The sequence below is a fragment of the Pristiophorus japonicus genome, chromosome 14 (assembly GCF_044704955.1).
Source record: "Pristiophorus japonicus isolate sPriJap1 chromosome 14, sPriJap1.hap1, whole genome shotgun sequence".
NCBI classification, from domain to species: Eukaryota; Metazoa; Chordata; class Chondrichthyes; family Pristiophoridae; genus Pristiophorus; species Pristiophorus japonicus.
The window spans coordinates 78,087,927-78,160,015 of record NC_091990.1 but is presented as its reverse complement, the minus strand read 5'-3'; positions in this window follow the sequence as shown (position 1 = coordinate 78,160,015).

Here is a 72,089-nt window from a genome sequence, read left to right as displayed (position 1 = left end):
CAACATTGGACCCCACACTCTTCAATAATCGATCCAGCATTGGACCCCACACTCCTCAATAATCGGTCCAACATTGGATCCCACACTCTTCAATAATCAGTCCAACATTGGATCCCACACTCTTCAATAATCGATCCAACATTGAACCCCACACTCTTCAATAGTTGATCCCACATTGGACCCGACACACTTCAATATTCAGTCCAACATTGGATCCCACACTCTTCAATAATCGGTCCAACATTGGACCCCACACTCTTCAATAATTGATCCAACATTGGACCCCACACTCTTCAATAATCAGACCAACGTTGGACCCCACACTCTTCAATAATCAGTCCAACTTTGGACCCCACACTCTTCAATAATTGATCCAACATAGGACCCCACACTATTCAATATTAGATCCAACATTGGACCTCAGACTCTTCAATAATAGATCCAATATTGGACCCCACACTCTTCAATAATCAGTCCAACATTGGACCACACACTCTTCAATAATTGATCCAACATTGGACCACACACACTTCAATAATTGATCCAACATTGGACCCCACACTTTTTAATAATAGATCCAACATTGGATCCCACACTCTTCAATAATCAGACCAAAATTGGACCCCACACTCTTCAATATTCATTCCAAAATTGGACCCGACAATCTTCATCCATCAATCTAACATTGGAACCTACGCTGTTCAATAATCAGTTCAAAATTGGATCCTACACTCTTCAACAAACACTCTTCAATAATAAGTCCTACAGTAAATCCTACAATCTTCGATAATAATCCAACATTCGACCCTATACTCTTCAATAATTAGTCCAGAACAGTACCCTTTTCTCTTCAATCATTCCAAAATTGTACCCCACTCTCTCAATAATCAATACAACAGTGGATCTTACACTCTTCAATAATCGATCCAACATTGGACCATACATTCTTCAATAAGCATTCCAATATTGGACTACACACACTTCAATAATCAGTCAACTATTGGACCCTACACTCTTTACTAATCAGTGAAACATTGGACCCTACACTCTCCCATAATGATTCCAACAATGTACTCTGAACACTTCAATAATCAATCCAAGATTGGATCCTACACCCTTCAAAAATCAGTCCAATATTGGGCCCTGCACTGTTCAATAATCAATAAGACACTGCACTCATCAAGAATCACTCCAAGATTGGAACATACACTGATCAATCATCAGTCCAAAATTGGACCGTTGATGCACCAATCATCACTCCAACATTAGACAAGATACTGTTCAATGATCAGTGCAACCTTGGACTCCACAATCTTTATTAACCAGTGAAACATTGGACCCCAAACTCTTCAACCACCAATCCAACATTGGAACCCACACTCTTCAATAATCAGTCCAACATTAGACCCCACACTCTTCAATAATCGATCCAACATTGGACCCCACACTCTTCAATAATCAGTCCAATATTGGACCCCACACTCTTCCATAATACATCCAACATGAGACACCATACTGTTCAATAATAGTTCCAACATTGGACCCCACAATCTTCAATAATCAGTCCAACATTGGACCACACACTCTTCAACAATTGATCCAACATTGGAGTCCACACTCTTCAATATTCAGTTCACAATTGGACCCCACATTCTTCAATAATCAGTCCAACATTGGACCGCACACTCTTCAAAATTCAGTCCAACATTGGACCCCACACTTTTCAATAATAGATCCAACATTGGACCGCACACTCTTCAATAATTAATCCAACATTGGACCACACACTCTTCAATCATCGGTCCAACGTTGGACCCGACACTCTTCAATAATTAGTCCAACATTGGATCCCACACTCTTCAATAATCAGTCCAACAGTGGACCCCACACTCTTCAATAATTCATCCAACATTGGACCCCACACTCTTCAATAATCAGTCCAACATTGGAGCCCATACTCTTCAATAATAAGTCCAACATTGGACCCAACACTTTTCAAAAATCAGTCCAACATTGGACCCCACACTCTTCAATAATCGGTCCAAAATTGGACCCCACACTCTTCAATAATTGATCCAACATTGGACCACACATTCTTCAATAATCAGTCCAACATTGGACCATACATTCTTCAATAAGCATTCCAATATTGGACGACACACTCTTCAATAATCAGTCAAATATTGGACCCGACACTCTTTACTAATCAGTGAAACATTGGACCCGACACTCTCCCATAATGATTCCAACAATGTACTCTGAACACTTCAATAATCAATCCAAGATTGGATCCTACACCCTTCAAAAATCAATCCAATATTGGGCCCTGCACTGTTCAATAATCAATAAGACACTGCACTCATCAAGAATCACTCCAAGATTGGAACATACACTCAGCAATCATCAGTCCAAAATTGGACCCTTGATGCATCAATCATCACTCCAACATTAGACAATATACTGTTCAATGATCAGTGCAACCTTGGACTCCACAATTTTTATTTACCAGTGAAACATTGGACCCCAAACTCTTCAACCACCAATCCAACATTGGAACCCACACTCTTCAATAATCAGTCCAACATTGGACCCCACACTCTTCAATAATCGATCCAACATTGGACCCCACACTCCTCAATAATCGGTCCAACATTGGATCCCACACTCTTCAATAATCGGTCCAACATTGGACCCCACACTCTTCAATAATTGATCCAACATTGGACCACACATTCTTCAATAATCAGTCCAACATTGGACCATACATTCTTCAATAGCATTCCAATATTGGACTACACACTCTTCAATAATCAGTCAAATATTGGACCCGACACTCTTTACTAATCAGTGAAACATTGGACCCTACACTCTCCCATAATGATTCCAACAATGTACTCTGAACACTTCAATAATCAATCCAAGATTGGATCCTACACCCTTCAAAAATCAATCCAATATTGGGCCCTGCACTGTTCAATAATCAATAAGACACTGCACTCATCAAGAATCACTCCAAGATTGGAACATACACTCAGCAATCATCAGTCCAAAATTGGACCCTTGATGCATCAATCATCACTCCAACATTAGACAATATACTGTTCAATGATCAGTGCAACCTTGGACTCCACAATTTTTATTTACCAGTGAAACATTGGACCCCAAACTCTTCAACCACCAATCCAACATTGGAACCCACACTCTTCAATAATCAGTCCAACATTGGACCCCACACTCTTCAATAATCGATCCAGCATTGGACCCCACACTCCTCAATAATCGGTCCAACATTGGATCCCACACTCTTCAATAATCAGTCCAACATTGGACCCCACACTCTTCAATAATCGATCCAACATTGAACCCCACACTCTTCAATAGTTGATCCCACATTGGACCCGACACACTTCAATATTCAGTCCAACATTGGATCCCACACTCTTCAATAATCGGTCCAACATTGGACCCCACACTCTTCAATAATTGATCCAACATTGGACCCCACACTCTTCAATAATCAGACCAACGTTGGACCCCACACTCTTCAATAATCAGTCCAACTTTGGACCCCACACTCTTCAATAATTGATCCAACATAGGACCCCACACTATTCAATATTAGATCCAACATTGGACCTCAGACTCTTCAATAATAGATCCAATATTGGACCCCACACTCTTCAATAATCAGTCCAACATTGGACCACACACTCTTCAATAATTGATCCAACATTGGACCACACACTCTTCAATAATTGATCCAACATTGGACCCCACACTTTTTAATAATAGATCCAACATTGGATCCCACACTCTTCAATAATCAGACCAAAATTGGACCCCACACTCTTCAATAATATATTCCAACATTGGACCACAAACTCTTCAATAATCAGACCAACGTTGGACAACACACTTTTCAAAAATCAGTCCAACTTTGGACCCCACACTCTTCAATATTAGATCCAACATTGGACCTCAGACTCTTCAATAATACATCCAATATTGGACCCCACACTCTTAATTAATCAGTCCAACATTGGACCACACACTCTTCAATAATTGGTCCAACATTGGACCCGACACTCTTCAATAATCAGTCCAACTTTGGACCCCACACTCTTCAATAATATATTCCAACATTGGACCTCACACTCTTCAATAATTGATCCAACATTGGACCCCACATTCTTCAATAATCAGACCAACGTTGGACCCCACACTCTTCAATAATCAGTCCAACTTTGGACCCCACACTCTTCAATAATTGATCCAACATTGGACCCCACACTCTTCAGTAATAGATCCAACATTGGACCTCAGACTCTTCAATAATAGATCCAATATTGGACCCCACACTCTTCAATAATCAGTCCAACATTGGACCACACACTCTTCAATAATTGATCCAACATTGGACCACACACTCTTCAATAATTGATCCAACATTGGACCCCACACTTTTTAATAATAGATCCAACATTGGATCCCACACTCTTCAATAATCAGACCAAAATTGGACCCCACACTCTTCAATAATATATTCCAACATTGGACCACACACTCTTCAATAATCAGACCAACGTTGGACAACACACTCTTCAAAAATCAGTCCAACTTTGGACCCCACACTCTTCAATAATTGATCCAACATTGGACCCCACACTCTTCAATAATTGATCCAACATTGGAGCCCACACTCTTCAATAAACTGTCCAACATTGGACCCCACACTCTTCAATAATCGGTCCAACATTGGACCCCACACTCTTCAATAATTGATCCAACATTGGACCCCATATTCTTCAATAATAGATCGAAAATTGGACCCCACACTCTTCAGTAATCAGTCCAACATTGGACCACACACTCTTCAATAATACATCCAACATTGGACCGCACACTCTTCAATAATCAGTCCAACATTGGACCCCACACTCTTCAATAATAGATCCAACATTGGATCCCACACTCTTCAATAATCAGACCAACGTTGGACCCCATACTCATCAATAATCGATCCAACATTGGACCCCACACTCTTCAATAATCAGTCCAACATTGGACCACCACTCTTTAATAATTGATCCAACATTGGACCACACACTCTTTAATAATCGGTCCAATGTTGGAGCTCAGACTCTTCAATAATCAGTCCAATATTGTACCCCACACTCTTCAATATTTAGTCCAAAATTGGACCCCACACTCTTCAATAATTGATCCAACATTGGATCCCACACTCTTCAATAATCAGTCCAACATTGGACCCCACACTCTTCAATAATAGATCCAACATTGGATCCCACACTCTTCAATAATCAGTCCAACATTGGACCCAACACTCTTCAATAATCGATCCAACATTGGACCACACACTCTTCAATAATCGATCCAACATTGGACCCCACACTCTTCAATAATCAGTCCAACATTGGACCACACACTCTTCAATCATCGGTCCAACGTTGGACCCGACACTCTTCAATAATATATTCCAACATTGGACCCCACACTCTTCAATAATCAGACTAACGTTGGACAACACACTCTTCAAAAATCAGTCCAACTTTGGACCCCACACTCTTCAATAATTGATCCAACATTGGACCCCACACTCTTCAATAATCAGTCCAACATTGGACCACACACTCTTCAAAAATTGATCCAACATTGGACCACACACTTTTCAATAATTGATCCAACATTGGACCCCACACTTTTTAATAATAGATCCAACATTGGATCCCACACTCTTCAATAATCAGACCAAAATTGGACCCCACACTCTTCAATAATATATTCCAACATTGGACCCCACACTCTTCAATAATCAGACCAACGTTGGACAACACACTCTTCAAAAATCAGTCCAACTTTGGACCCCACACTCTTCAATAATTGATCCAACATTGGACCCCACACTCTTCAATAATCAGTCCAACATTGGACCACACACTCTTCAATAATTGATCCAACATTGGAGCCCACACTCTTCAATAAACTGTCCAACATTGGACCCCACACTCTTCAATAATCGGTCCAACATTGGACCCCACACTCTTCAATAATTGATCCAACATTGGACCCCACATTCTTCAATAATAGATCCAAAATTGGACCCCACACTCTTCAGTAATCAGTCCAACATTGGACCACACACTCTTCAATAATACATCCAACAGTGGACACCATACTTTTCAATAATAGTTCCAACATTGGACCCCACAATCTTCAATAATCAGTCCAACATTGGACCACACACTCTTCAATAATTGATCCAACATTGGAGCCCACACTCTTCAATATTCAGTCCAACATTGGAGCCCACACTCTTCAATATTCAGTCCAAAATTGGACCCCACACTCTTCAATAATCAGTCCAACATTGGACCCCACACTCTTCAATAATAGATCCAACATTGGATCCCACACTCTTCAATAATCAGACCAACGTTGGACCCCACACTCATCAATAATCGATCCAACATTGGACCCCACACTCTTCAATAATCAGTCCAACATTGGACCAACACTCTTCAATAATAGATCCAAAATTGGACCACACACTCTTTAATAATCGGTGCAATGTTGGAGCTCAGACTCTTCAATAATCAGTCCAATATTGTACCCCACACTCTTCAATATTCAGTCCAAAATTGGACCCCACACTCTTCAATAATTGATCCAACATTGGACCTCACACTGTTCAATATTTGATCCAACATTGGACCCCACACTCTTCAATAATCAGTCCAACATTGGACCCCACACTCTTCAATAATAGATCCAACATTGGATCCCACGCTCTTCAATAATCAGTCCAACATTGGACCCCACACTCTTCAATAATCGATCCAACATTGGACCACACACTCTTCAATAATCGATCCAACATTGGACCCCACACTCTTCAATAATCAGTCCAACATTGGACCACACACTCTTCAATAATCAATCCAACATTGGACCCCACACTCTTCAATAATCAGTCCAACATTGGACCACACACTTTTCAATTATAGATCCAACATTGGATCCCACACTCTTCAATAATCAGTCCAACATTGGATCCCACACTCTTCAAAAATCAGTCCAACATTGGACCCACACTCTTCAATAATCGATCCAACATTGGACCTCACACTCTTCAATAATCAGTCCAACATTGCACCACACACTCTTCAATAATCAGTCCAACATTGGACCGCACACTCTTCAACAATCAGTCCAACATTGGAATCCACACTCTTCAATAATAGATCCACCATTTGACCTCACACTCTTCAATAATTGATCCAACATTGGACCCCACACTCTTCAATAATCAGTCCAACATTGGACCCCACACTCTTCAATAATCAGTCCAACATTGGACCCCACATTCTTCAATAATCAGACCAACGTTGGATCCCACACTCTTCAATAATAGATCCAATATTGGACCCCACACTCTTCAATAATTGATCCAACATTGGACCCCACACTCTTCAATAATAGATCCAACATTGGACCTCAGACTTTTCAATAATAGATCCAATATTGGAACCCACACTCTTCAATAATCAGTCCAACATTGGACCCCACACTCTTCAATAATCGGTCCAACATTGGACCTCACACTCTTCAATAATTGATCCAACATTGGACCCCACATTCTTCAATAATCAGACCAACGTTGGACCCACACTCTTCAATAATCAGTCCAACTTTGGACCCCACACTCTTCAATAATTGATCCAACATTGGACCCCACACTCTTCAATAATAGATCCAACATTGGACCTCAGACTCTTCAATAATAGATCCAATATTGGACCCCACACTCTTCAATAATCAGTCCAACATTGGACCACACACTCTTCAATAATTGATCCAACATTGGACCACACACTCTTCAATAATTGATCCAACATTGGACCCCACACTTTTTAATAATAGATCCAACATTGGATCCCACACTCTTCAATAATCAGACCAAAATTGGACCCCACACTCTTCAATAATATATTCCAACATTGGACCCCACACTCTTCAATAATCAGACCAACGTTGGACAACACACTCTTCAAAAATCAGTCCAACTTTGGACCCCACACTCTTCAATAATTGATCCAACATTGGACCCCACACTCTTCAATAATCAGTCCAACATTGGACCACACACTCTTCAATAATTGATCCAACATTGGAGCCCACACTCTTCAATAAACTGTCCAACATTGGACCCCACACTCTTCAATAATCGGTCCAACATTGGACCCCACACTCTTCAATAATTGATCCAACATTGGACCCCATATTCTTCAATAATAGATCCAAAATTGGACCCCACACTCTTCAGTAATCAGTCCAACATTGGACCACACACTCTTCAATAATACATCCAACATTGGACACCACAATCTTCAATAATCAGTCCAATATTGGATCCCACACTCTTCAATAATACATCCAACATTGGACACCATACTTTTCAATAATAGTTCCAACATTGGACCCCACAATCTTCAATAATCAGTCCAACATTGGACCACACACTCTTCAATAATTGATCCAACATTGGAGCCCACACTCTTCAATATTCAGTCCAAAATTGGACCCCACATTCTTCAATAATCGATCCAACATTGGACCTCACACTCTTCAATAATCAGTCCAACATTGGACCACACACTCTTCAATAATCAGTCCAACATTGGACCGCACACTCTTCAATAATCAGTCCAACATTGGAATCCACACTCTTCAATAATAGATCCACCATTTGACCTCACACTCTTCAATAATTGATCCAACATTGGACCCCACACTCTTCAATAATCAGTCCAACATTGGACCCCACACTCTTCAATAATCAGTCCAACATTGGACCCCACACTCTTCAATAATAGATCCAACATTGGATCCCACACTCTTCAATAATCAGACCAACGTTGGACCCCACACTCATCAATAATCGATCCAACATTGGACGCCACACTCTTCAATAATCAGTCCAACATTGGACCACCACTCTTCAATAATTGATCCAACATTGGACTACACACTCTTTAATAATCGGTCCAATGTTGGAGCTCAGACTCTTCAATAATCAGTCCAATATTGTACCCCACACTCTTCAATATTCAGTCCAAAATTGGACCCCACACTCTTCAATAATTGATCCAACATTGGATCTCACACTGTTCAATATTTGATCCAACATTGGACCCCACACTCTTCAATAATCAGTCCAACATTGGACCCCACACTCTTCAATAATAGATCCAACATTGGATTCCACACTCTTCAATAATCAGTCCAACATTGGACCCCACACTCTTCAATAATCGATCCAACATTGGATACACACTCTTCAATAATCGATCCAACATTGGACCCCACACTCTTCAATAATCTGTCCAACATTGGACCCCACATTCTTCAATAATCAGACCAACGTTGGACCCCACACTCTTCAATAATAGATCCAATATCGGACCCCACACTCTTCAATAATTGATCCAACATTGGACCCCACACTCTTGAATAATAGATCCAACATTGGACCTCAGACTTTTCAATAATAGATCCAATATTGGAACCCACACTCTTCAATAATCAGTCCAACATTGGACCACACACTCTTCAATAATTGATCCAACATTGGACCACACACTCTTCAATAATTGATCCAACATTGGACCCCACACATTTAATAATAGATCCAACATTGGATCCCACACTATTCAATAATCAGACCAAAATTGGACCCCACACTCTTCAATAATATATTCCAACATTGGACCCCACACTCTTCAATAATCAGACTAACGTTGGACAACACACTCTTCAAAAATCAGTCCAACTTTGGACCCCACACTCTTCAATAATTGATCCAACATTGGACCCCACACTCCTCAATAATCAGTCCAACATTGGACCACACACTCTTCAATAATTGATCCAACATTGGACCACACACTCTTCAATAATTGATCCAACATTGGACCCCACACTTTTTAATAATAGATCCAACATTGGATCCCACACTCTTCAATAATCAGACCAAAATTGGACCCCACACTCTTCAATAATATATTCCAACATTGGACCCCACACTCTTCAATAATCAGACCAACGTTGGACAACACACTCTTCAAAAATCAGTCCAACTTTGGACCCCACACTCTTCAATAATTGATCCAACATTGGACCCCACACTCTTCAATAATCAGTCCAACATTGGACCACACACTCTTCAATAATTGATCCAACATTGGAGCCCACACTCTTCAATAAACTGTCCAACATTGGACCCCACACTCTTCAATAATCGGTCCAACATTGGACCCCACACTCTTCAATAATTGATCCAACATTGGACCCCACATTCTTCAATAATAGATCCAAAATTGGACCCCACACTCTTCAGTAATCAGTCCAACATTGGACCACACACTCTTCAATAATACATCCAACATTGGACACCACACTCTTCAATAATCAGTCCAATATTGGATCCCACACTCTTCAATAATACATCCAACATTGGACACCATACTTTTCAATAATTGATCCAACATTGGAGCCCACAATCTTCAATATTCAGTCCAAAATTGGACCCCACATTCTTCAATAATCGATCCAACATTGGACCTCACACTCTTCAATAATCAGTCCAACATTGGACCACACACTCTTCAATAATCAGTCCAACATTGGACCGTACACTCTTCAACAATCAGTCCAACATTGGAATCCACACTCTTCAATAATAGATCCACCATTTGACCTCACACTGTTCAATAATTGATCCAACATTGGACCCCACACTCTTCAATAATCGATCCAACATTGGACCCCACACTCTTCAATAATCAGTCCAACATTGGACCACACACTCTTCAATAATCAATCCAACATTGGACCCCACACTCTTCAATAATCAGTCCAACATTGGACCCCACACTTTTCAATTATAGATCCAACATTGGATCCCACACTCTTCAATAATCAGTCCAACATTGGACCCCACACTCTTCAATAATAGATCCAACATTGGATCCCACACTCTTCAATAATCAGTCCAACATTGGACCACCACTCTTCAATAATTGATCCAACATTGGACCACACACTCTTTAATAATCGGCCCAATGTTGGAGCTCAGACTCTTCAATAATCAGTCCAATATTGTACCCCACACTCTTCAATATTCAGTCCAAAATTGGACCCCACACTCTTCAATAATCAGTCCAACATTGGACCACACACTCTTCAATAATTGATCCAACATTGGAGCCCACACTCTTCAATAAACTGTCCAACATTGGACCCCACACTCTTCAATAATCGGTCCAACATTGGACCCCACACTCTTCAATAATTGATCCAATATTGGACCCCACATTCTTCAATAATAGATCCAAAATTGGACCCCACACTCTTCAGTAATCAGTCCAACATTGGACCACACACTCTTCAATAATACATCCAACATTGGACACCACACTCTTCAATAATCAGTCCAATATTGGATCCCACACTCTTCAATAATACATCCAACATTGGACACCATACTTTTCAATAATTGATCCAACATTGGAGCCCACAATCTTCAATATTCAGTCCAACATTGGACCACACACTCTTCAATAATCAGTCCAACATTGGACCGCACACTCTTCAACAATCAGTCCAACATTGGAATCCACACTCTTCAATAATCAGTCCAACATTGGATCCCACACTCTTCAATAATACATCCAACATTGGACACCATACTTTTCAATAATTGATCCAACATTGGAGCCCACAATCTTCAATATTCAGTCCAAAATTGGACCCCACATTCTTCAATAATCGATCCAACATTGGACCTCACACTCTTCAATAATCAGTCCAACATTGGACCACACACTCTTCAATAATCAGTCCAACATTGGACCGCACACTCTTCAACAATCAGTCCAACATTGGAATCCACACTCTTCAATAATAGATCCACCATTTGACCTCACACTGTTCAATAATTGATCCAACATTGGACCCCACACTCTTCAATAATCGATCCAACATTGGACCCCACACTCTTCAATAATCAGTCCAACATTGGACCACACACTCTTCAATAATCAGTCCAACATTGGACCCCACACTTTTCAATTATAGATCCAACATTGGATCCCACACTCTTCAATAATCAGTCCAACATTGGACCCCACACTCTTCAATAATAGATCCAACATTAGATCCCACACTCTTCAATAATCAGTCCAACATTGGACCCACACTCTTCAATAATCGATCCAACATTGGACCTCACACTCTTCAATAATCAGTCCAACATTGCACCACACACTCTTCAATAATCAGTCCAACATTGGACCGCACACTCTTCAACAATCAGTCCAACATTGGAATCCACACTCTTCAATAATAGATCCACCATTTGACCTCACACTCTTCAATAATTGATCCAACATTGGACCCCACACTCTTCAATAATCAGTCCAACATTGGACCCCACACTTTCAATAATCAGTCCAACATTGGACCCCACACTCTTCAATAATAGATCCAACATTGGATCCCACACTCTTCAATAATCAGACCAACGTTGGACCCCACACTCATCAATAATCGATCCAACATTGGACCCCACACTCTTCAATAATCAGTCCAACATTGGACCACCACTCTTCAATAATTGATCCAACATTGGACCACACACTCTTTAATAATCGGTCCAATGTTGGAGCTCAGACTCTTCAATAATCAGTCCAATATTGTACCCCACACTCTTCAATATTCAGTCCAAAATTGGACCCCACACTCTTCAATAATTGATCCAACATTGGACCTCACACTGTTCAATATTTGATCCAACATTGGACCCCACACTCTTCAATAATCAGTCCAACATTGGACCCCACACTCTTCAATAATCGATCCAACATTGGATACACACTCTTCAATAATCGATCCAACATTGGACCCCACACTCTTCAATAATCAGTCCAACATTGGACCCCACATTCTTCAATAATCAGACCAACGTTGGACCCCACACTCTTCAATAATAGATCCAATATTGGACCCCACACTCTTCAATAATTGATCCAACATTGGACCCCACACTCTTCAATAATAGATCCAACATTGGACCTCAGACTTTTCAATAATAGATCCAATATTGGAACCCACACTCTTCAATAATCAGTCCAACATTGGACCACACACTCTTCAATAATTGATCCAACATTGGACCACACACTCTTCAATAATTGATCCAACATTGGACCCCACACTTTTTAATAATAGATCCAACATTGGATCCCACACTATTCAATAATCAGACCAAAATTGGACCCCACACTCTTCAATAATATATTCCAACATTGGACCCCACACTCTTCAATAATCAGACTAACGTTGGACAACACAGTCTTCAAAAATCAGTCCAACTTTGGACCCCACACTCTTCAATAATTGATCCAACATTGGACCCCACACTCTTCAATAATCAGTCCAACATTGGACCACACACTCTTCAATAATTGATCCAACATTGGAGCCCACACTCTTCAATAAACTGTCCAACATTGGACCCCACACTCTTCAATAATCGGTCCAACATTGGACCCCACACTCTTCAATAATTGATCCAACATTGGACCCCACATTCTGCAATAATAGATCCAAAATTGGACCCCACACTCTTCAGTAATCAGTCCAACATTGGACCACACACTCTTCAATAATACATCCAACATTGGACACCACACTCTTCAATAATCAGTCCAATATTGGATCCCACACTCTTCAATAATACATCCAACATTGGACACCATACTTTTCAATAATCAGTCCAACATTGGACCACACACTCTTCAATAATTGATCCAACATTGGAGCCCACACTCTTCAATATTCAGTCCAAAATTGGACCCCACATTCTTCAATAATCGATCCAACATTGGACACCACACTCTTCAATAATCAGTCCAATATTGGATCCCACACTCTTCAATAATACATCCAACATTGGACACCATACTTTTCAATAATAGTTCCAACATTGGACCCCACAATCTTCAATAATCAGTCCAACATTGGACCACACACTCTTCAATAATTGATCCAACATTGGAGCCCACACTCTTCAATATTCAGTCCAAAATTGGACCCCACATTCTTCAATAATCGATCCAACATTGGACCTCACACTCTTCAATAATCAGTCCAACATTGGACCACACACTCTTCAATAATCAGTCCAACATTGGACCGCACACTCTTCAACAATCAGTCCAACATTGGAATCCACACTCTTCAATAATAGATCCACCATTTGACCTCACACTCTTCAATAATTGATCCAACATTGGACCCCACACTCTTCAATAATCAGTCCAACATTGGACCCCACACTCTTCAATAATCAGTCCAACATTGGACCCCACACTCTTCAATAATAGATCCAACATTGGATCCCACACTCTTCAATAATCAGACCAACGTTGGACCCCACACTCATCAATAATCGATCCAACATTGGACGCCACACTCTTCAATAATCAGTCCAACATTGGACCACCACTCTTCAATAATTGATCCAACATTGGACTACACACTCTTTAATAATCGGTCCAATGTTGGAGCTCAGACTCTTCAATAATCAGTCCAATATTGTACCCCACACTCTTCAATATTCAGTCCAAAATTGGACCCCACACTCTTCAATAATTGATCCAACATTGGATCTCACACTGTTCAATATTTGATCCAACATTGGACCCCACACTCTTCAATAATCAGTCCAACATTGGACCCCACACTCTTCAATAATAGATCCAACATTGGATTCCACACTCTTCAATAATCAGTCCAACATTGGACCCCACACTCTTCAATAATCGATCCAACATTGGATACACACTCTTCAATAATCGATCCAACATTGGACCCCACACTCTTCAATAATCTGTCCAACATTGGACCCCACATTCTTCAATAATCAGACCAACGTTGGACCCCACACTCTTCAATAATAGATCCAATATCGGACCCCACACTCTTCAATAATTGATCCAACATTGGACCCCACACTCTTGAATAATAGATCCAACATTGGACCTCAGACTTTTCAATAATAGATCCAATATTGGAACCCACACTCTTCAATAATCAGTCCAACATTGGACCACACACTCTTCAATAATTGATCCAACATTGGACCACACACTCTTCAATAATTGATCCAACATTGGACCCCACACTTTTTAATAATAGATCCAACATTGGATCCCACACTATTCAATAATCAGACCAAAATTGGACCCCACACTCTTCAATAATATATTCCAACATTGGACCCCACACTCTTCAATAATCAGACTAACGTTGGACAACACATTCTTCAAAAATCAGTCCAACTTTGGACCCCACACTCTTCAATAATTGATCCAACATTGGACCCCACACTCCTCAATAATCAGTCCAACATTGGACCACACACTCTTCAATAATTGATCCAACATTGGACCACACACTCTTCAATAATTGATCCAACATTGGACCCCACACTTTTTAATAATAGATCCAACATTGGATCCCACACTCTTCAATAATCAGACCAAAATTGGACCCCACACTCTTCAATAATATATTCCAACATTGGACCCCACACTCTTCAATAATCAGACCAACGTTGGACAACACCCTCTTCAAAAATCAGTCCAACTTTGGACCCCACACTCTTCAATAATTGATCCAACATTGGACCCCACACTCTTCAATAATCAGTCCAACATTGGACCACACACTCTTCAATAATTGATCCAACATTGGAGCCCACACTCTTCAATAAACTGTCCAACATTGGACCCCACACTCTTCAATAATCGGTCCAACATTGGACCCCACACTCTTCAATAATTGATCCAACATTGGACCCCACATTCTTCAATAATAGATCCAAAATTGGACCCCACACTCTTCAGTAATCAGTCCAACATTGGACCACACACTCTTCAATAATACATCCAACATTGGACACCACACTCTTCAATAATCAGTCCAATATTGGATCCCACACTCTTCAATAATACATCCAACATTGGACACCATACTTTTCAATAATTGATCCAACATTGGAGCCCACAATCTTCAATATTCAGTCCAAAATTGGACCCCACATTCTTCAATAATCGATCCAACATTGGACCTCACACTCTTCAATAATCAGTCCAACATTGGACCACACACTCTTCAATAATCAGTCCAACATTGGACCGCACACTCTTCAACAATCAGTCCAACATTGGAATCCACACTCTTCAATAATAGATCCACCATTTGACCTCACACTGTTCAATAATTGATCCAACATTGGACCCCACACTCTTCAATAATCGATCCAACATTGGACCCCACACTCTTCAATAATCAGTCCAACATTGGACCACACACTCTTCAATAATCAATCCAACATTGGACCCCACACTCTTCAATAATCAGTCCAACATTGGACCCCATACTTTTCAATTATAGATCCAACATTGGATCCCACACTCTTCAATATTCAGTCCAACATTGGACCCCACACTCTTCAATAATAGATCCAACATTGGATCCCACACTCTTCAATAATCAGTCCAACATTGGACCACCACTCTTCAATAATTGATCCAACATTGGACCACACACTCTTTAATAATCGGTCCAATGTTGGAGCTCAGACTCTTCAATAATCAGTCCAATATTGTACCCCACACTCTTCAATATTCAGTCCAAAATTGGACCCCACACTCTTCAATAATCAGTCCAACATTGGACCACACACTCTTCAATAATTGATCCAACATTGGAGCCCACACTCTTCAATAAACTGTCCAACATTGGACCCCACACTCTTCAATAATCGGTCCAACATTGGACCCCACACTCTTCAATAATTGATCCAATATTGGACCCCACATTCTTCAATAATAGATCCAAAATTGGACCCCACACTCTTCAGTAATCAGTCCAACATTGGACCACACACTCTTCAATAATACATCCAACATTGGACACCACACTCTTCAATAATCAGTCCAATATTGGATCCCACACTCTTCAATAATACATCCAACATTGGACACCATACTTTTCAATAATTGATCCAACATTGGAGCCCACAATCTTCAATATTCAGTCCAAAATTGGACCCCACATTCTTCAATAATCGATCCAACATTGGACCTCACACTCTTCAATAATCAGTCCAACATTGGACCACACACTCTTCAATAATCAGTCCAACATTGGACCGCACACTCTTCAACAATCAGTCCAACATTGGAATCCACACTCTTCAATAATAGATCCACCATTTGACCTCACACTGTTCAATAATTGATCCAACATTGGACCCCACACTCTTCAATAATCGATCCAACATTGGACCCCACACTCTTCAATAATCAGTCCAACATTGGACCACACACTCTTCAATAATCAGTCCAACATTGGACCCCACACTTTTCAATTATAGATCCAACATTGGATCCCACACTCTTCAATAATCAGTCCAACATTGGACCCCACACTCTTCAATAATAGATCCAACATTGGATCCCACACTCTTCAATAATCAGTCCAACATTGGACCCACACTCTTCAATAATCGATCCAACATTGGACCTCACACTCTTCAATAATCAGTCCAACATTGCACCACACACTCTTCAATAATCAGTCCAACATTGGACCGCACACTCTTCAACAATCAGTCCAACATTGGAATCCACACTCTTCAATAATAGATCCAACATTGGACCCCACACTCTTCAATAATTGATCCAACATTGGACCCCACACTCTTCAATAATCAGTCCAACATTGGACCCCACACTCTTCAATAATCAGTCCAACATTGGACCCCACACTCTTCAATAATAGATCCAACATTGGATCCCACACTCTTCAATAATCAGACCAACGTTGGACCCCACACTCATCAATAATCGATCCAACATTGGACCCCACACTCTTCAATAATCAGTCCAACATTGGACCACCACTCTTCAATAATTGATCCAACATTGGACCACACACTCTTTAATAATCGGTCCAATGTTGGAGCTCAGACTCTTCAATAATCAGTCCAATATTGTACCCCACACTCTTCAATATTCAGTCCAAAATTGGACCCCACACTCTTCAATAATTGATCCAACATTGGACCTCACACTGTTCAATATTTGATCCAACATTGGACCCCACACTCTTCAATAATCAGTCCAACATTGGACCCCACACTCTTCAATAATCGATCCAACATTGGATACACACTCTTCAATAATCGATCCAACATTGGACCCCACACTCTTCAATAATCAGTCCAACATTGGACCCCACATTCTTCAATAATCAGACCAACGTTGGACCCCACACTCTTCAATAATAGATCCAATATTGGACCCCACACTCTTCAATAATTGATCCAACATTGGACCCCACACTCTTCAATAATAGATCCAACATTGGACCTCAGACTTTTCAATAATAGATCCAATATTGGAACCCACACTCTTCAATAATCAGTCCAACATTGGACCACACACTCTTCAATAATTGATCCAACATTGGACCACACACTCTTCAATAATTGATCCAACATTGGACCCCACACTTTTTAATAATAGATCCAACATTGGATCCCACACTATTCAATAATCAGACCAAAATTGGACCCCACACTCTTCAATAATATATTCCAACATTGGACCCCACACTCTTCAATAATCAGACTAACGTTGGACAACACAGTCTTCAAAAATCAGTCCAACTTTGGACCCCACACTCTTCAATAATTGATCCAACATTGGACCCCACACTCTTCAATAATCAGTCCAACATTGGACCACACACTCTTCAATAATTGATCCAACATTGGAGCCCACACTCTTCAATAAACTGTCCAACATTGGACCCCACACTCTTCAATAATCGGTCCAACATTGGACCCCACACTCTTCAATAATTGATCCAACATTGGACCCCACATTCTTCAATAATAGATCCAAAATTGGACCCCACACTCTTCAGTAATCAGTCCAACATTGGACCACACACTCTTCAATAATACATCCAACATTGGACACCACACTCTTCAATAATCAGTCCAATATTGGATCCCACACTCTTCAATAATACATCCAACATTGGACACCATACTTTTCAATAATCAGTCCAACATTGGAGCACACACTCTTCAATAATTGATCCAACATTGGAGCCCACACTCTTCAATATTCAGTCCAAAATTGGACCCCACATTCTTCAATAATCGATCCAACATTGGACCTCACACTCTTCAATAATCAGTCCAACATTGGACCACACACTCTTCAATAATCAATCCAACATTGGACCCCACACTCTTCAATAATCAGTCCAACATTGGACCGCACACTCTTCAACAATCAGTCCAACATTGGAATCCACACTCTTCAATAATAGATCCTCCATTTGACCTCACACTGTTCAATAATTGATCCAACATTGGACCCCACACTCTTTAATAATCAGTCCAACATTGGACCCCACACTCTTCAATAATCAGTCCAACATTGGACCCCACACTCTTCAATAATAGATCCAACATTGGATCCCACACTCTTCAATAATCAGACCAACGTTGGACCCCACACTCATCAATAATCGATCCAACATTGGACCCCACACTCTTCAATAATCAGTCCAACATTGGACCACCACTATTCAATAATTGGTCCAATATTGGACCACACACTCTTTAATAATCGGTGCAATGTTGGAGCTCAGACTCTTCAATAATCAGTCCAATATTGTACCCCACACTCTTCAATATTCAGTCCAAAATTGGACCCCACACTCTTCAATAATTGATCCAACATTGGACCTCACACTGTTCAATATTTGATCCAACATTGGACCCCACACTCTTCAATAATCAGTCCAACATTGGACCCCACACTCTTCAATAATAGATCCAACATTGGATCCCACACTCTTCAATAATCAGTCCAACATTGGACCCCACACTCTTCAATAATCGATCCAACATTGGACCACACACTCTTCAATAATCGATCCAACATTGGACCCCACACTCTTCAATAATCAGTCCAACATTGGACCACACACTCTTCAATAATCAATCCAACAATGGACCCCACACTCTTCAATAATCAGTCCAACATTGGACCCCACACTTTTCAATTATAGATCCAACATTGGATCCCACACTCTTCAATAATCAGTCCAACATTGGACCCCACACTCTTCAATAATAGATCCAACATTGGATCCCACACTCTTCAATAATCAATCCAACATTGGACCCACACTCTTCAATAATCAGTCCAACATTGGACCCCACACTTTTCAATTATAGATCCAATATTGGATCCCACACTCTTCAATAATCAGTGCAACATTGGACCACACACTCTTCAATAATTGATCCAACATTGGACCACACACGCTTCAATAATCGGTCCAACGTTGGACCTGACACGCTTCAATAATCGGTCCAACATTGGACCCCACACTCTTCAATAATTGGTCCAACGTTGGTCCCTATACTCGTTAATAATCAGCCCAACATGGGACCCGACATGCTGAACTCTTGAATAACCACTCCAAAATTGGACCCAGGCAATCATCAATCGTCAACCCAACCCTGCTCTGTTCAATTATCAGTAGTACAATGGACACTGCGCTCTTCAATCATCAGTACAACATTGGATCCCACACTCTTCAATATTCATTCCAAAATTGGACCCGACAATCTTCATCCATCAATCTAACATTGGAACCTACGCTGTTCAATAATCAGTTCAAAATTGGATCCTACACTCTTCAACAAACACTCTTCAATAATAAGTCCTACAGTAAATCCTACAATCTTCGATAATAATCCAACATTCGACCCTATACTCTTCAATAATTAGTCCAGAACAGTACCCTTTTCTCTTCAATCATTCCAAAATTGTACCCCACTCTCTCAATAATCAATACAACAGTGGACCTTACACTCTTCAATAATCAATCCAACATTGGACCATACATTCTTCAATAAGCATTCCAATATTGGACTACACACACTTCAATAATCAGTCAACTATTGGACCCTACACTCTTTACTAATCAGTGAAACATTGGACCCTACACTCTCCCATAATGAGTCCAACAATGTACCCTGAACACTTCAATAATCAATCCAAGATTGGATCCTACACCCTTCAAAAATCAGCCCAATATTCGGCCCTGCACTGTTCAATAATCAATAAGACACTGCACTCATCAAGAATCACTCCAAGATTGGAACATACACTGATCAATCATCAGTCCAAAATTGGACCCTTGATGCATCAATCATCACTCCAACATTAGACAAGATACTGTTCAATGATCAGTGCAACCTTGGACTCCACAATCTTTATTAACCAGTGAAACATTGGACCCCAAACTCTTCAACCACCAATCCAACATTGGAACCCACACTCTTCAATAATCAGTCCAACATTGGACCCCACACTCTTCAATAATTGATCCAACATTGGACCCCACACTCTTCAATAATCAGTCCAATATTGGAGTCCACACTCTTCAATATTCAGTTCACAATTGGACCCCACATTCTTCAATAATCAGTCCAACATTGGACCGCACACTCTTCAAAATTCAGTCCAACATTGGACCCCACACTTTTCAATAATAGATCCAACAATGGACACAACACTCTTCAATAATCGATCCAACATTGGACCCCACACTCTTCAATAATTGATCCAACATTGGACCACACACTCTTCAATCATCGGACCAACGTTGGACCCGACACTCTTCAATAATTAGTCCAACATTGGATCCCACACTCTTCAATAATCAGTCCAACAGTGGACCCCACACTCTTCAATAATTCATCCAACATTGGACCCCACACTCTTCAATAATCGGTCCAACATTGGACCACACACTCTTCAATAATTGGTCCAACGTTGGATCCCACACTCTTCAATAATCGGTCCAACATTGGACCCCACACTCTTCAATAATTGATCCAACATTGGAGCCCACACTCTTCAATATTCAGTCCAAAATTGGACCCCACATTCTTCAATAATTGATCCAACATTGGACCTCACACTCTTCAATAATCAGTCCAACATTGGACCACACACTCTTCAATAAACAGTCCAACATTGGACCCCACACTCTTCAACAATAGATCCAACATTGGAGCTCACACTCTTCAATAATCAGTCCAACATTGGACCCCACATTCTTCAATATTTGATCCAACATTGGACCCCACACTCTTCAATAATCAGTCCAACATTGGACGCCACACTCTTCAATAATAGATCCAACATTGGATCCCACACTCTTCAATAATCGATCCAACATTGGACCCCACACTCTTCAATAATTGGTCCAACGTTGGTCCCTATACTCGTTAATAATCAGCCCAACATGGGACCCGACATGCTGAACTCTTCAATAACCACTCCAAAATTGGACCCAGGCAATCATCAATCGTCAACCCAACCCTGCTCTGTTCAATTATCAGTAGTACAATGGACACTGCGCTCTTCAATCATCAGTACAACATTGGATCCCACACTCTTCAATATTCATTCCAAAATTGGACCCGACAATCTTCATCCATCAATCTAACATTGGAACCTACGCTGTTCAATAATGTTCAAAATTGGATCCTACACTCTTCAACAAACACTCTTCAATAATAAGTCCTACAGTAAATCCTACAATCTTCGATAATAATCCAACATTCGACCCTATACTCTTCAATAATTAGTCCAGAACAGTACCCTTTTCTCTTCAATCATTCCAAAATTGTACCCCACTCTCTCAATAATCAATACAACAGTGGACCTTACACTCTTCAATAATCAATCCAACATTGGACCATACATTCTTCAATAAGCATTCCAATATTGGACTACACACACTTCAATAATCAGTCAACTATTGGACCCTACACTCTTTACTAATCAGTGAAACATTGGACCCTACACTCTCCCATAATGAGTCCAACAATGTACCCTGAACACTTCAATAATCAATCCAAGATTGGATCCTACACCCTCCAAAAATCAGTCCAATATTGGGCCCTGCACTGTTCAATAATCAATAAGACACTGCACTCATCAAGAATCACTCCAAGATTGGAACATACACTGATCAATCATCAGTCCAAAATTGGACCCTTGATGCACCAATCATCACTCCAACATTAGACAAGATACTGTTCAATGATCAGTGCAACCTTGGACTCCACAATCTTTATTAACCAGTGAAACATTGGACCCCAAACTCTTCAACCACCAATCCAACATTGGAACCCACACTCTTCAATAATAAGTCCAACATTAGACCCCACACTCTTCAATAATTGATCCAACATTGGACCCCACACTCTTCAATAATCAGTCCAATATTGGACCCCACACTCTTCCATAATACATCCAACATGAGACACCATACTGTTCAATAATAGTTCCAACATTGGACCCCACAATCTTCAATAATCAGTCCAACATTGGACCACACACTCTTCAACAATTGATCCAACATTGGAGTCCACACTCTTCAATATTCAGTTCACAATTGGACCCCACATTCTTCAATAATCAGTCCAACATTGGACCGCACACTCTTCAAAATTCAGTCCAACATTGGACCCCACACTTTTCAATAATAGATCCAACATTGGACCCCGCACTCTTCAATAATCAGTCCAACATTGGAGCCCACATTCTTCAATATTTGATCCAACATTAGACCCCACCCTCTTCAATAATAGATCCAACATTGGATCCCACACTCTACAATAGTCAGTCCAACAATGGACACAACACTCTTCAATAATCGATCCAACATTGGACCCCACATTCTTCAATAATTAATCCAACATTGGACCACACACTCTTCAATCATCGGTCCAACGTTGGACCCGACACTCTTCAATAATTCATCCAACATTGGACCCCACACTCTTCAATAATCAGTCTAACATTGGAGCCCAAACTCTTCAATAATAAGTCCAACATTGGACCCAACACTTTTCAAAAATCAGTCCAACATTGGACCCCACACTCTTCAATAATCGGTCCAACATTGGACCCCACACTCTTCAATAATTGATCCAACATTGGACCACACACTCTTCAATAATCAGTCCAACATTGGACCATACATTCTTCAATAAGCATTCCAATATTGGACTACACACTCTTCAATAATCAGTCAAATATTGGACCCGACACTCTTTACTAATCAGTGAAACATTGGACCCTACACTCTCCCATAATGATTCCAACAATGTACTCTGAACACTTCAATAATCAATCCAAGATTGGATCCTACACCCTTCAAAAATCAGTCCAATATTGGGCCCTGCACTGTTCAATAATCAATAAGACACTGCACTCATCAAGAATCACTCCAAGATTGGAACATACACTGATCAATCATCAGTCCAAAATTGGACCCTTGATGCATCAATCATCACTCCAACATTAGACAAGATACTGTTCAATGATCAGTGCAACCTTGGATTCCACAATCTTTATTAACCAGTGAAACATTGGACTCCAAACTCTTCAACCACCAATCCAACATTGGAACCCACACTCTTCAATAATCAGTCCAATATTGGACCCCACACTCTTCAATCATCGGTCCAACGTTGGACCCCACACTCTTCAATAATCAGTCCAATATTGGACCCCACACTCTTCCATAATGCATCCAACATGAGACACCATACTGTTCAATAATAGTTCCAACATTGGACCCCACAATCTTCAATAATCAGTCCAACATTGGACCACACACTCTTCAACAATTGATCCAACGTTGGAGTCCACACTCTTCAATATTCAGTTCACAATTGGACCCCACATTCTTCAATAATCAGTCCAACATTGGACCGCACACTCTTCAAAATTCAGTCCAACATTGGACCCCACACTTTTCAATAATAGATCCAACATTGGACCCCGCACTCTTCAATAATCAGTCCAACATTGGAGCCCACATTCTTCAATATTTGATCCAACATTAGACCCCACCCTCTTCAATAATAGATCCAACATTGGATCCCACACTCTACAATAGTCAGTCCAACAATGGACACAACACTCTTCAATAATCGATCCAACATTGGACCCCACATTCTTCAATAATTAATCCAACATTGGACCACACACTCTTCAATCATCGGTCCAACGTTGGACCCGACACTCTTCAATAATTAGTCCAACATTGGATCCCACACTCTTCAATAATCAGTCCAACAGTGGACCCCACACTCTTCAATAATTCATCCAACATTGGACCCCACACTCTTCAATAATCAGTCCAACATTGGAGCCCAAACTCTTCAATAATAAGTCCAACATTGGACCCAACACTTTTCAAAAATCAGTCCAACATTGGACCCCACACTCTTCAATAATCGGTCCAACATTGGACCCCACACTCTTCAATAATTGATCCAACATTGGACCACACACTCTTCAATAATCAGTCCAACATTGGACCATACATTCTTCAATAAGCATTCCAATATTGGACTACACACTCTTCAATAATCAGTCAAATATTGGACCCGACACTCTTTACTAATCAGTGAAACATTGGACCCTACACTCTCCCATAATGATTCCAACAATGTACTCTGAACACTTCAATAATCAATCCAAGATTGGATCCTACACCATTCAAAAATCAGTCCAATATTGGGCCCTGCACTGTTCAATAATCAATAAGACACTGCACTCATCAAGAATCACTCCAAGATTGGAACATACACTGATCAATCATCAGTCCAAAATTGGACCCTTGATGCATCAATCATCACTCCAACATTAGACAAGATACTGTTCAATGATCAGTGCAACCTTGGACTCCACAATCTTTATTAACCAGTGAAACATTGGACTCCAAACTCTTCAACCACCAATCCAACATTGGAACCCACACTCTTCAATAATCAGTCCAATATTGGACCCCACACTCTTCAATCATCGGTCCAACGTTGGACCCCACACTCTTCAATAATCAGTCCAATATTGGACCCCACACTCTTCCATAATGCATCCAACATGAGACACCATACTGTTCAATAATAGTTCCAACATTGGACCCCACAATCTTCAATAATCAGTCCAACATTGGACCACACACTCTTCAACAATTGATCCAACGTTGGAGTCCACACTCTTCAATATTCAGTTCACAATTGGACCCCACATTCTTCAATAATCTGTCCAACATTGGACCGCACACTCTTCAAAATTCAGTCCAACATTGGACCCCACATTCTTCAATAATAGATCCAACATTGGACCCCGCACTCTTCAATAATCAGTCCAACATTGGACCCCACATTCTTCAATATTTGATCCAACATTAGACCCCACACTCTTCAATAATAGATCCCACATTGGATCCCACACTCTTCAATAGTCAGTCCAACAATGGACACAACACTCTTCAATAATCGATCCAACATTGGACCCCACACTCTTCAATAATTGATCCAACATTGGACCACACACTCTTCAATCATCGGTCCAACGTTGGACCCGACACTCTTCAATAATTAGTCCAACATTGGATCCCACACTCTTCAATAATCAGTCCAACAGTGGACCCCACACTCTTCAATAATTCATCCAACATTGGACCCCACACTCTTCAATAATCAGTCCAACATTGGAGCCCATACTCTTCAATCATAAGTCCAACATTGGACCCAACACTTTTCAAAAATCAGTCCAACATTGGACCCCACACTCTTCAATAATCGGTCCAACATTGGACTCCACACTCTTCAATAATTGATCCAACATTGGACCACACACTCTTCAATAATCAGTCCAACATTGGACCATACATTCTTCAATAAGCATTCCAATATTGGACTACACACTCTTCAATATTCAGTCAAATATTGGACCCGACACTCTTTACTAATCAGTGAAACATTGGACCCTACACTCTCCCATAATGATTCCAACAATGTACTCTGAACACTTCAATAATCAATCCAAGATTGGATCCTACACCCTTCAAAAATCAATCCAATATTGGGCCCTGCACTGTTCAATAATCAATAAGACACTGCACTCATCAAGAATCACTCCAAGATTGGAACATACACTCATCAATCATCAGTCCAAAATTGGACCCTTGATGCATCAATCATCATTCCAACATTAGACAATATACTGTTCAATGATCAGTGCAACCTTGGACTCCAAAATTTTTATTTACCAGTGAAACATTGGACCCCAAACTCTTCAACCACCAATCCAACATTGGACCCCACACTCTTCAATAATCAGTCCAAAATTGGACCCCACACTCTTCAATAATCGATCCAACATTGGACCCCACACTCCTCAATAATCGGTCCAACATTGGATCCCACACTCTTCAATAATCAGTCCAACATTGGACCCCACACTCTTCAATAATCGATCCAACATTGAACCCCACACTCTTCAATACGTGATCCCACATTGGACCCGACACACTTCAATATTCAGTCCAACATTGGATCCCACACTCTTCAATAATCGGTCCAACATTGGACCCCACACTCTTCAATAATTGATCCAAAATTGGACCCCACACTCTTCAATAATCAGACCAACGTTGGACCCCACACTCTTCAATAATCAGTCCATCTTTGGACCCCACACTCTTCAATAATTGATCCAACATAGGACCCCACACTATTCAATATTAGATCCAACATTGGACCTCAGACTCTTCAATAATACATCCAATATTGGACCCCACACTCTTAAATAATCAGTCCAACATTGGACCACACACTCTTCAATAATTGATCCAACATTGGACCCCACACTCTTCAATAATCAGTCCAACATTGGACCCCACACTCTTCAATAATCGGTCCAACATTGGACCTCACACTCTTCAATAATTGATCCAACATTGGACCCCACATTCTTCAATAATCAGACCAACGTTGGACCCCACACTCTTCAATAATCAGTCCAACTTTGGAGCCCACACTCTTCAATAATTGATCCAACATTGGATCCCACACTCTTCAATAATAGATCCAACATTGGACCTCAGACTCTTCAATAATAGATCCAATATTGGACCCCACACTCTTCAATAATCAGTCCAACATTGGACCACACACTCTTCAATAATTGATCCAACATTGGACCACACACTCTTCAATAATTGATCCAACATTGGACCCTACACTTTTTAATAATAGATCCAACATTGGATCCCACACTCTTCAATAATCAGACCAAAATTGGACCCCACACTCTTCAATAATATATTCCAACATTGGACCCCACACTCGTCAATAATCAGACCAACGTTGGACAACACACTCTTCAATAATTGATCCAACATTGGAGCCCACACTCTTCAATAATATATTCCAACATTGGACCCCACACTCTTCAATAATCAGTCCAACATTGGACCACACACTCTTCAATAATTGATCCAACATTGGAGCCCACACTCTTCAATAAACTGTCCAACATTGGACCCCACACTCTTCAATAATCAGTCCAACATTGGACCCCACACTCTTCAATAATTGATCCAACATTGGACCCCACATTCTTCAATAATAGATCCAAAATTGGACCCCACACTCTTCAGTAATCAGTCCAACATTGGACACCACACTCTTCAATAATCAGTCCAATATTGGATCCCACACTCTTCAATAATACATCCAACATTGGACACCATACTTTTCAATTATAGTTCCAACATTGGACCCCACAATCTTCAATAATCAGTCCAACATTGGACCACACACTCTTCAATAATTGATCCAACATTGGTGCCCACACTCTTCAATATTCAGTCCAAAATTGGACCCCACATTCTTCAATAATCGATCCAACATTGGACCTCACACTCTTCAATAATCAGTCCAACATTGGACCACACACTCTTCAATAATCAGTCCAACATTGGACCGCACACTCTTCAACAATCAGTCCAACATTGGAATCCACACTCTTCAATAATAGATCCAACATTGGATCCCACACTCTTCAATAATCAGACCAACGTTGGACCCCACACTCATCAATAATCGATCCAACATTGGACCCCACACTCTTCAATAATCAGTCCAACATTGGACCACCACTCTTCAATAATTGATCCAACATTGGACCACACACTCTTTAATAATCGGTCCAATGTTGGAGCTCAGACTCTTCAATAATCAGTCCAAATTGTACCCCACACTCTTCAATATTCAGTCCAAAATTGGACCCCACACTCTTCAATAATTGATCCAACATTGGACCTCACACTGTTCAATAATTGATCCAACATTGGACCCCACAAGCTTCAATAATCAGTCCAACATTGGACCCCACACTCTTCAATAATAGATCCAACATTGGATCCCACACTCTTCAATAATCAGACCAACGTTGGACCCCACACTCATCAATAATCGATCCAACATTGGACCCCACACTCTTCAATAATCAGTCCAACATTGGACCACCACTCTTCAATAATTGATCCAACATTGGACCACACACTCTTTAATAATCGGCCAATGTTGGAGCTCAGACTCTTCAATAATCAGTCCAAATTGTACCCCAAACTCTTCAATATTCAGTCCAAAATTGGACCCCACACTCTTCAATAATTGATCCAACATTGGACCTCACACTGTTCAATAATTGATCCAACATTGGACCCCACAAGCTTCAATAATCAGTCCAACATTGGACCACACACTCTTGAATAATCAGTCCAACATTGGACCCCACATTCTTCAATATTTGATCCAACATTGGACCACACACTCTTCAATAATCAGTCCAACATTGGACCACACACTCTTCAATAATCAGTCCAACATTGGACCCCACACTCTTCAATAATCAGTCCAACATTGGACCACACACTTTTCAATTATAGATCCAACATTAGACCCCGCACTCTTCAATAATCAGTCGAACTTTGGATCCCACACTCTTCAATAATAGATCCAATATTGGATCCCACACGCTTGAATAATCAGTCCAACAATGGACCCCACAGTCTTCAATAATCGAGCCAACATTGGACCCCACACTCTTCAATATTCAGTCCAACATTGGACCCCGCACTCCTCAATAATCAGTCCAACATTGGACCACACACTCTTCAATAATTGATCCAACATTGGACCACACACTCTTCAATAATCAGTCCAACATTGGACCCCACACTTTTCAATAAAAATCCAACATTGGATCCCACACTCTTCAATAATCAGACCAAAATTGGAACCCACACTTTTCAATAAAATATTCCAACATTGGACCCCACACTCTTCAATAATAGATCCAATATTGGATCACACACTCTTGAATAATCAGTCCAACAATGGACCCCACAGTCTTCAATAATCGATCCAACATTGGACCCCACACTCTTCAATAATCAGTCCAACATTGGACCCCGCACTCCTCAATAATCAGTCCAACTTTGGACCCCACACTCTTCAATAATTGATCCAACATTGGACCCCACACTCTTCAATAATCAGTCCAACATTGGACCACACACTCTTCAATAATCAATCCAACATTGGAGCCCACACTCTTCAATAAACTGTCCAACATTGGACCCCACACTCTTCAATAATTGATCCAACATTGGACCCCACACTCTTCAATAATCAGTCCAATATTGGACCCCACACTCTTCCATAATACATCCAACATGAGACACCATACTGTTCAATAATAGTTCCAACATAGGACCCCACAATCTTCAATAATCAGTCCAACATTGGACCACACACTCTTCAACAATTGATCCAACATTGGAGTCCACACTCTTCAATATTCAGTTCACAATTGGACCCCACATTCTTCAATAATCAGTCCAACATTGGACCGCACACTCTTCAAAATTCAGTCCAACATTGGACCCCACAATTTTCAATAATAGATCCAACATTGGACCCCGCACTCTTCAATAATCAGTCCAACATTGGACCCCACATTCTTCAATATTTGATCCAACATTAGACCCCACACTCTTCAATAATAGATCCAACATTGGATCCCACACTCTTCAATAGTCAGTCCAACAATGGACACAACACTCTTCAATAATCGATCCAACATTGGACCCCACACTCTTCAATAATTGATTCAACATTGGACCACACACTCTTCAATCATCGGTCCAACGTTGGACCCGACACTCTTCAATAATTAGTCCAACATTGGATCCCACACTCTTCAATAATCAGTCCAACAGTGGACCCCACACTCATTACTAATCAGTGAAACATTGGACCCTACACTCTCCCATAATGAGTCCAACAATGTACCCTGAACACTTCAATAATCAATCCAAGATTGGATCCTACACCCTTCAAAAATCAGTCCAATATTGGGCCCTGCACTGTTCAATAATCAATAAGACACTGCACTCATCAAGAATCATGCCAAGATTGGAACATACACTGATCAATCATCAGTCCAAAATTGGACCCTTGATGCATCAATCATCACTCCAACATTAGACAAGATACTGTTCAATGATCAGTGCAACCTTGGACTCCACAATCTTTATTAACCAGTGAAACAGTGGACCCCAAACTTTTCAACCACCACTCCAACATTGGAACCCACACTCTTCAATAATCAGTCCAACATTGGACCCCACACTCTTCAATAATTGATCCAACATTGGACCCCACACTCTTCAATAATCAGTCCAATATTGGACCCCACACTCTTCCATAATACATCCAACATGAGACACCATACTGTTCAATAATAGTTCCAACATTGGACCCCACAATCTTCAATAATCAGTCCAACATTGGACCACACACTCTTCAACAATTGATCCAACGTTGGAGTCCACACTCTTCAATATTCAGTTCACAATTGGACCCCACATTCTTCAATAATCTGTCCAACATTGGACCGCACACTTTTCAAAATTCAGTCCAACATTGGACCCCACACTTTTCAATAACAGATCCAACATTGGACCCCGCACTCTTCAATAATCAGTCCAACATTGGACCCCACATTCTTCAATATTTGATCCAACATTAGACCCCACACTCTTCAATAATAGATCCAACATTGGATCCCACACTCTTCAATAGTCAGTCCAACAATGGACACAACACTCTTCAATAATCGATCCAACATTGGACCCCACACTCTTCAATAATTGATCCAACATTGGACCACACACTCTTCAATCATCGGTGCAACGTTGGACCCGACACTCTTCAATAATTAGTCCAACATTGGATCCCACACTCTTCAATAATCAGTCCAACAGTGGACCCCACACTCTTCAATAATTCATCCAACATTGGACCCCACACTCTTCAATAATCAGTCCAACATTGGAGCCCATACTCTTCAATAATAAGTCCAACATTGGACCCAACACTTTTCAAAAATCAGTCCAACATTGGACCCCACACTCTTCAATAATCGGTCCAACATTGGACTCCACACTCTTCAATAATTGATCCAACATTGGACCACACACTCTTCAATAATCAGTCCAACATTGGACCATACATTCTTCAATAAGCATTCCAATATTGGACTACACACTCTTCAATATTCAGTCAAATATTGGACCCGACACTCTTTACTAATCAGTGAAACATTGGACCCTACACTCTCCCATAATGATTCCAACAATGTACTCTGAACACTTCAATAATCAATCCAAGATTGGATCCTACACCCTTCAAAAATCAGTCCAATATTGGGCCCTGCACTGTTCAATAATCAATAAGACACTGCACTCATCAAGAATCACTCCAAGATTGGAACATACACTCATCAATCATCAGTCCAAAATTGGACCCTTGATGCATCAATCATCATTCCAACATTAGACAATATACTGTTCAATGATCAGTGCAACCTTGGACTCCAAAATTTTAATTTACCAGTGAAACATTGGACCCCAAACTCTTCAACCACCAATCCAACATTGGACCCCACACTCTTCAATAATCAGTCCAAAATTGGACCCCACACTCTTCAATAATCGATCCAACATTGGACCCCACACTCCTCAATAATCGGTCCAACATTGGATCCCACACTCTTCAATAATCAGTCCAACATTGGACCCCACACTCTTCAATAATCGATCCAACATTGAACCCCACACTCTTCAATACTTGATCCCACATTGGACCCGACACACTTCAATATTCAGTCCAACATTGGATCCCACACTCTTCAATAATCGGTCCAACATTGGACCCCACACTCTTCAATAATTGATCCAACATTGGACCCCACACTCTTCAATAATCAGACCAACGTTGGACCCCACACTCTTCAATAATCAGTCCATCTTTGGACCCCACACTCTTCAATAATTGATCCAACATAGGACCCCACACTATTCAATATTAGATCCAACATTGGACCTCAGACTCTTCAATAATACATCCAATATTGGACCCCACACTCTTAAATAATCAGTCCAACATTGGACCACACACTCTTCAATAATTGATCCAACATTGGACCCCACACTCTTCAATAATCAGTCCAACATTGGACCCCACACTCTTCAATAATCGGTCCAACATTGGACCTCACACTCTTCAATAATTGATCCAACATTGGACCCCACATTCTTCAATAATCAGACCAACGTTGGACCCCACACTCTTCAATAATCAGTCCAACTTTGGAGCCCACACTCTTCAATAATTGATCCAACATTGGACCCCACACTCTTCAATAATAGATCCAACATTGGACCTCCGACTCTTCAATAATAGATCCAATATTGGACCCCACACTCTTCAATAATCAGTCCAACATTGGACCACACACTCTTCAATAATTGATCCAACATTGGACCACACACTCTTCAATAATTGATCCAACATTGGACCCTACACTTTTTAATAATAGATCCAACATTGGATCCCACACTCTTCAATAATCAGACCAAAATTGGACCCCACACTCTTCAATAATATATTCCAACATTGGACCCCACACTCGTCAATAATCAGACCAACGTTGGACAACACACTCTTCAATAATTGATCCAACATTGGAGCCCACACTCTTCAATAATATATTCCAACATTGGACCCCACACTCTTCAATAATCAGTCCAACATTGGACCACACACTCTTCAATAATTGATCCAACATTGGAGCCCACACTCTTCAATAAACTGTCCAACATTGGACCCCACACTCTTCAATAATCAGTCCAACATTGGACCCCACACTCTTCAATAATTGATCCAACATTGGACCCCACATTCTTCAATAATAGATCCAAAATTGGACCCCACACTCTTCAGTAATCAGTCCAACATTGGACACCACACTCTTCAATAATCAGTCCAATATTGGATCCCACACTCTTCAATAATACATCCAACATTGGACACCATACTTTTCAATTATAGTTCCAACATTGGACCCCACAATCTTCAATAATCAGTCCAACATTGGACCACACACTCTTCAATAATTGATCCAACATTGGTGCCCACACTCTTCAATATTCAGTCCAAAATTGGACCCCACATTCTTCAATAATCGATCCAACATTGGACCTCACACTCTTCAATAATCAGTCCAACATTGGACCACACACTCTTCAATAATCAGTCCAACATTGGACCGCACACTCTTCAATAATCAGTCCAACATTGGACCACACACTCTTCAAAAATTGATCCAACATTGGACCACACACTCTTCAATAATTGATCCAACATTGGACCCTACACTTTTTAATAATAGATCCAACATTGGATCCCACACTCTTCAATAATCAGACCAAAATTGGACCCCACACTCTTCAATAATATATTCCAACATTGGACCCCACACTCGTCAATAATCAGACCAACGCTGGACAACACACTCTTCAATAATTGATCCAACATTAGACCCCACACTCTTCAATAATCAGTCCAACATTGGACCACCACTCTTCAATAATAGATCCAACATTGGATCCCACACTCTTCAATAATCAGACCAACGTTGGACCCCACACTCATCAATAATCGATCCAACATTGGACCCCACACTCTTCAATAATCAGTCCAACATTGGACCACCACTCTTCAATAATTGATCCAACATTGGACCACACACTCTTTAATAATCGGTCCAATGTTGGAGCTCAGACTCTTCAATAATCAGTCCAAATTGTACCCCAAACTCTTCAATATTCAGTCCAAAATTGGACCCCACACTCTTCAATAATTGATCCAACATTGGACCTCACACTGTTCAATAATTGATCCAACATTGGACCCCACAAGCTTCAATAATCAGTCCAACATTGGACCACACACTCTTGAATAATCAGTCCAACATTGGACCCCACATTCTTCAATATTTGATCCAACATTGGACCACACACTCTTCAATAATCAGTCCAACATTGGACCACACACTCTTCAATAATCAGTCCAACATTGGACCCCACACTCTTCAATAATCAGTCCAACATTGGACCACACACTTTTCAATTATAGATCCAACATTAGACCCCGCACTCTTCAATAATCAGTCGAACTTTGGATCCCACACTCTTCAATAATAGATCCAATATTGGATCCCACACGCTTGAATAATCAGTCCAACAATGGACCCCACAGTCTTCAATAATCGAGCCAACATTGGACCCCACACTCTTCAATAATCAGTCCAACATTGGACCCCGCACTCCTCAATAATCAGTCCAACATTGGACCACACACTCTTCAATAATTGATCCAACATTGGACCACACACTCTTCAATAATCAGTCCAACATTGGACCCCACACTTTTCAATAAAAATCCAACATTGGATCCCACACTCTTCAATAATCAGACCAAAATTGGAACCCACACTTTTCAATAAAATATTCCAACATTGGACCCCACACTCTTCAATAATAGATCCAATATTGGATCACACACTCTTGAATAATCAGTCCAACAATGGACCCCACAGTCTTCAATAATCGATCCAACATTGGACCCCACACTCTTCAATAATCAGTCCAACATTGGACCCCGCACTCCTCAATAATCAGTCCAACTTTGGACCCCACACTCTTCAATAATTGATCCAACATTGGACCCCACACTCTTCAATAATCAGTCCAACATTGGACCACACACTCTTCAATAATCAATCCAACATTGGAGCCCACACTCTTCAATAAACTGTCCAACATTGGACCCCACACTCTTCAATAATTGATCCAACATTGGACCCCACACTCTTCAATAATCAGTCCAATATTGGACCCCACACTCTTCCATAATACATCCAACATGAGACACCATACTGTTCAATAATAGTTCCAACATAGGACCCCACAATCTTCAATAATCAGTCCAACATTGGACCACACACTCTTCAACAATTGATCCAACATTGGAGTCCACACTCTTCAATATTCAGTTCACAATTGGACCCCACATTCTTCAATAATCAGTCCAACATTGGACCGCACACTCTTCAAAATTCAGTCCAACATTGGACCCCACAATTTTCAATAATAGATCCAACATTGGACCCCGCACTCTTCAATAATCAGTCCAACATTGGACCCCACATTCTTCAATATTTGATCCAACATTAGACCCCACACTCTTCAATAATAGATCCAACATTGGATCCCACACTCTTCAATAGTCAGTCCAACAATGGACACAACACTCTTCAATAATCGATCCAACATTGGACCCCACACTCTTCAATAATTGATTCAACATTGGACCACACACTCTTCAATCATCGGTCCAACGTTGGACCCGACACTCTTCAATAATTAGTCCAACATTGGATCCCACACTCTTCAATAATCAGTCCAACAGTGGACCCCACACTCATTACTAATCAGTGAAACATTGGACTCTACACTCTCCCATAATGAGTCCAACAATGTACCCTGAACACTTCAATAATCAATCCAAGATTGGATCCTACACCCTTCAAAAATCAGTCCAATATTGGGCCCTGCACTGTTCAATAATCAATAAGACACTGCACTCATCAAGAATCATGCCAAGATTGGAACATACACTGATCAATCATCAGTCCAAAATTGGACCCTTGATGCATCAATCATCACTCCAACATTAGACAAGATACTGTTCAATGATCAGTGCAACCTTGGACTCCACAATCTTTATTAACCAGTGAAACAGTGGACCCCAAACTTTTCAACCACCACTCCAACATTGGAACCCACACTCTTCAATAATCAGTCCAACATTGGACCCCACACTCTTCAATAATTGATCCAACATTGGACCCCACACTCTTCAATAATCAGTCCAATATTGGACCCCACACTCTTCCATAATACATCCAACATGAGACACCATACTGTTCAATAATAGTTCCAACATTGGACCCCACAATCTTCAATAATCAGTCCAACATTGGACCACACACTCTTCAACAATTGATCCAACGTTGGAGTCCACACTCTTCAATATTCAGTTCACAATTGGACCCCACATTCTTCAATAATCTGTCCAACATTGGACCGCACACTTTTCAAAATTCAGTCCAACATTGGACCCCACACTTTTCAATAACAGATCCAACATTGGACCCCGCACTCTTCAATAATCAGTCCAACATTGGACCCCACATTCTTCAATATTTGATCCAACATTAGACCCCACACTCTTCAATAATAGATCCAACATTGGATCCCACACTCTACAATAGTCAGTCCAACAATGGACACAACACTCTTCAATAATCGATCCAACATTGGACCCCACACTCTTCAATAATTGATCCAACATTGGACCACACACTCTTCAATCATCGGTGCAACGTTGGACCCGACACTCTTCAATAATTAGTCCAACATTGGATCCCACACTCTTCAATAATCAGTCCAACAGTGGACCCCACACTCTTCAATAATTCATCCAACATTGGACCCCACACTCTTCAATAATCAGTCCAACATTGGAGCCCATACTCTTCAATAATAAGTCCAACATTGGACCCAACACTTTTCAAAAATCAGTCCAACATTGGACCCCACACTCTTCAATAATCGGTCCAACATTGGACTCCACACTCTTCAATAATTGATCCAACATTGGACCACACACTCTTCAATAATCAGTCCAACATTGGACCATACATTCTTCAATAAGCATTCCAATATTGGACTACACACTCTTCAATATTCAGTCAAATATTGGACCCGACACTCTTTACTAATCAGTGAAACATTGGACCCTACACTCTCCCATAATGATTCCAACAATGTACTCTGAACACTTCAATAATCAATCCAAGATTGGATCCTACACCCTTCAAAAATCAGTCCAATATTGGGCCCTGCACTGTTCAATAATCAATAAGACACTGCACTCATCAAGAATCACTCCAAGATTGGAACATACACTCATCAATCATCAGTCCAAAATTGGACCCTTGATGCATCAATCATCATTCCAACATTAGACAATATACTGTTCAATGATCAGTGCAACCTTGGACTCCAAAATTTTAATTTACCAGTGAAACATTGGACCCCAAACTCTTCAACCACCAATCCAACATTGGACCCCACACTCTTCAATAATCAGTCCAAAATTGGACCCCACACTCTTCAATAATCGATCCAACATTGGACCCCACACTCCTCAATAATCGGTCCAACATTGGATCCCACACTCTTCAATAATCAGTCCAACATTGGACCCCACACTCTTCAATAATCGATCCAACATTGAACCCCACACTCTTCAATACTTGATCCCACATTGGACCCGACACACTTCAATATTCAGTCCAACATTGGATCCCACACTCTTCAATAATCGGTCCAACATTGGACCCCACACTCTTCAATAATTGATCCAACATTGGACCCCACACTCTTCAATAATCAGACCAACGTTGGACCCCACACTCTTCAATAATCAGTCCATCTTTGGACCCCACACTCTTCAATAATTGATCCAACATAGGACCCCACACTATTCAATATTAGATCCAACATTGGACCTCAGACTCTTCAATAATACATCCAATATTGGACCCCACACTCTTAAATAATCAGTCCAACATTGGACCACACACTCTTCAATAATTGATCCAACATTGGACCCCACACTCTTCAATAATCAGTCCAACATTGGACCCCACACTCTTCAATAATCGGTCCAACATTGGACCTCACACTCTTCAATAATTGATCCAACATTGGACCCCACATTCTTCAATAATCAGACCAACGTTGGACCCCACACTCTTCAATAATCAGTCCAACTTTGGAGCCCACACTCTTCAATAATTGATCCAACATTGGACCCCACACTCTTCAATAATAGATCCAACATTGGACCTCCGACTCTTCAATAATAGATCCAACATTGGACCCCACACTCTTCAATAATCAGTCCAACATTGGACCACCACTCTTCAATAATTGATCCAACATTGGACCACACACTCTTTAATAATCGGTCCAATGTTGGAGCTCAGACTCTTCAATAATCAGTCCAAATTGTACCCCACACTCTTCAATATTCAGTCCAAAATTGGACCCCACACTCTTCAATAATTGATCCAACATTGGACCTCACACTGTTCAATAATTGATCCAACATTGGACCCCACAAGCTTCAATAATCAGTCCAACATTGGACCACACACTCTTGAATAATCAGTCCAACATTGGACCCCACATTCTTCAATATTTGATCCAACATTGGACCACACACTCTTCAATAATCAGTCCAACATTGGACCACACACTCTTCAATAATCAGTCCAACATTGGACCCCACACTCTTCAATAATCAGTCCAACATTGGACCACACACTTTTCAATTATAGATCCAACATTAGACCCCGCACTCTTCAATAATCAGTCGAACTTTGGATCCCACACTCTTCAATAATAGATCCAATATTGGATCCCACACGCTTGAATAATCAGTCCAACAATGGACCCCACAGTCTTCAATAATCGAGCCAACATTGGACCCCACACTCTTCAATAATCAGTCCAACATTGGACAACACACTTTTCAAAAATCAGTCCAACTTTGGACCCCACACTCTTCAATATTAGATCCAACATTGGACCTCAGACTCTTCAATAATACATCCAATATTGGACCCCACACTCTTAATTAATCAGTCCAACATTGGACCACACACTCTTCAATAATTGATCCAACATTGGACCCGACACTCTTCAATAATCAGTCCAACTTTGGACCCCACACTCTTCAATAATATATTCCAACATTGGACCTCACACTCTTCAATAATTGATCCAACATTGGACCCCACATTCTTCAATAATCAGACCAACGTTGGACCCCACACTCTTCAATAATCAGTCCAACTTTGGACCCCACACTCTTCAATAATTGATCCAACATTGGACCCCACACTCTTCAATAATAGATCCAACATTGGACCTCAGACTCTTCAATAATAGATCCAATATTGGACCCCACACTCTTCAATAATCAGTCCAACATTGGACCACACACTCTTCAATAATTGATCCAACATTGGACCACACACTCTTCAATAATTGATCCAACATTGGACCACACACTTTTTAATAATAGATCCAACATTGGATCCCACACTCTTCAATAATCAGACCAAAATTGGACCCCACACTCTTCAATAATATATTCCAACATTGGACCACACACTCTTCAATAATCAGACCAACGTTGGACAACACACTCTTCAAAAATCAGTCCAACTTTGGACCCCACACTCTTCAATAATTGATCCAACATTGGACCCCACACTCTTCAATAATTGATCCAACATTGGAGCCCACACTCTTCAATAAACTGTCCAACATTGGACCCCACACTCTTCAATAATCGGTCCAACATTGGACCCCACACTCTTCAATAATTGATCCAACATTGGACCCCATATTCTTCAATAATAGATCGAAAATTGGACCCCACACTCTTCAGTAATCAGTCCAACATTGGACCACACACTCTTCAATAATACATCCAACATTGGACCGCACACTCTTCAATAATCAGTCCAACATTGGACCCCACACTCTTCAATAATAGATCCAACATTGGATCCCACACTCTTCAATAATCAGACCAACGTTGGACCCCATACTCATCAATAATCGATCCAACATTGGACCCCACACTCTTCAATAATCAGTCCAACATTGGACCACCACTCTTTAATAATTGATCCAACATTGGACCACACACTCTTTAATAATCGGTCCAATGTTGGAGCTCAGACTCTTCAATAATCAGTCCAATATTGTACCCCACACTCTTCAATATTTAGTCCAAAATTGGACCCCACACTCTTCAATAATTGATCCAACATTGGATCCCACACTCTTCAATAATCAGTCCAACATTGGACCCCACACTCTTCAATAATAGATCCAACATTGGATCCCACACTCTTCAATAATCAGTCCAACATTGGACCCAACACTCTTCAATAATCGATCCAACATTGGACCACACACTCTTCAATAATCGATCCAACATTGGACCCCACACTCTTCAATAATCAGTCCAACATTGGACCACACACTCTTCAATCATCGGTCCAACGTTGGACCCGACACTCTTCAATAATATATTCCAACATTGGACCCCACACTCTTCAATAATCAGACTAACGTTGGACAACACACTCTTCAAAAATCAGTCCAACTTTGGACCCCACACTCTTCAATAATTGATCCAACATTGGACCCCACACTCTTCAATAATCAGTCCAACATTGGACCACACACTCTTCAAAAATTGATCCAACATTGGACCACACACTTTTCAATAATTGATCCAACATTGGACCCCACACTTTTTAATAATAGATCCAACATTGGATCCCACACTCTTCAATAATCAGTCCAACATTGGACCCAACACTCTTCAATAATCGATCCAACATTGGACCACACACTCTTCAATAATCGATCCAACATTGGACCTCACACTCTTCAATAATCAGTCCAACATTGGACCACACACTCTTCAATCATCGGTCCAACGTTGGACCCGACACTCTTCAATAATATATTCCAACATTGGACCCCACACTCTTCAATAATCAGACTAACGTTGGACAACACACTCTTCAAAAATCAGTCCAACTTTGGACCCCACACTCTTCAATAATTGATCCAACATTGGACCCCACACTCTTCAATAATCAGTCCAACATTGGACCACACACTCTTCAAAAATTGATCCAACATTGGACCACACACTTTTCAATAATTGATCCAACATTGGACCCCACACTTTTTAATAATAGATCCAACATTGGATCCCACACTCTTCAATAATCAGACCAAAATTGGACCCCACACTCTTCAATAATATATTCCAACATTGGACCCCACACTCTTCAATAATCAGACCAACGTTGGACAACACACTCTTCAAAAATCAGTCCAACTTTGGACCCCACACTCTTCAATAATTGATCCAACATTGGACCCCACACTCTTCAATAATCAGTCCAACATTGGACCACACACTCTTCAATAATTGATCCAACATTGGAGCCCACACTCTTCAATAAACTGTCCAACATTGGACCCCACACTCTTCAATAATCGGTCCAACATTGGACCCCACACTCTTCAATAATTGATCCAACATTGGACCCCACATTCTTCAATAATAGATCCAAAATTGGACCCCACACTCTTCAGTAATCAGTCCAACATTGGACCACACACTCTTCAATAATACATCCAACAGTGGACACCATACTTTTCAATAATAGTTCCAACATTGGACCCCACAATCTTCAATAATCAGTCCAACATTGGACCACACACTCTTCAATAATTGATCCAACATTGGAGCCCACACTCTTCAATATTCAGTCCAACATTGGAGCCCACACTCTTCAATATTCAGTCCAAAATTGGACCCCACACTCTTCAATAATCAGTCCAACATTGGACCCCACACTCTTCAATAATAGATCCAACATTGGATCCCACACTCTTCAATAATCAGACCAACGTTGGACCCCACACTCATCAATAATCGATCCAACATTGGACCCCACACTCTTCAATAATCAGTCCAACATTGGACCACCACTCTTCAATAATAGATCCAAAATTGGACCACACACTCTTTAATAATCGGTGCAATGTTGGAGCTCAGACTCTTCAATAATCAGTCCAATATTGTACCCCACACTCTTCAATATTCAGTCCAAAATTGGACCCCACACTCTTCAATAATTGATCCAACATTGGACCTCACACTGTTCAATATTTGATCCAACATTGGACCCCACACTCTTCAATAATCAGTCCAACATTGGACCCCACACTCTTCAATAATAGATCCAACATTGGATCCCACACTCTTCAATAATCAATCCAACATTGGACCCCACACTCTTCAATAATCGATCCAACATTGGACCACACACTCTTCAATAATCGATCCAACATTGGACCCCACACTCTTCAATAATCAGTCCAACATTGGACCACACACTCTTCAATAATCAATCCAACATTGGACCCCACACTCTTCAATAATCAGTCCAACATTGGACCCCACACTTTTCAATTATAGATCCAACATTGGATCCCACACTCTTCAATAATCAGTCCAACATTGGATCCCACACTCTTCAATAATCAGTCCAACATTGGACCCACACTCTTCAATAATCGATCCAACATTGGACCTCACACTCTTCAATAATCAGTCCAACATTGCACCACACACTCTTCAATAATCAGTCCAACATTGGACCGCACACTCTTCAACAATCAGTCCAACATTGGAATCCACACTCTTCAATAATAGATCCACCATTTGACCTCACACTCTTCAATAATTGATCCAACATTGGACCCCACACTCTTCAATAATCAGTCCAACATTGGACCCCACACTCTTCAATAATCAGTCCAACATTGGACCCCACATTCTTCAATAATCAGACCAACGTTGGACCCCACACTCTTCAATAATAGATCCAATATTGGACCCCACACTCTTCAATAATTGATCCAACATTGGACCCCACACTCTTCAATAATAGATCCAACATTGGACCTCAGACTTTTCAATAATAGATCCAATATTGGAACCCACACTCTTCAATAATCAGTCCAACATTGGACCCCACACTCTTCAATAATCGGTCCAACATTGGACCTCACACTCTTCAATAATTGATCCAACATTGGACCCCACATTCTTCAATAATCAGACCAACGTTGGACCCACACTCTTCAATAATCAGTCCAACTTTGGACCCCACACTCTTCAATAATTGATCCAACATTGGACCCCACACTCTTCAATAATAGATCCAACATTGGACCTCAGACTCTTCAATAATAGATCCAATATTGGACCCCACACTCTTCAATAATCAGTCCAACATTGGACCACACACTCTTCAATAATTGATCCAACATTGGACCACACACTCTTCAATAATTGATCCAACATTGGACCCCACACTTTTTAATAATAGATCCAACATTGGATCCCACACTCTTCAATAATCAGACCAAAATTGGACCCCACACTCTTCAATAATATATTCCAACATTGGACCCCACACTCTTCAATAATCAGACCAACGTTGGACAACACACTCTTCAAAAATCAGTCCAACTTTGGACCCCACACTCTTCAATAATTGATCCAACATTGGACCCCACACTCTTCAATAATCAGTCCAACATTGGACCACACACTCTTCAATAATTGATCCAACATTGGAGCCCACACTCTTCAATAAACTGTCCAACATTGGACCCCACACTCTTCAATAATCGGTCCAACATTGGACCCCACACTCTTCAATAATTGATCCAACATTGGACCCCATATTCTTCAATAATAGATCCAAAATTGGACCCCACACTCTTCAGTAATCAGTCCAACATTGGACCACACACTCTTCAATAATACATCCAACATTGGACACCACAATCTTCAATAATCAGTCCAATATTGGATCCCACACTCTTCAATAATACATCCAACATTGGACACCATACTTTTCAATAATAGTTCCAACATTGGACCCCACAATCTTCAATAATCAGTCCAACATTGGACCACACACTCTTCAATAATTGATCCAACATTGGAGCCCACACTCTTCAATATTCAGTCCAAAATTGGACCCCACATTCTTCAATAATCGATCCAACATTGGACCTCACACTCTTCAATAATCAGTCCAACATTGGACCACACACTCTTCAATAATCAGTCCAACATTGGACCGCACACTCTTCAATAATCAGTCCAACATTGGAATCCACACTCTTCAATAATAGATCCACCATTTGACCTCACACTCTTCAATAATTGATCCAACATTGGACCCCACACTCTTCAATAATCAGTCCAACATTGGACCCCACACTCTTCAATAATCAGTCCAACATTGGACCCCACACTCTTCAATAATAGATCCAACATTGGATCCCACACTCTTCAATAATCAGACCAACGTTGGACCCCACACTCATCAATAATCGATCCAACATTGGACGCCACACTCTTCAATAATCAGTCCAACATTGGACCACCACTCTTCAATAATTGATCCAACATTGGACTACACACTCTTTAATAATCGGTCCAATGTTGGAGCTCAGACCTTTCAATAATCAGTCCAATATTGTACCCCACACTCTTCAATATTCAGTCCAAAATTGGACCCCACACTCTTCAATAATTGATCCAACATTGGATCTCACACTGTTCAATATTTGATCCAACATTGGACCCCACACTCTTCAATAATCAGTCCAACATTGGACCCCACACTCTTCAATAATAGATCCAACATTGGATTCCACACTCTTCAATAATCAGTCCAACATTGGACCCCACACTCTTCAATAATCGATCCAACATTGGATACACACTCTTCAATAATCGATCCAACATTGGACCCCACACTCTTCAATAATCTGTCCAACATTGGACCCCACATTCTTCAATAATCAGACCAACGTTGGACCCCACACTCTTCAATAATAGATCCAATATCGGACCCCACACTCTTCAATAATTGATCCAACATTGGACCCCACACTCTTGAATAATAGATCCAACATTGGACCTCAGACTTTTCAATAATAGATCCAATATTGGAACCCACACTCTTCAATAATCAGTCCAACATTGGACCACACACTCTTCAATAATTGATCCAACATTGGACCACACACTCTTCAATAATTGATCCAACATTGGACCCCACACTTTTTAATAATAGATCCAACATTGGATCCCACACTATTCAATAATCAGACCAAAATTGGACCCCACACTCTTCAATAATATATTCCAACATTGGACCCCACACTCTTCAATAATCAGACTAACGTTGGACAACACACTCTTCAAAAATCAGTCCAACTTTGGACCCCACACTCTTCAATAATTGATCCAACATTGGACCCCACACTCCTCAATAATCAGTCCAACATTGGACCACACACTCTTCAATAATTGATCCAACATTGGACCACACACTCTTCAATAATTGATCCAACATTGGACCCCACACTTTTTAATAATAGATCCAACATTGGATCCCACACTCTTCAATAATCAGACCAAAATTGGACCCCACACTCTTCAATAATATATTCCAACATTGGACCCCACACTCTTCAATAATCAGACCAACGTTGGACAACACACTCTTCAAAAATCAGTCCAACTTTGGACCCCACACTCTTCAATAATTGATCCAACATTGGACCCCACACTCTTCAATAATCAGTCCAACATTGGACCACACACTCTTCAATAATTGATCCAACATTGGAGCCCACACTCTTCAATAAACTGTCCAACATTGGACCCCACACTCTTCAATAATCGGTCCAACATTGGACCCCACACTCTTCAATAATTGATCCAACATTGGACCCCACATTCTTCAATAATAGATCCAAAATTGGACCCCACACTCTTCAGTAATCAGTCCAACATTGGACCACACACTCTTCAATAATACATCCAACATTGGACACCACACTCTTCAATAATCAGTCCAATATTGGATCCCACACTCTTCAATAATACATCCAACATTGGACACCATACTTTTCAATAATTGATCCAACATTGGAGCCCACAATCTTCAATATTCAGTCCAAAATTGGACCCCACATTCTTCAATAATCGATCCAACATTGGACCTCACACTCTTCAATAATCAGTCCAACATTGGACCACACACTCTTCAATAATCAGTCCAACATTGGACCGCACACTCTTCAATAATCAGTCCAACATTGGAATCCACACTCTTCAATAATAGATCCACCATTTGACCTCACACTCTTCAATAATTGATCCAACATTGGACCCCACACTCTTCAATAATCAGTCCAACATTGGACCCCACACTCTTCAATAATCAGTCCAACATTGGACCCCACACTCTTCAATAATAGATCCAACATTGGATCCCACACTCTTCAATAATCAGACCAACGTTGGACCCCACACTCATCAATAATCGATCCAACATTGGACGCCACACTCTTCAATAATCAGTCCAACATTGGACCACCACTCTTCAATAATTGATCCAACATTGGACTACACACTCTTTAATAATCGGTCCAATGTTGGAGCTCAGACCTTTCAATAATCAGTCCAATATTGTACCCCACACTCTTCAATATTCAGTCCAAAATTGGACCCCACACTCTTCAATAATTGATCCAACATTGGATCTCACACTGTTCAATATTTGATCCAACATTGGACCCCACACTCTTCAATAATCAGTCCAACATTGGACCCCACACTCTTCAATAATAGATCCAACATTGGATTCCACACTCTTCAATAATCAGTCCAACATTGGACCCCACACTCTTCAATAATCGATCCAACATTGGATACACACTCTTCAATAATCGATCCAACATTGGACCCCACACTCTTCAATAATCTGTCCAACATTGGACCCCACATTCTTCAATAATCAGACCAACGTTGGACCCCACACTCTTCAATAATAGATCCAATATCGGACCCCACACTCTTCAATAATTGATCCAACATTGGACCCCACACTCTTGAATAATAGATCCAACATTGGACCTCAGACTTTTCAATAATAGATCCAATATTGGAACCCACACTCTTCAATAATCAGTCCAACATTGGACCACACACTCTTCAATAATTGATCCAACATTGGACCACACACTCTTCAATAATTGATCCAACATTGGACCCCACACTTTTTAATAATAGATCCAACATTGGATCCCACACTATTCAATAATCAGACCAAAATTGGACCCCACACTCTTCAATAATATATTCCAACATTGGACCCCACACTCTTCAATAATCAGACTAACGTTGGACAACACACTCTTCAAAAATCAGTCCAACTTTGGACCCCACACTCTTCAATAATTGATCCAACATTGGACCCCACACTCCTCAATAATCAGTCCAACATTGGACCACACACTCTTCAATAATTGATCCAACATTGGACCACACACTCTTCAATAATTGATCCAACATTGGACCCCACACTTTTTAATAATAGATCCAACATTGGATCCCACACTCTTCAATAATCAGACCAAAATTGGACCCCACACTCTTCAATAATATATTCCAACATTGGACCCCACACTCTTCAATAATCAGACCAACGTTGGACAACACACTCTTCAAAAATCAGTCCAACTTTGGACCCCACACTCTTCAATAATTGATCCAACATTGGACCCCACACTCTTCAATAATCAGTCCAACATTGGACCACACACTCTTCAATAATTGATCCAACATTGGAGCCCACACTCTTCAATAAACTGTCCAACATTGGACCCCACACTCTTCAATAATCGGTCCAACATTGGACCCCACACTCTTCAATAATTGATCCAACATTGGACCCCACATTCTTCAATAATAGATCCAAAATTGGACCCCACACTCTTCAGTAATCAGTCCAACATTGGACCACACACTCTTCAATAATACATCCAACATTGGACACCACACTCTTCAATAATCAGTCCAATATTGGATCCCACACTCTTCAATAATACATCCAACATTGGACACCATACTTTTCAATAATTGATCCAACATTGGAGCCCACAATCTTCAATATTCAGTCCAAAATTGGACCCCACATTCTTCAATAATCGATCCAACATTGGACCTCACACTCTTCAATAATCAGTCCAACATTGGACCACACACTCTTCAATAATCAGTCCAACATTGGACCGTACACTCTTCAACAATCAGTCCAACATTGGAATCCACACTCTTCAATAATAGATCCACCATTTGACCTCACACTGTTCAATAATTGATCCAACATTGGACCCCACACTCTTCAATAATCGATCCAACATTGGACCCCACACTCTTCAATAATCAGTCCAACATTGGACCACACACTCTTCAATAATCAATCCAACATTGGACCCCACACTCTTCAATAATCAGTCCAACATTGGACCCCACACTTTTCAATTATAGATCCAACATTGGATCCCACACTCTTCAATAATCAGTCCAACATTGGACCCCACACTCTTCAATAATAGATCCAACATTGGATCCCACACTCTTCAATAATCAGTCCAACATTGGACCACCACTCTTCAATAATTGATCCAACATTGGACCACACACTCTTTAATAATCGGCCCAATGTTGGAGCTCAGACTCTTCAATAATCAGTCCAATATTGTACCCCACACTCTTCAATATTCAGTCCAAAATTGGACCCCACACTCTTCAATAATCAGTCCAACATTGGACCACACACTCTTCAATAATTGATCCAACATTGGAGCCCACACTCTTCAATAAACTGTCCAACATTGGACCCCACACTCTTCAATAATCGGTCCAACATTGGACCCCACACTCTTCAATAATTGATCCAATATTGGACCCCACATTCTTCAATAATAGATCCAAAATTGGACCCCACACTCTTCAGTAATCAGTCCAACATTGGACCACACACTCTTCAATAATACATCCAACATTGGACACCACACTCTTCAATAATCAGTCCAATATTGGATCCCACACTCTTCAATAATACATCCAACATTGGACACCATACTTTTCAATAATTGATCCAACATTGGAGCCCACAATCTTCAATATTCAGTCCAACATTGGACCACACACTCTTCAATAATCAGTCCAACATTGGACCGCACACTCTTCAACAATCAGTCCAACATTGGAATCCACACTCTTCAATAATCAGTCCAACATTGGATCCCACACTCTTCAATAATACATCCAACATTGGACACCATACTTTTCAATAATTGATCCAACATTGGAGCCCACAATCTTCAATATTCAGTCCAAAATTGGACCCCACATTCTTCAATAATCGATCCAACATTGGACCTCACACTCTTCAATAATCAGTCCAACATTGGACCACACACTCTTCAATAATCAGTCCAACATTGGACCGCACACTCTTCAACAATCAGTCCAACATTGGAATCCACACTCTTCAATAATAGATCCACCATTTGACCTCACACTGTTCAATAATTGATCCAACATTGGACCCCACACTCTTCAATAATCGATCCAACATTGGACCCCACACTCTTCAATAATCAGTCCAACATTGGACCACACACTCTTCAATAATCAGTCCAACATTGGACCCCACACTTTTCAATTATAGATCCAACATTGGATCCCACACTCTTCAATAATCAGTCCAACATTGGACCCCACACTCTTCAATAATAGATCCAACATTAGATCCCACACTCTTCAATAATCAGTCCAACATTGGACCCACACTCTTCAATAATCGATCCAACATTGGACCTCACACTCTTCAATAATCAGTCCAACATTGCACCACACACTCTTCAATAATCAGTCCAACATTGGACCGCACACTCTTCAACAATCAGTCCAACATTGGAATCCACACTCTTCAATAATAGATCCACCATTTGACCTCACACTCTTCAATAATTGATCCAACATTGGACCCCACACTCTTCAATAATCAGTCCAACATTGGACCCCACACTTTCAATAATCAGTCCAACATTGGACCCCACACTCTTCAATAATAGATCCAACATTGGATCCCACACTCTTCAATAATCAGACCAACGTTGGACCCCACACTCATCAATAATCGATCCAACATTGGACCCCACACTCTTCAATAATCAGTCCAACATTGGACCACCACTCTTCAATAATTGATCCAACATTGGACCACACACTCTTTAATAATCGGTCCAATGTTGGAGCTCAGACTCTTCAATAATCAGTCCAATATTGTACCCCACACTCTTCAATATTCAGTCCAAAATTGGACCCCACACTCTTCAATAATTGATCCAACATTGGACCTCACACTGTTCAATATTTGATCCAACATTGGACCCCACACTCTTCAATAATCAGTCCAACATTGGACCCCACACTCTTCAATAATCGATCCAACATTGGATACACACTCTTCAATAATCGATCCAACATTGGACCCCACACTCTTCAATAATCAGTCCAACATTGGACCCCACATTCTTCAATAATCAGACCAACGTTGGACCCCACACTCTTCAATAATAGATCCAATATTGGACCCCACACTCTTCAATAATTGATCCAACATTGGACCCCACACTCTTCAATAATAGATCCAACATTGGACCTCAGACTTTTCAATAATAGATCCAATATTGGAACCCACACTCTTCAATAATCAGTCCAACATTGGACCACACACTCTTCAATAATTGATCCAACATTGGACCACACACTCTTCAATAATTGATCCAACATTGGACCCCACACTTTTTAATAATAGATCCAACATTGGATCCCACACTATTCAATAATCAGACCAAAATTGGACCCCACACTCTTCAATAATATATTCCAACATTGGACCCCACACTCTTCAATAATCAGACTAACGTTGGACAACACAGTCTTCAAAAATCAGTCCAACTTTGGACCCCACACTCTTCAATAATTGATCCAACATTGGACCCCACACTCTTCAATAATCAGTCCAACATTGGACCACACACTCTTCAATAATTGATCCAACATTGGAGCCCACACTCTTCAATAAACTGTCCAACATTGGACCCCACACTCTTCAATAATCGGTCCAACATTGGACCCCACACTCTTCAATAATTGATCCAACATTGGACCCCACATTCTGCAATAATAGATCCAAAATTGGACCCCACACTCTTCAGTAATCAGTCCAACATTGGACCACACACTCTTCAATAATACATCCAACATTGGACACCACACTCTTCAATAATCAGTCCAATATTGGATCCCACACTCTTCAATAATACATCCAACATTGGACACCATACTTTTCAATAATCAGTCCAACATTGGACCACACACTCTTCAATAATTGATCCAACATTGGAGCCCACACTCTTCAATATTCAGTCCAAAATTGGACCCCACATTCTTCAATAATCGATCCAACATTGGACACCACACTCTTCAATAATCAGTCCAATATTGGATCCCACACTCTTCAATAATACATCCAACATTGGACACCATACTTTTCAATAATAGTTCCAACATTGGACCCCACAATCTTCAATAATCAGTCCAACATTGGACCACACACTCTTCAATAATTGATCCAACATTGGAGCCCACACTCTTCAATATTCAGTCCAAAATTGGACCCCACATTCTTCAATAATCGATCCAACATTGGACCTCACACTCTTCAATAATCAGTCCAACATTGGACCACACACTCTTCAATAATCAGTCCAACATTGGACCGCACACTCTTCAACAATCAGTCCAACATTGGAATCCACACTCTTCAATAATAGATCCACCATTTGACCTCACACTCTTCAATAATTGATCCAACATTGGACCCCACACTCTTCAATAATCAGTCCAACATTGGACCCCACACTCTTCAATAATCAGTCCAACATTGGACCCCACACTCTTCAATAATAGATCCAACATTGGATCCCACACTCTTCAATAATCAGACCAACGTTGGACCCCACACTCATCAATAATCGATCCAACATTGGACGCCACACTCTTCAATAATCAGTCCAACATTGGACCACCACTCTTCAATAATTGATCCAACATTGGACTACACACTCTTTAATAATCGGTCCAATGTTGGAGCTCAGACTCTTCAATAATCAGTCCAATATTGTACCCCACACTCTTCAATATTCAGTCCAAAATTGGACCCCACACTCTTCAATAATTGATCCAACATTGGATCTCACACTGTTCAATATTTGATCCAACATTGGACCCCACACTCTTCAATAATCAGTCCAACATTGGACCCCACACTCTTCAATAATAGATCCAACATTGGATTCCACACTCTTCAATAATCAGTCCAACATTGGACCCCACACTCTTCAATAATCGATCCAACATTGGATACACACTCTTCAATAATCGATCCAACATTGGACCCCACACTCTTCAATAATCTGTCCAACATTGGACCCCACATTCTTCAATAATCAGACCAACGTTGGACCCCACACTCTTCAATAATAGATCCAATATCGGACCCCACACTCTTCAATAATTGATCCAACATTGGACCCCACACTCTTGAATAATAGATCCAACATTGGACCTCAGACTTTTCAATAATAGATCCAATATTGGAACCCACACTCTTCAATAATCAGTCCAACATTGGACCACACACTCTTCAATAATTGATCCAACATTGGACCACACACTCTTCAATAATTGATCCAACATTGGACCCCACACTTTTTAATAATAGATCCAACATTGGATCCCACACTATTCAATAATCAGACCAAAATTGGACCCCACACTCTTCAATAATATATTCCAACATTGGACCCCACACTCTTCAATAATCAGACTAACGTTGGACAACACATTCTTCAAAAATCAGTCCAACTTTGGACCCCACACTCTTCAATAATTGATCCAACATTGGACCCCACACTCCTCAATAATCAGTCCAACATTGGACCACACACTCTTCAATAATTGATCCAACATTGGACCACACACTCTTCAATAATTGATCCAACATTGGACCCCACACTTTTTAATAATAGATCCAACATTGGATCCCACACTCTTCAATAATCAGACCAAAATTGGACCCCACACTCTTCAATAATATATTCCAACATTGGACCCCACATTCTTCAATAATCAGACCAACGTTGGACAACACACTCTTCAAAAATCAGTCCAACTTTGGACCCCACACTCTTCAATAATTGATCCAACATTGGACCCCACACTCTTCAATAATCAGTCCAACATTGGACCACACACTCTTCAATAATTGATCCAACATTGGAGCCCACACTCTTCAATAAACTGTCCAACATTGGACCCCACACTCTTCAATAATCGGTCCAACATTGGACCCCACACTCTTCAATAATTGATCCAACATTGGACCCCACATTCTTCAATAATAGATCCAAAATTGGACCCCACACTCTTCAGTAATCAGTCCAACATTGGACCACACACTCTTCAATAATACATCCAACATTGGACACCACACTCTTCAATAATCAGTCCAATATTGGATCCCACACTCTTCAATAATACATCCAACATTGGACACCATACTTTTCAATAATTGATCCAACATTGGAGCCCACAATCTTCAATATTCAGTCCAAAATTGGACCCCACATTCTTCAATAATCGATCCAACATTGGACCTCACACTCTTCAATAATCAGTCCAACATTGGACCACACACTCTTCAATAATCAGTCCAACATTGGACCGCACACTCTTCAACAATCAGTCCAACATTGGAATCCACACTCTTCAATAATAGATCCACCATTTGACCTCACACTGTTCAATAATTGATCCAACATTGGACCCCACACTCTTCAATAATCGATCCAACATTGGACCCCACAATCTTCAATAATCAGTCCAACATTGGACCACACACTCTTCAATAATCAATCCAACATTGGACCCCACACTCTTCAATAATCAGTCCAACATTGGACCCCATACTTTTCAATTATAGATCCAACATTGGATCCCACACTCTTCAATATTCAGTCCAACATTGGACCCCACACTCTTCAATAATAGATCCAACATTGGATCCCACACTCTTCAATAATCAGTCCAACATTGGACCACCACTCTTCAATAATTGATCCAACATTGGACCACACACTCTTTAATAATCGGTCCAATGTTGGAGCTCAGACTCTTCAATAATCAGTCCAATATTGTACCCCACACTCTTCAATATTCAGTCCAAAATTGGACCCCACACTCTTCAATAATCAGTCCAACATTGGACCACACACTCTTCAATAATTGATCCAACATTGGAGCCCACACTCTTCAATAAACTGTCCAACATTGGACCCCACACTCTTCAATAATCGGTCCAACATTGGACCCCACACTCTTCAATAATTGATCCAATATTGGACCCCACATTCTTCAATAATAGATCCAAAATTGGACCCCACACTCTTCAGTAATCAGTCCAACATTGGACCACACACTCTTCAATAATACATCCAACATTGGACACCACACTCTTCAATAATCAGTCCAATATTGGATCCCACACTCTTCAATAATACATCCAACATTGGACACCATACTTTTCAATAATTGATCCAACATTGGAGCCCACAATCTTCAATATTCAGTCCAAAATTGGACCCCACATTCTTCAATAATCGATCCAACATTGGACCTCACACTCTTCAATAATCAGTCCAACATTGGACCACACACTCTTCAATAATCAGTCCAACATTGGACCGCACACTCTTCAACAATCAGTCCAACATTGGAATCCACACTCTTCAATAATAGATCCACCATTTGACCTCACACTGTTCAATAATTGATCCAACATTGGACCCCACACTCTTCAATAATCGATCCAACATTGGACCCCACACTCTTCAATAATCAGTCCAACATTGGACCACACACTCTTCAATAATCAGTCCAACATTGGACCCCACACTTTTCAATTATAGATCCAACATTGGATCCCACACTCTTCAATAATCAGTCCAACATTGGACCCCACACTCTTCAATAATAGATCCAACATTGGATCCCACACTCTTCAATAATCAGTCCAACATTGGACCCACACTCTTCAATAATCGATCCAACATTGGACCTCACACTCTTCAATAATCAGTCCAACATTGCACCACACACTCTTCAATAATCAGTCCAACATTGGACCGCACACTCTTCAACAATCAGTCCAACATTGGAATCCACACTCTTCAATAATAGATCCACCATTTGACCTCACACTCTTCAATAATTGATCCAACATTGGACCCCACACTCTTCAATAATCAGTCCAACATTGGACCCCACACTCTTCAATAATCAGTCCAACATTGGACCCCACACTCTTCAATAATAGATCCAACATTGGATCCCACACTCTTCAATAATCAGACCAACGTTGGACCCCACACTCATCAATAATCGATCCAACATTGGACCCCACACTCTTCAATAATCAGTCCAACATTGGACCACCACTCTTCAATAATTGATCCAACATTGGACCACACACTCTTTAATAATCGGTCCAATGTTGGAGCTCAGACTCTTCAATAATCAGTTCAATATTGTACCCCACACTCTTCAATATTCAGTCCAAAATTGGACCCCACACTCTTCAATAATTGATCCAACATTGGACCTCACACTGTTCAATATTTGATCCAACATTGGACCCCACACTCTTCAATAATCAGTCCAACATTGGACCCCACACTCTTCAATAATCGATCCAACATTGGATACACACTCTTCAATAATCGATCCAACATTGGACCCCACACTCTTCAATAATCAGTCCAACATTGGACCCCACATTCTTCAATAATCAGACCAACGTTGGACCCCACACTCTTCAATAATAGATCCAATATTGGACCCCACACTCTTCAATAATTGATCCAACATTGGACCCCACACTCTTCAATAATAGATCCAACATTGGACCTCAGACTTTTCAATAATAGATCCAATATTGGAACCCACACTCTTCAATAATCAGTCCAACATTGGACCACACACTCTTCAATAATTGATCCAACATTGGACCACACACTCTTCAATAATTGATCCAACATTGGACCCCACACTTTTTAATAATAGATCCAACATTGGATCCCACACTCTTCAATAATCAGACCAAAATTGGACCCCACACTCTTCAATAATATATTCCAACATTGGACCCCACACTCTTCAATAATCAGACTAACGTTGGACAACACAGTCTTCAAAAATCAGTCCAACTTTGGACCCCACACTCTTCAATAATTGATCCAACATTGGACCCCACACTCTTCAATAATCAGTCCAACATTGGACCACACACTCTTCAATAATTGATCCAACATTGGAGCCCACACTCTTCAATAAACTGTCCAACATTGGACCCCACACTCTTCAATAATCGGTCCAACATTGGACCCCACACTCTTCAATAATTGATCCAACATTGGACCCCACATTCTTCAATAATAGATCCAAAATTGGACCCCACACTCTTCAGTAATCAGTCCAACATTGGACCACACACTCTTCAATAATACATCCAACATTGGACACCACACTCTTCAATAATCAGTCCAATATTGGATCCCACACTCTTCAATAATACATCCAACATTGGACACCATACTTTTCAATAATCAGTCCAACATTGGACCACACACTCTTCAATAATTGATCCAACATTGGAGCCCACACTCTTCAATATTCAGTCCAAAATTGGACCCCACATTCTTCAATAATCGATCCAACATTGGACCTCACACTCTTCAATAATCAGTCCAACATTGGACCACACACTCTTCAATAATCAGTCCAACATTGGACCGCACACTCTTCAACAATCAGTCCAACATTGGAATCCACACTCTTCAATAATAGATCCTCCATTTGACCTCACACTGTTCAATAATTGATCCAACATTGGACCCCACACTCTTTAATAATCAGTCCAACATTGGACCCCACACTCTTCAATAATCAGTCCAACATTGGACCCCACACTCTTCAATAATAGATCCAACATTGGATCCCACACTCTTCAATAATCAGACCAACGTTGGACCCCACACTCATCAATAATCGATCCAACATTGGACCCCACACTCTTCAATAATCAGTCCAACATTGGACCACCACTATTCAATAATTGGTCCAATATTGGACCACACACTCTTTAATAATCGGTGCAATGTTGGAGCTCAGACTCTTCAATAATCAGTCCAATATTGTACCCCACACTCTTCAATATTCAGTCCAAAATTGGACCCCACACTCTTCAATAATTGATCCAACATTGGACCTCACACTGTTCAATATTTGATCCAACATTGGACCCCACACTCTTCAATAATCAGTCCAACATTGGACCCCACACTCTTCAATAATAGATCCAACATTGGATCCCACACTCTTCAATAATCAGTCCAACATTGGACCCCACACTCTTCAATAATCGATCCAACATTGGACCACACACTCTTCAATAATCGATCCAACATTGGACCCCACACTCTTCAATAATCAGTCCAACATTGGACCACACACTCTTCAATAATCAATCCAACAATGGACCCCACACTCTTCAATAATCAGTCCAACATTGGACCCCACACTTTTCAATTATAGATCCAACATTGGATCCCACACTCTTCAATAATCAGTCCAACATTGGACCCCACACTCTTCAATAATAGATCCAACATTGGATCCCACACTCTTCAATAATCAGTCCAACATTGGACCCACACTCTTCAATAATCAGTCCAACATTGGACCCCACACTTTTCAATTATAGATCCAATATTGGATCCCACACTCTTCAATAATCAGTGCAACATTGGACCACACACTCTTCAATAATTGATCCAACATTGGACCACACACGCTTCAATAATCGGTCCAACGTTGGACCCGACACGCTTCAATAATCGGTCCAACATTGGACCCCACACTCTTCAATAATTGGTCCAACGTTGGTCCCTATACTCGTTAATAATCAGCCCAACATGGGACCCGACATGCTGAACTCTTGAATAACCACTCCAAAATTGGACCCAGGCAATCATCAATCGTCAACCCAACCCTGCTCTGTTCAATTATCAGTAGTACAATGGACACTGCGCTCTTCAATCATCAGTACAACATTGGATCCCACACTCTTCAATATTCATTCCAAAATTGGACCCGACAATCTTCATCCATCAATCTAACATTGGAACCTACGCTGTTCAATAATCAGTTCAAAATTGGATCCTACACTCTTCAACAAACACTCTTCAATAATAAGTCCTACAGTAAATCCTACAATCTTCGATAATAATCCAACATTCGACCCTATACTCTTCAATAATTAGTCCAGAACAGTACCCTTTTCTCTTCAATCATTCCAAAATTGTACCCCACTCTCTCAATAATCAATACAACAGTGGACCTTACACTCTTCAATAATCAATCCAACATTGGACCATACATTCTTCAATAAGCATTCCAATATTGGACTACACACACTTCAATAATCAGTCAACTATTGGACCCTACACTCTTTACTAATCAGTGAAACATTGGACCCTACACTCTCCCATAATGAGTCCAACAATGTACCCTGAACACTTCAATAATCAATCCAAGATTGGATCCTACACCCTTCAAAAATCAGCCCAATATTCGGCCCTGCACTGTTCAATAATCAATAAGACACTGCACTCATCAAGAATCACTCCAAGATTGGAACATACACTGATCAATCATCAGTCCAAAATTGGACCCTTGATGCATCAATCATCACTCCAACATTAGACAAGATACTGTTCAATGATCAGTGCAACCTTGGACTCCACAATCTTTATTAACCAGTGAAACATTGGACCCCAAACTCTTCAACCACCAATCCAACATTGGAACCCACACTCTTCAATAATCAGTCCAACATTGGACGCCACACTCTTCAATAATTGATCCAACATTGGACCCCACACTCTTCAATAATCAGTCCAATATTGGAGTCCACACTCTTCAATATTCAGTTCACAATTGGACCCCACATTCTTCAATAATCAGTACAACATTGGACCACACACTCTTCAATAATTGATCCAACATTGGAGTCCACACTCTTCAATATTCAGTTCACAATTGGACCACACATTCTTCAATAATCAGTCCAACATTGGACCGCACACTCTTCAAAATTCAGTCCAACATTGGACCCCACACTTTTCAATAATAGATCCAACAATGGACACAACACTCTTCAATAATCGATCCAACATTGGACCCCACACTCTTCAATAATTGATCCAACATTGGACCACACACTCTTCAATCATCGGACCAACGTTGGACCCGACACTCTTCAATAATTAGTCCAACATTGGATCCCACACTCTTCAATAATCAGTCCAACAGTGGACCCCACACTCTTCAATAATTCATCCAACATTGGACCCCACACTCTTCAATAATCGGTCCAACATTGGACCACACACTCTTCAATAATTGGTCCAACGTTGGATCCCACACTCTTCAATAATCGGTCCAACATTGGACCCCACACTCTTCAATAATTGATCCAACATTGGAGCCCACACTCTTCAATATTCAGTCCAAAATTGGACCCCACATTCTTCAATAATTGATCCAACATTGGACCTCACACTCTTCAATAATCAGTCCAACATTGGACCACACACTCTTCAATAAACAGTCCAACATTGGACCCCACACTCTTCAACAATAGATCCAACATTGGAGCTCACACTCTTCAATAATCAGTCCAACATTGGACCCCACATTCTTCAATATTTGATCCAACATTGGACCCCACACTCTTCAATAATCAGTCCAACATTGGACGCCACACTCTTCAATAATAGATCCAACATTGGATCCCACACTCTTCAATAATCGATCCAACATTGGACCCCACACTCTTCAATAATTGGTCCAACGTTGGTCCCTATACTCGTTAATAATCAGCCCAACATGGGACCCGACATGCTGAACTCTTCAATAACCACTCCAAAATTGGACCCAGGCAATCATCAATCGTCAACCCAACCCTGCTCTGTTCAATTATCAGTAGTACAATGGACACTGCGCTCTTCAATCATCAGTACAACATTGGATCCCACACTCTTCAATATTCATTCCAAAATTGGACCCGACAATCTTCATCCATCAATCTAACATTGGAACCTACGCTGTTCAATAATGTTCAAAATTGGATCCTACACTCTTCAACAAACACTCTTCAATAATAAGTCCTACAGTAAATCCTACAATCTTCGATAATAATCCAACATTCGACCCTATACTCTTCAATAATTAGTCCAGAACAGTACCCTTTTCTCTTCAATCATTCCAAAATTGTACCCCACTCTCTCAATAATCAATACAACAGTGGACCTTACACTCTTCAATAATCAATCCAACATTGGACCATACATTCTTCAATAAGCATTCCAATATTGGACTACACACACTTCAATAATCAGTCAACTATTGGACCCTACACTCTTTACTAATCAGTGAAACATTGGACCCTACACTCTCCCATAATGAGTCCAACAATGTACCCTGAACACTTCAATAATCAATCCAAGATTGGATCCTACACCCTCCAAAAATCAGTCCAATATTGGGCCCTGCACTGTTCAATAATCAATAAGACACTGCACTCATCAAGAATCACTCCAAGATTGGAACATACACTGATCAATCATCAGTCCAAAATTGGACCCTTGATGCACCAATCATCACTCCAACATTAGACAAGATACTGTTCAATGATCAGTGCAACCTTGGACTCCACAATCTTTATTAACCAGTGAAACATTGGACCCCAAACTCTTCAACCACCAATCCAACATTGGAACCCACACTCTTCAATAATAAGTCCAACATTAGACCCCACACTCTTCAATAATTGATCCAACATTGGACCCCACACTCTTCAATAATCAGTCCAATATTGGACCCCACACTCTTCCATAATACATCCAACATGAGACACCATACTGTTCAATAATAGTTCCAACATTGGACCCCACAATCTTCAATAATCAGTCCAACATTGGACCACACACTCTTCAACAATTGATCCAACATTGGAGTCCACACTCTTCAATATTCAGTTCACAATTGGACCCCACATTCTTCAATAATCAGTCCAACATTGGACCGCACACTCTTCAAAATTCAGTCCAACATTGGACCCCACACTTTTCAATAATAGATCCAACATTGGACCCCGCACTCTTCAATAATCAGTCCAACATTGGAGCCCACATTCTTCAATATTTGATCCAACATTAGACCCCACCCTCTTCAATAATAGATCCAACATTGGATCCCACACTCTACAATAGTCAGTCCAACAATGGACACAACACTCTTCAATAATCGATCCAACATTGGACCCCACATTCTTCAATAATTAATCCAACATTGGACCACACACTCTTCAATCATCGGTCCAACGTTGGACCCGACACTCTTCAATAATTAGTCCAACATTGGATCCCACACTCTTCAATAATCAGTCCAACAGTGGACCCCACACTCTTCAATAATTCATCCAACATTGGACCCCACACTCTTCAATAATCAGTCTAACATTGGAGCCCAAACTCTTCAATAATAAGTCCAACATTGGACCCAACACTTTTCAAAAATCAGTCCAACATTGGACCCCACACTCTTCAATAATCGGTCCAACATTGGACCCCACACTCTTCAATAATTGATCCAACATTGGACCACACACTCTTCAATAATCAGTCCAACATTGGACCATACATTCTTCAATAAGCATTCCAATATTGGACTACACACTCTTCAATAATCAGTCAAATATTGGACCCGACACTCTTTACTAATCAGTGAAACATTGGACCCTACACTCTCCCATAATGATTCCAACAATGTACTCTGAACACTTCAATAATCAATCCAAGATTGGATCCTACACCCTTCAAAAATCAGTCCAATATTGGGCCCTGCACTGTTCAATAATCAATAAGACACTGCACTCATCAAGAATCACTCCAAGATTGGAACATACACTGATCAATCATCAGTCCAAAATTGGACCCTTGATGCATCAATCATCACTCCAACATTAGACAAGATACTGTTCAATGATCAGTGCAACCTTGGACTCCACAATCTTTATTAACCAGTGAAACATTGGACTCCAAACTCTTCAACCACCAATCCAACATTGGAACCCACACTCTTCAATAATCAGTCCAATATTGGACCCCACACTCTTCAATCATCGGTCCAACGTTGGACCCCACACTCTTCAATAATCAGTCCAATATTGGACCCCACACTCTTCCATAATGCATCCAACATGAGACACCATACTGTTCAATAATAGTTCCAACATTGGACCCCACAATCTTCAATAATCAGTCCAACATTGGACCACACACTCTTCAACAATTGATCCAACGTTGGAGTCCACACTCTTCAATATTCAGTTCACAATTGGACCCCACATTCTTCAATAATCAGTCCAACATTGGACCGCACACTCTTCAAAATTCAGTCCAACATTGGACCCCACACTTTTCAATAATAGATCCAACATTGGACCCCGCACTCTTCAATAATCAGTCCAACATTGGAGCCCACATTCTTCAATATTTGATCCAACATTAGACCCCACCCTCTTCAATAATAGATCCAACATTGGATCCCACACTCTACAATAGTCAGTCCAACAATGGACACAACACTCTTCAATAATCGATCCAACATTGGACCCCACATTCTTCAATAATTAATCCAACATTGGACCACACACTCTTCAATCATCGGTCCAACGTTGGACCCGACACTCTTCAATAATTAGTCCAACATTGGATCCCACACTCTTCAATAATCAGTCCAACAGTGGACCCCACACTCTTCAATAATTCATCCAACATTGGACCCCACACTCTTCAATAATCAGTCCAACATTGGAGCCCAAACTCTTCAATAATAAGTCCAACATTGGACCCAACACTTTTCAAAAATCAGTCCAACATTGGACCCCACACTCTTCAATAATCGGTCCAACATTGGACCCCACACTCTTCAATAATTGATCCAACATTGGACCACACACTCTTCAATAATCAGTCCAACATTGGACCATACATTCTTCAATAAGCATTCCAATATTGGACTACACACTCTTCAATAATCAGTCAAATATTGGACCCGACACTCTTTACTAATCAGTGAAACATTGGACCCTACACTCTCCCATAATGATTCCAACAATGTACTCTGAACACTTCAATAATCAATCCAAGATTGGATCCTACACCATTCAAAAATCAGTCCAATATTGGGCCCTGCACTGTTCAATAATCAATAAGACACTGCACTCATCAAGAATCACTCCAAGATTGGAACATACACTGATCAATCATCAGTCCAAAATTGGACCCTTGATGCATCAATCATCACTCCAACATTAGACAAGATACTGTTCAATGATCAGTGCAACCTTGGACTCCACAATCTTTATTAACCAGTGAAACATTGGACTCCAAACTCTTCAACCACCAATCCAACATTGGAACCCACACTCTTCAATAATCAGTCCAATATTGGACCCCACACTCTTCAATCATCGGTCCAACGTTGGACCCCACACTCTTCAATAATCAGTCCAATATTGGACCCCACACTCTTCCATAATGCATCCAACATGAGACACCATACTGTTCAATAATAGTTCCAACATTGGACCCCACAATCTTCAATAATCAGTCCAACATTGGACCACACACTCTTCAACAATTGATCCAACGTTGGAGTCCACACTCTTCAATATTCAGTTCACAATTGGACCCCACATTCTTCAATAATCTGTCCAACATTGGACCGCACACTCTTCAAAATTCAGTCCAACATTGGACCCCACATTCTTCAATAATAGATCCAACATTGGACCCCGCACTCTTCAATAATCAGTCCAACATTGGACCCCACATTCTTCAATATTTGATCCAACATTAGACCCCACACTCTTCAATAATAGATCCAACATTGGATCCCACACTCTTCAATAGTCAGTCCAACAATGGACACAACACTCTTCAATAATCGATCCAACATTGGACCCCACACTCTTCAATAATTGATCCAACATTGGACCACACACTCTTCAATCATCGGTCCAACGTTGGACCCGACACTCTTCAATAATTAGTCCAACATTGGATCCCACACTCTTCAATAATCAGTCCAACAGTGGACCCCACACTCTTCAATAATTCATCCAACATTGGACCCCACACTCTTCAATAATCAGTCCAACATTGGAGCCCATACTCTTCAATCATAAGTCCAACATTGGACCCAACACTTTTCAAAAATCAGTCCAACATTGGACCCCACACTCTTCAATAATCGGTCCAACATTGGACTCCACACACTTCAATAATTGATCCAACATTGGACCACACACTCTTCAATAATCAGTCCAACATTGGACCATACATTCTTCAATAAGCATTCCAATATTGGACTACACACTCTTCAATATTCAGTCAAATATTGGACCCGACACTCTTTACTAATCAGTGAAACATTGGACCCTACACTCTCCCATAATGATTCCAACAATGTTCTCTGAACACTTCAATAATCAATCCAAGATTGGATCCTACACCCTTCAAAAATCAATCCAATATTGGGCCCTGCACTGTTCAATAATCAATAAGACACTGCACTCATCAAGAATCACTCCAAGATTGGAACATACACTCATCAATCATCAGTCCAAAATTGGACCCTTGATGCATCAATCATCATTCCAACATTAGACAATATACTGTTCAATGATCAGTGCAACCTTGGACTCCAAAATTTTTATTTACCAGTGAAACATTGGACCCCAAACTCTTCAACCACCAATCCAACATTGGACCCCACACTCTTCAATAATCAGTCCAAAATTGGACCCCACACTCTTCAATAATCGATCCAACATTGGACCCCACACTCCTCAATAATCGGTCCAACATTGGATCCCACACTCTTCAATAATCAGTCCAACATTGGACCCCACACTCTTCAATAATCGATCCAACATTGAACCCCACACTCTTCAATACTTGATCCCACATTGGACCCGACACACTTCAATATTCAGTCCAACATTGGATCCCACACTCTTCAATAATCGGTCCAACATTGGACCCCACACTCTTCAATAATTGATCCAACATTGGACCCCACACTCTTCAATAATCAGACCAACGTTGGACCCCACACTCTTCAATAATCAGTCCATCTTTGGACCCCACACTCTTCAATAATTGATCCAACATAGGACCCCACACTATTCAATATTAGATCCAACATTGGACCTCAGACTCTTCAATAATACATCCAATATTGGACCCCACACTCTTAAATAATCAGTCCAACATTGGACCACACACTCTTCAATAATTGATCCAACATTGGACCCCACACTCTTCAATAATCAGTCCAACATTGGACCCCACACTCTTCAATAATCGGTCCAACATTGGACCTCACACTCTTCAATAATTGATCCAACATTGGACCCCACATTCTTCAATAATCAGACCAACGTTGGACCCCACACTCTTCAATAATCAGTCCAACTTTGGAGCCCACACTCTTCAATAATTGATCCAACATTGGACCCCACACTCTTCAATAATAGATCCAACATTGGACCTCAGACTCTTCAATAATAGATCCAATATTGGACCCCACACTCTTCAATAATCAGTCCAACATTGGACCACACACTCTTCAATAATTGATCCAACATTGGACCACACACTCTTCAATAATTGATCCAACATTGGACCCTACACTTTTTAATAATAGATCCAACATTGGATCCCACACTCTTCAATAATCAGACCAAAATTGGACCCCACACTCTTCAATAATATATTCCAACATTGGACCCCACACTCGTCAATAATCAGACCAACGTTGGACAACACACTCTTCAATAATTGATCCAACATTGGAGCCCACACTCTTCAATAATATATTCCAACATTGGACCCCACACTCTTCAATAATCAGTCCAACATTGGACCACACACTCTTCAATAATTGATCCAACATTGGAGCCCACACTCTTCAATAAACTGTCCAACATTGGACCCCACACTCTTCAATAATCAGTCCAACATTGGACCCCACACTCTTCAATAATTGATCCAACATTGGACCCCACATTCTTCAATAATAGATCCAAAATTGGACCCCACACTCTTCAGTAATCAGTCCAACATTGGACACCACACTCTTCAATAATCAGTCCAATATTGGATCCCACACTCTTCAATAATACATCCAACATTGGACACCATACTTTTCAATTATAGTTCCAACATTGGACCCCACAATCTTCAATAATCAGTCCAACATTGGACCACACACTCTTCAATAATTGATCCAACATTGGTGCCCACACTCTTCAATATTCAGTCCAAAATTGGACCCCACATTCTTCAATAATCGATCCAACATTGGACCTCACACTCTTCAATAATCAGTCCAACATTGGACCACACACTCTTCAATAATCAGTCCAACATTGGACCGCACACTCTTCAACAATCAGTCCAACATTGGAATCCACACTCTTCAATAATAGATCCAACATTGGATCCCACACTCTTCAATAATCAGACCAACGTTGGACCCCACACTCATCAATAATCGATCCAACATTGGACCCCACACCCTTCAATAATCAGTCCAACATTGGACCACCACTCTTCAATAATTGATCCAACATTGGACCACACACTCTTTAATAATCGGTCCAATGTTGGAGCTCAGACTCTTCAATAATCAGTCCAAATTGTACCCCACACTCTTCAATATTCAGTCCAAAATTGGACCCCACACTCTTCAATAATTGATCCAACATTGGACCTCACACTGTTCAATAATTGATCCAACATTGGACCCCACAAGCTTCAATAATCAGTCCAACATTGGACCCCACACTCTTCAATAATAGATCCAACATTGGATCCCACACTCTTCAATAATCAGACCAACGTTGGACCCCACACTCATCAATAATCGATCCAACATTGGACCCCACACTCTTCAATAATCAGTCCAACATTGGACCACCACTCTTCAATAATTGATGCAACATTGGACCACACACTCTTTAATAATCGGCCAATGTTGGAGCTCAGACTCTTCAATAATCAGTCCAAATTGTACCCCAAACTCTTCAATATTCAGTCCAAAATTGGACCCCACACTCTTCAATAATTGATCCAACATTGGACCTCACACTGTTCAATAATTGATCCAACATTGGACCCCACAAGCTTCAATAATCAGTCCAACATTGGACCACACACTCTTGAATAATCAGTCCAACATTGGACCCCACATTCTTCAATATTTGATCCAACATTGGACCACACACTCTTCAATAATCAGTCCAACATTGGACCACACACTCTTCAATAATCAGTCCAACATTGGACCCCACACTCTTCAATAATCAGTCCAACATTGGACCACACACTTTTCAATTATAGATCCAACATTAGACCCCGCACTCTTCAATAATCAGTCGAACTTTGGATCCCACACTCTTCAATAATAGATCCAATATTGGATCCCACACGCTTGAATAATCAGTCCAACAATGGACCCCACAGTCTTCAATAATCGAGCCAACATTGGACCCCACACTCTTCAATAATCAGTCCAACATTGGACCCCGCACTCCTCAATAATCAGTCCAACATTGGACCACACACTCTTCAATAATTGATCCAACATTGGACCACACACTCTTCAATAATCAGTCCAACATTGGACCCCACACTTTTCAATAAAAATCCAACATTGGATCCCACACTCTTCAATAATCAGACCAAAATTGGAACCCACACTTTTCAATAAAATATTCCAACATTGGACCCCACACTCTTCAATAATAGATCCAATATTGGATCACACACTCTTGAATAATCAGTCCAACAATGGACCCCACAGTCTTCAATAATCGATCCAACATTGGACCCCACACTCTTCAATAATCAGTCCAACATTGGACCCCGCACTCCTCAATAATCAGTCCAACTTTGGACCCCACACTCTTCAATAATTGATCCAACATTGGACCCCACACTCTTCAATAATCAGTCCAACATTGGACCACACACTCTTCAATAATCAATCCAACATTGGAGCCCACACTCTTCAATAAACTGTCCAACATTGGACCCCACACTCTTCAATAATTGATCCAACATTGGACCCCACACTCTTCAATAATCAGTCCAATATTGGACCCCACACTCTTCCATAATACATCCAACATGAGACACCATACTGTTCAATAATAGTTCCAACATAGGACCCCACAATCTTCAATAATCAGTCCAACATTGGACCACACACTCTTCAACAATTGATCCAACATTGGAGTCCACACTCTTCAATATTCAGTTCACAATTGGACCCCACATTCTTCAATAATCAGTCCAACATTGGACCGCACACTCTTCAAAATTCAGTCCAACATTGGACCCCACAATTTTCAATAATAGATCCAACATTGGACCCCGCACTCTTCAATAATCAGTCCAACATTGGACCCCACATTCTTCAATATTTGATCCAACATTAGACCCCACACTCTTCAATAATAGATCCAACATTGGATCCCACACTCTTCAATAGTCAGTCCAACAATGGACACAACACTCTTCAATAATCGATCCAACATTGGACCCCACACTCTTCAATAATTGATTCAACATTGGACCACACACTCTTCAATCATCGGTCCAACGTTGGACCCGACACTCTTCAATAATTAGTCCAACATTGGATCCCACACTCTTCAATAATCAGTCCAACAGTGGACCCCACACTCATTACTAATCAGTGAAACATTGGACTCTACACTCTCCCATAATGAGTCCAACAATGTACCCTGAACACTTCAATAATCAATCCAAGATTGGATCCTACACCCTTCAAAAATCAGTCCAATATTGGGCCCTGCACTGTTCAATAATCAATAAGACACTGCACTCATCAAGAATCATGCCAAGATTGGAACATACACTGATCAATCATCAGTCCAAAATTGGACCCTTGATGCATCAATCATCACTCCAACATTAGACAAGATACTGTTCAATGATCAGTGCAACCTTGGACTCCACAATCTTTATTAACCAGTGAAACAGTGGACCCCAAACTTTTCAACCACCACTCCAACATTGGAACCCACACTCTTCAATAATCAGTCCAACATTGGACCCCACACTCTTCAATAATTGATCCAACATTGGACCCCACACTCTTCAATAATCAGTCCAATATTGGACCCCACACTCTTCCATAATACATCCAACATGAGACACCATACTGTTCAATAATAGTTCCAACATTGGACCCCACAATCTTCAATAATCAGTCCAACATTGGACCACACACTCTTCAACAATTGATCCAACGTTGGAGTCCACACTCTTCAATATTCAGTTCACAATTGGACCCCACATTCTTCAATAATCTGTCCAACATTGGACCGCACACTTTTCAAAATTCAGTCCAACATTGGACCCCACACTTTTCAATAACAGATCCAACATTGGACCCCGCACTCTTCAATAATCAGTCCAACATTGGACCCCACATTCTTCAATATTTGATCCAACATTAGACCCCACACTCTTCAATAATAGATCCAACATTGGATCCCACACTCTACAATAGTCAGTCCAACAATGGACACAACACTCTTCAATAATCGATCCAACATTGGACCCCACACTCTTCAATAATTGATCCAACATTGGACCACACACTCTTCAATCATCGGTGCAACGTTGGACCCGACACTCTTCAATAATTAGTCCAATATTGGATCCCACACTCTTCAATAATCAGTCCAACAGTGGACCCCACACTCTTCAATAATTCATCCAACATTGGACCCCACACTCTTCAATAATCAGTCCAACATTGGAGCCCATACTCTTCAATAATAAGTCCAACATTGGACCCAACACTTTTCAAAAATCAGTCCAACATTGGACCCCACACTCTTCAATAATCGGTCCAACATTGGACTCCACACTCTTCAATAATTGATCCAACATTGGACCACACACTCTTCAATAATCAGTCCAACATTGGACCATACATTCTTCAATAAGCATTCCAATATTGGACTACACACTCTTCAATATTCAGTCAAATATTGGACCCGACACTCTTTACTAATCAGTGAAACATTGGACCCTACACTCTCCCATAATGATTCCAACAATGTACTCTGAACACTTCAATAATCAATCCAAGATTGGATCCTACACCCTTCAAAAATCAGTCCAATATTGGGCCCTGCACTGTTCAATAATCAATAAGACACTGCACTCATCAAGAATCACTCCAAGATTGGAACATACACTCATCAATCATCAGTCCAAAATTGGACCCTTGATGCATCAATCATCATTCCAACATTAGACAATATACTGTTCAATGATCAGTGCAACCTTGGACTCCAAAATTTTAATTTACCAGTGAAACATTGGACCCCAAACTCTTCAACCACCAATCCAACATTGGACCCCACACTCTTCAATAATCAGTCCAAAATTGGACCCCACACTCTTCAATAATCGATCCAACATTGGACCCCACACTCCTCAATAATCGGTCCAACATTGGATCCCACACTCTTCAATAATCAGTCCAACATTGGACCCCACACTCTTCAATAATCGATCCAACATTGAACCCCACACTCTTCAATACTTGATCCCACATTGGACCCGACACA